Raw genomic sequence first — 54,036 nt, 5'->3', positions numbered from 1 at the left:
ACTGGAGTGAAATGTAATTTTCCCAAGTGGCTGATAAAGACAACACTGCCCTCTTCAGGAACTATGCATACATTGCTACATTTGATTTTTTTTTCCCCCCCCAAACGACAGCTCTTGTTCTGGACATTTTTAGAACACTCTCCAGAAACAGGAAAAAAAATACTAGGTTGAATATTATTTCTTTTATTTGTGCAAAAAAAAAAAAAGCTTCACTAAAAAATACTGAAATCAACTTTGTACTATTTTTACAGTTCAAAAATGTAACTGAAAAGGTTTAATAAACTGTGTGTTCTATATTTGTATCATACTAAAAACACCAGATGTGTTTTGTGGTGAGAAAGTAACAGTCAATCAAAACACAATTTTGAAATGGGGAACTTTAATAGTCATCATACTTGCTTGAAACACTCCGCAGAGCCTTTTTACCGTCATGAAGTTTCTACTTTTCTCCAGTTAAAGCAGAATCATCAAATGAAAATGACTTACACTGTTAGAAATGTGGTGTACTGACTGTGATTACTCCAATAGTGCTAGTGTTTAGCACTATTGGAGTGTTGGAGAGTTGGGAGTTCGCCTTGTAGTCCAAAGGTTGCTGGTTCGAGCCCCGGCTTGGACAGTCTCGGTCATTGTGTCCTTGGGCAAGACACTTCACCCGTTGCCTACTGGTGGTGGTCAGAGGGCCCGGTGGCGCCAGTGCCCAGCAGCCTCGCCTCTGTCAGTGCACCCCAGGGTGGCTGTGGCTACAATGTAGCTTGCCATCACCAGTGTGTGAATGGGTGGATGACAGGTTGTGTAAAGCGCTTTGGGGTCCTTAGGGACTAGAAAAGCGCTATACAAATACAGGCCATTTACCATAGTGTTTATGGGAATTTTGTTCTCTGCGGTAAATTTCTTTCCAGTTTAAAAAAAAAAAAATTCTAGTCCATCAAAAGTGTTTTGCAAATGATCGTTTGACCTTTATGACACCATCAAACTTAGCCAAGGTGAACATTCAAAAGAAAAATGATACATTATTACCAACAATCATGCTGTGTACAAACTTTACATCTATTTTACAATAAATAGTACCATAAATACTGTAAACAGGCACATCATTTGCAGTATACATTTATGGCTTTGATTCACAAGAATGAAAACCCAGTTAGATTTTCTGACTGAACATGTCTAATAAGGCTAGAAGCATTAAAGAGACACTCATTCTTTTGAAACAGTATAGATACACTTAACATTACATTTTAAATCTACATCGTGGTAAGCTGCACAAAAGAAAAAACACCTTCATGTCCACTTTTAGCTGCAATTTTCCAACTTTAAACTTCTATGACTTAAACTTTCATGATGGGTTTTCATTAAGGCAGTACTTAAATGTGTCAGACAGGGCTAACACCGCGGCCTGTTATCTTTGTAGGTGTTTGTCCCACAGTGAAAACTTACCAAAGACAACTATGCGTCAGTCCAATGAGATGCCACATTAAGAGAAATGCTGCCACCTACTGTCCTTTCTCACTCAGCACTGCTCTTCCCCCAAAGAATTTGCAATGTCACTGAAGTCCAGCGAGTCACCTGGTATAGGAGTTTTCCTGCCACTTTTTATGGTCTGACTAGAGTAATAATCCACAGATTTGGAGATGGAGTGCACAGAGTGCTCCCGGAAATATCCGAATGCCTCCCGTGCGTCCTCCTCCCTGATGCTTTGCTCGAAGGTCTTGCGTTTGTGTCTGAACTCAATGACGGTCTTTGTATAGGAGTTGAGGGTGGTGACAGATGCACCCATACAGCAGGTGAAGGAAGCCCAGGCCATGCTGATATAAAACAGCAAGAGAATTCATATTTTAATAAACAGATGTGGTAGCTGAAAAAAAAAACTAACAAAAAAAGTGAAAACCTAATGGTGCGCTTCAGTGTGGTGAGGCATTCTGACGTTTTACCCTCAATACCGTGACACTGTATTTGGTAAGATTAGTGCCAATCACTTTAAGTCCCCCTGGTCTCCTCAAACAGGCTGGTTCGCATGTGAGGTCAGACAATCAAATCATCATCCCATGTTGTTTTCATGCAGACTGGATAATTCCCACAGAAGGTCAAGAATTGTTTAGCCTCCAAAATGAATTTTCAGCATACTGTGCACATTGTAAAGGAGTAAAATATTATTCCCTTATGCAATTCTAATCACACCCGCACTGGGGCTTTGGACACCAAAGCCTAATCCTACCATAACACGAGAGCTTTGGGCTTTTTTCATTACAGACAGTGATGCTGAAGAGAGGTGAGATCAGCGCTTCTGCTGACAGTGTGAGGCAGCACAGACATGCAGAGTGGACTTCTTCATCTTGTTTCTTAAAGAACGATTTGACTTAACTCTATCTATGTAACACTATAAATAACACAGCGTATAAAATTATCTGTATTGAGGTGGATGTTTGCAGAGTCTTACCAGAACGACCAGCCATAGTCCCAGTTGTAGGGCCTCCAATCTGGTGGGCCAAGGCTGACGGTGACCTGGAAAACCTGTGTGTACATGACATGAGCCACCATGCCAAGAAGACCTGAAATCATATGCACAGTATATTGTTAGTAAGCTTTTCTGATTGATTCAGTGTACAAACAGAAAAGAAGAACAGTATTAAAAAAATACTTCGATGATTTCTTTCGAGTGCAGAATCAACCCTTTCCATGGGTATGGAAATATGAATATCCTAAGTAAAAACAGTGATGTTATCCAGGTATAGATAACCTTAAATCCCCATCCATGTAATTTACTAAGGTTCATTTACAAACTGTTATTTTGGGAAAAGAAGTGAAAAACATATTCAGCTGACCCTCTGCTTTCTTCTCAAGGCTTCTGTTTCTTTTTTAGATTTTGAATTGAGTTCAGATTTACTTCTGATCATTACAAGGAAACCAGAGGGATGTTTCTCTGGTTCAAGAACAACAGCTCCCTCCTTATTAACAGATTAACCAGGATATGTTTGTTATGTTGTATTTCAAAAGCTGGCTTACAAAGATAAATGACAATCTTAGAAACCAGAAGCAAATACTTGAATACAGTACACTGCAGGAAATGTCACAAAAGCATTAAAGTTAGTGAAAAATAGAATCAAGCACATACCTGAAAGTACTGTAAAGATGGCAGCAAAGGCATTGAGTTTGAGTCCATCAATGACATTGCTGGAGTGCACTAGCTCCAAACACATGAGACTGAAGCCAACCACCAGCAGAATAATGTACAACATCTCAGAAACAAGTGACAACCACAGCATCCCTGAAAAATGCCCAAAAAGCAAACAAGAAATGCACAATAACATAAATTAAGATGGAGATTCTTTATCAAAGGGAAGATTTTGATTTATTGTCACCTAACATCTCAATCTCACTGGTTAGTCAGACTTAATGTGGGGTGAAAGTAACATGACGATCTCATATGAAGTGCTACTTGAACTGATGTCAAAGCTTTCCGGTTTACAGAAAGCTTTATTCAGCCTTCCAATTAATCTAGTGGAATATAATCTGGCTGCACATGATGATCAGACATTTCAACTCCTCTTCACTCCGCTTCTCGATTTTTTGCTTTTCTTGACAGATTGACAGGAACTAAGCATTTCTCAAGTGAAAGTGTCATCGCAGCTAAACATCTGTGAAACTTTAAACTGAATGTGTGAGCCCTCCTTCATGATTTCACATTAAAACATTCTTGAACTGACAGTTGCTGATTAGATCAGAACGGACCAAGATGTTACAGTGATGCAGAAATATTCACAAACATGGGGAAGTACAGCTCAGTGAATGAAAATAGGGTAAGAATTAGAGGGCTTAAAGAGTTGTGATAACCAAGGTAACGCAGATAGCACTCACCTTTTTCTGATGCAGGGGCTAAATCAATAAAACTTCGACATCTCTCACCTAGAAACACAGCAGAAGATGACATGCTGTCATGATTTATTATTTATTACTGATCATATATATATATATATGGACTTTAAAAACACAGGTAGGCTCAAAAACTGTGGCATAATGACAGTCTGTGACAAACAGGATACAAAATAACCATTGACACTAAGGATTCCTGCAGACATGATGTTTTCCATCTGTTGACCAGAGCATGCCACTGGATTTGTTGCAAGTGGAACGCTTTAATCAGGTAGAAGGAGGGTGGCAACAGCTGTTTTGAGGAAAAACTCATCAAGGCCTCTGTTACGTAATCCTTATTAACTCAAGCTGTCTCAGCACCCCCTTCCTCCTCACCATCCCACAGTCACTTGATGAGATAAAAATGTGTTATTGCAATTGCTTCTTGGATATTTTGAATTTGTGGTTTGTTTCTAGTACATCACAAAAACACAGATTATCAGCACAGGTTGTCATGGCGTATTACAGAGCTGACAGACAGATGCTTCAGTAATTCCTTATCCAGCTGTAATAAACTAAACAGAGAGAGGACTAATCTGGGCTGATCACACCTTTTGTCCCTGAACTTTTCATGGTCATGATCACTCCTCTGACACACGCATAATCCACCCTCTTGAGCCCTCTGTTATTAATTTACAATACTCCATAATGGTCAGACTTAGTGAGTAACTCAAGCAACACACCATTCAAGTCCCAGGCAGCCGGCCAGCTGGGGATCTAAGTGCTATTTTGTCTCCCTTAAAAAATAAATAATGATGAAAAAGTGAATTAAATGATTTCAGACTCAAGTGCTGCTGCTTACTTTTCTAAGGCATAATGACACAAATGGAAAGCCATTAAAAAAATAAGGAAAGAAAATCTCTGAAGGAGCAGCCAATCTCCATTTTAACTAAGTGTTGTATTTTGACAAAGGAGGAGATTAAAATGACAAGTTTATAAAAATTACTATTTGCTGTTTTTTTTTTTTTTTTTTTTTATTTCTTTGGCTATTTTAAATGTTGAATGGTTGTTCGTTAATGCTTACATCAGCTCAGGTGTTGTCAAGTTTGATGACAATTATAAACAATTAAAACTAAAGATTAAAAAAAGATTATAAATAATAAGAAAAAATAGCTCCAAATGGTTAAAGTCTTTACACTGATTTCAAAGCCATTCCTTCGTAATCATGAATTGGCGCATGTGCCATTTTTCTTCACTTACAGAAGCTTTTATTGCCGAGATTATCGTTGTGTTACATGAATAGTTATGTGTTTCTCTTAAGTTAGGAAAAAGAACCAAAGTAGTATGTAATCATTCCAGCTGCTGTGTTAACTAATAAAAAACATTCACGCACTACACACACACACACACACACACACACACACCTTACTTTCATCGTGAATATTTTCCTCGCATGAGATCCAGATTCCAGTGTGGAACTGACGGAACAGGAACCTGTCGTCGCCTGTCTCCCAGCTGTACACCACTTTGTTGGGGTCCGTTTCGTTCACCCCGTAGTCTATACACTGGTGCGTCCGCAGCTTGCTGCACTTTGGCTTGGGCACTCTCTGCGTCCCGACGCACCAGTAAGTAGTTATAAACGCGGTTATGGAGAAAAACAGCGCGAAGAAGTTCAAGCTAAGCGACAGAAGGGTCCTGGATCGGCGGCTCATCCTCATTGTCTGCGTAAAGGATGAGGCAGCGCGCGGCGTTCCGAAAAGTTCATGGGTGCGAAGTAGGAGGGACGCGCGAGCCGCAGCTAATTTCCAAGCACAACAGGTGAGGCGATGATCACATTCGGCACTCGGCAGTTTTCAACAACTTCCACTGGTGCACAAAGTGCAAACATCATCTCCGAGAGAGCTGAGCTGTGCGCCAAAATGTCACATTTCCGTCATTTTCACACGCGCTGCCCCACGAGTGTCCACCCTATAGGATGTCACGTTGCGTGAGGATTTGTCCAAGTTTGACCAAGGATTTTCTTATGACGCTCTCTCTCCCGGACTCCCTCTCGCGGTCATTTACGCCTCCCCTCCCTCCATGCCTAAAATTTATCAGCTGCAAGACGATTATCAGACTGATGCGTAGGAAGTTACCACGGAAACGTTGAAATAAGATGCAGCAAGAGTTGAAAAGTGAAAGCTGTAAGAGGCTATTCAGGGATATGTGAGTGTATTTTCACGAAGCGGAAAATTAAAATAAAAAAATCTCAGACCTATAAAACAGTTCACATGGAGAGTTCAGCTTCAACAAGCTATTTTAAAGCAATACGGCAAAAAGAGACTTTCTTCTGACATCTCAATAGTCCTCTATTTGGAAACCACTTTGTAACTGTATTCTTTAATATAATAATAGTGGCTATTTTGCCTTAAGATGAATGATAATAATGCTACACCTAGAGGACAATAGCCTATTTAGCACAATGAAAATTACTGACGTGAGGACGTGAAAAAAATAAAACTCAACAATAAATGAACCTCATGAAGTTTCGGTTAATTTTATGTTGTGACCAGTGACAATAACTGTAAATAATCAGTCAATTAACTTAGCAAAAGCTGTTAAAACTTATTAAAAATGTAATGCAGGAAATGTTTTCAGATGTGTATCTGTCGATCTTAATTGAAGAAGACTCAGTGAAAGAATTATTTTTAATTTATTTTTGTTTGAAAAAAGAGTATCAGACTTAAAACATTACAGATGAATAAAGAATATCTATGATGTCCTCACCAGTTCATTCAGTTCTTAAAATGAATGAAATCTAATAGAATTCAGTTGCATAAGAGTTCATTTGAAATTCATTGCAACACTTTCTTCTTGCCTTCATTTCTGAGAGTTGGTTTTGTTATCAGAGAAGCTGACCTGCGCGCTTGCATTTAGAGGGAGGTCATGTGGGGAGGATGATGAGCCTGCAGCTGCTCCGGACAAAATCAAAAGTGAGCAGAGCTCAACAGACTTGAGCTCTGCTCACTGATATAAGCAGAGAAAACTGCAGACTCTAGAGGCGAGGTGCCGAGTCCTCAGAGAATGACTTCTAATCTGAATTTTGCCGGAAACGTGCTTATCAAACAAACAAAAAAAAACAAAACTGGTACAGTATATATTTACTGTACAGTAAATATTTACAACCCCAGGGGAAAAAGAGGGCAAATAGGCCTGCCATCTCTGTTAGCTCAGCAACATGCTGTCATTTTCAGCCTGGGAAGCTAATCCGCACTTCAACATGACTATGAAAACTGATAAAATAGGCCAGAGCATGTTTACCAGAGTGTCCCAAATACTCATGAACAAACTGCTAGTCATACTAGAGTAGCAGGGCAAGGTAGTAAACACCTTATAAGATCAAAGATGATTAAGACGTGAGGAAAACATTTGTTGTTGTTGGTTTAATCTTTAACTGACATCTACCAGTCCTCAAAGGGTTACAGGCTCTGGGACTCCAGTGAACCACAGTGGGAGCCATTATCCACAAATGGAGAAAACTTGGAACAGTACTGAGCCTTCCCAGGAGAGGCTGGACTACCAAAGATTCAGAATGTGTTGATAATTAATCCAGGAAGCCACACACACACACACACACACACACACACACACACACACACACACACACACACACACACACACACACACACACACACACACAAAGCCAGAAAAACACCTAAAAAACTGCAGGCCTGACTTTCCACAGTTAATGTCAGTGTTCATGATTCAAAAATAAGGAAGAGACTGGGCAAAAATGGCGAATTGGGAGAATTCCAAAGAGAAAAGTCAAAGTCAAAGTCAACTTTATTGTCAATTCTGCCACATGTACAGGACATACAGAGAATAGAAACTTCGTTACTCTCAATCCCTAGATAAAATAGAAAATGAACATTTAAATATAAGAGTGATTAAAAATGCAAGTAAAATATTTTAAAGTAAAAAAAAATTAAATAATATAATACAATTTTACATATAACAAGAAAGCTATACAATATACAATATAAGGGTAAATGACATTGAGTGCAAACCAGGCAGAGTAGTGCAAATAGGCAAATAGTGCAAATGGAGATTTGGTAATGTACGGTATGAGATAGTGTAACACAAAGTCTTATGAGGTAATGGCAGTCCAATGCTCCACAAAGTGACTGGTAACTGGTGCAGGCCAGTGAGTGAGTCAGAGAGTGTGTGTGTGTGAGTGTGTGTGACAGAGTTCAGTGAGACCGTGGAGGAGAGAGGGGAGAGGGGGCAGAATCGGGAGGGAGTTAAGCTTCCTGACAGCCTGATGGATGAAGCTGTCCTTCAGCCTGCTGGTCCTGGCCTGGAGACTCCGCAGTCTCCTCCCCGACGGCAGCAGCTTGAAGAAGCTTTGCATTGGGTGCGTGGGATCAGCCGCTATGCAAAGGGCTTTTTTAGTGAGACGGGTGCTGTAAATGTCCTGGAGGGAGGGGAGAGAGACACCAATGATCCTCTCTGCAGCTCTCACTATGCGTTGGAGGGTTCTATGACAGGACTGCTGACCAAGAAGAACACAAAGGTTCGTCTCACATTTGCCCAAAACAATCCCCAGGACTTTGGGGAAAATATTCTGTGGACTGATGAAACAAAAGCTTAATGTTTATTGGAAAGTCGGAGTCCCGTTAAATAGGCATAACCATGAACCATGAATGTGCTACCATAAAATCCTGAAGAAGAATGTCCAGCCATTAGTTTGTTCCCTATAAAGCATAGCACACTTGGGTTTTATAGCAGGACTAGAATGGCGAGTCCATAGCAAGTCCACCTAAATGAATGCTTTGGAGTAGCCTAGTCAAGCTCTACACTTAAATTCTATTGAGATGCTTTGGCATAATCTGAACTTGGAAAGGCAGCGACTGTCTTCTTGTAGTATCTCGAAGACGTTTCACTCAAGAAGCTCCCTCAGTTCTTCTCGGATGAGAAGTAAAAGTCTTCAAGAAAACTTAAGAAGTCTAGTTATTTTCTTTCAAAGCTACTTAGGCTAGAATGACCTGGATAACTAAGAACCTACACGGACACTTTGGCATAATCTTAAACAGACAGTTAATGCTTAAAAAAACCTTCCAAAGTGGCTGAATTAAAATAATTCTGCAAAGAACAGAATACCAAATCCCCCCTACCATGATGTGAAAGACTCACAAATACTTGATTGCAGTTCTTGTTGCCAAGGGTAACACAACCAATTATTAGGTTTTTGGGGCAATTACTTTTTCCACATAGGTTTGGATAACTTTTCTCTCTTAATAGATGAAATCATCATTTAAAAATGGCATTTTGTATTCATTTGGGTTGTTTTTTTTCTGCACTACAGTTCTTCAATCTGAAACATATTGTTGCATATGTGAAAAATGTGCAACAAACTAAGAGCTCAGGAGTCAAATAATTTTTAAGGCCCTGCACTTGTCTACAGTATGGTAAACTGCTTATGACATCTCTGTGATGGTCATAGGCCGTCTCTTAAGCTCGTGACAAGAAGTTAATCCACGCTTTTAAGTTAACCAGTCTTTTCCTGTAATGTGGGAAATCCAATCACACATCCAACCAAGACTTTGAGCACAATAATTCAGTTCGTAAATGTGTCAGAGAGTTTTGCTATGCACACGGCATCCACCAACGGAAATTAAGACTGATTCAGTATTCATATCAACGTAGTATAAAGCTAAGCAAAATAGATGTTCTCTAGTTTTCTTGTACTTAAAGTCCAGCTTTTTTTTTTAAAGTATACTCTTGGTTAGGAACTATAACTTTGGAACAGCCAGGGCTTTCAGTTTTTGGATGGTAGCTGAAGTTGTCAAAGCATGTAAAACAAAGCAGTGTTTTTTTTACTTGTGCACATTGGGAATGGCATTTCTCATTCTTTGTTAGCACTGGCAAATGTTTAGGGCATTAAGGCAAATGGCTAAGCACAATTGTTCAAGCACTTCAACTAATTACAAATTGTGATCAAAGTAGATACTATTTCAGATAGTTTTACTCTCCAAAATATATATTTTTTATTTGATTTGATTTTTTTTTTTTATCTTGGGAGGCACTGCATGGACAGTAATCCATCTACAAGTCAAAATCTGCTTATGCCACAAGTGTAAATATGACTATTGTAAAACAAACCCCCTCACAGAAGAGAAAGAAAAGTAGCAAGGCAGTGTAGCAAGGAGGAGACCACAGAGTAGATCCAGAGTAGATCCAGAGAATGGATGTAGTGTACTCTCACTTTAGCCAAATTATCTGTGGCCAAACAGGAGTGACAGGATGTACAGTGGTTCATAGCAGTACTTCTGTGGTATAATACTGCACTTAGCAGACCTATGTAAGTATCTCATTGGTATGCAAAAACTGAAGACTTTCATCTTTAATCCAAGGGATTTAACAAAAGTATTGCACTGACTGTTTAGGAATAATGAACATTTTTATACTCATTTTTAGAGGCTCAAAGGAAATTAGACAGATGACTGACAAAAATACTAGTTCCCTCATTACTTTATGACAGATTAGACATATAAAAGATCTGGAGTTAATTCCAAGTGTTGTACTTGTAGTTGCATTGTTTAATCCAGCTATTCCCTGGAACTCTCAAGATGAAATCCAAAAGAATGTCAGTGAGAATGAAGGAGGACATCATTACCCTGAAAAGTCAAAATCAGATAGATAGCAAAATATTTAGGGGTGCCCAAATCAATTATCTGGTACATTCTTAAAAAGAATGAATGCAGTGGTCAGCTCAGCAACACTAAAAAGCCTGGAAAAGCAGGAATGGGAGCCAAAAAGGATGATCACAATACTCTTTTCTTTGGTTACCGCTTCAAAATATCCTGCAAATTAAACGTCTGTGACCAAACAGGAGTGAGAGGATGTCACAAGGAGGTAGGTATATTATTTTCAGAGTCTACAATCAAGAGACATACATGAATGGAAATGCAGAGATTTCATAATAAGTTGCAGACCAGTGATTACACTGAAGATCAGGAAGATTATATTTAGCCAGAAAACATCTAAAAGAGCATGTGCAGTACTGCAAAGAAAAAAATCTCTGGACAGATGAAACCAAGATTAACTTGAACTAGAATGATGAGAAGAGGAAAGTGTATAAAAGGAGAGAAACATCTTATAATCCAAAGAATACCAAATTATCTATCAAACATGGTGGCAATGTTATGGAAGGGCCAATGGAACCGGGTCATTAGTGTTTACTGATAATGTGATTGCTGATAGAAGTAGCAGGATTAATTCTGCAGTGTCCATACTATCTGCTCAGAAGGGATTACAGTCCTAATGACTTAAAGAATACTGTTAAAGCAAACCAGGAGTTTCTTGAGGCATGGCCATACAGCAGCGGTCCCCGAGCCACGGTCGTGAGTCGTTTGGTACCAGGCCGCGAGAGTTGAGGCTCGGGTGTGAAATTTATGCTTTTCAGGAGTTTTATCATTTTTTTTAAGCGTTTTTATCGTTAACTCGGTTTCCCTGGGTCTTTTCCTGTGTGTTATGAATAATTCTTCTTAGGTACCGGTACTGGTTTTATTTTGTTGTATTTAAAGGCCGGTCCGTGAAAATATTGTCGGACATAAACTGTTCCGTGGCGCAAAAAAGGTTGGGGACCGCTGCCATATGGCATACTTTCAATCACTGAAGACAAAACTGAGTTGAGGAAGAGTCACAAACAATCAACACCTGAAGGCAGTAAAGGCCTGGCAGAGTATCTTAAGGGAAGGAAATACAGCATTTGCTCATGTCCATGGGTTCTTGGCTTTGACCTTGTGTCCACAGTTGTCGCCATACTCTTCACAGTCATAGTCAGGATGCTGTAAGAGATACTAAATGCAAAAAATCATCTTGCAGCTGAGGTAGTTCACACATTGTCACTGCTGTTCACTGGATGGCGTGGCATGTTGCTGCAGGATGCTGTGGTAGCCATGTTGGTTCAGTGTTCCTTCAATTTTCAATAAATCCCCAACAGTGTTAGAAGCAAAGCTCCCCCACACCATCACACCTCCTCCATGCTTCACAGTGGGAAACAGGAAAGTAGAGACCATGCATTCAACTTGTCAGAGTTGCACAAAGACACGGCGGGTGGAACCAAAGATCTCAAATTTGGACTCATCAGACCAAAGTACAAATTTCCACTGGTATCATGTCCACTCCGTGTGTTTCTTGGCCCAAACAAATCTCTTCTGCTTGTTGCTTTTCCTTAGTAATGGTTTCTTTGCAGCTATTTGACCATTAAGGCTTGATTCGTGAAGTCTCCTCTGAACAGTTGATGTAGAAATGCGTCTGCTGCTGGAACTCTGTGTGGCAGACAACTCTGTGTGGGGCTCTAATCTGTTAACTTGCGATTTCTGAGGCTGGTGACTCGGATGAATTATTATTATTTTTTTACCCTTTTAGACCTTCAGTTCTTAAAGTAATGATGGACTGTCATTTCTCTTTACTTAGCTGATTGGTTCTTGCCATAATATGAATTCTAATAGTTGTCAAATAGGACTGTCTACTGTGCACCAACCTGACTTCTGCACAACACACCTGCTGGTCCCAACCCCATTAAGAAGGCAAAAAATTCCACAAATGAACCCTGAAAAGGCACACCGTGAAGTGAAAACCATTTCAGATGACTACATCATGAATCTCATCGAGAGAAGGCCAAGGGTTTGCAGGGCCGTCAACAAAGTGTAGGGTGGCTATTTCAAAAATATAATCTAAAATATAATTACTTGCTACGTAAATCCATATATCTTGCTTCATATATTTGATGTCTTCAGTTTGTATATACAATGTAGAAAGCAGTAAAAATAAAGAAAACCACGAGAGAAACCATGAGAAGGTGTGTCCAAACTTTCGACTGGTAGTGCATAGACATCTTAGCTTTCAGGCACAGAAGCCAGAATGGATTTCTCTAGTTGCTGGAATATAAAAATACAACTGAAATGTTAGGATTCAATAGGAGAAAAGAAGTTGGCACATTTCCTTACAGCTTTTCCTAAGCCTAGGGCACAAGCGTCATGAATTATCATTGATGGAAGAAGAGAAAAAAAAGGAAAAAAACTAAAGCATTAAAAGCAATTGTAATGTTCTTTTGTCCCTTGGAACATCTTTGGGTGACAGCTTTTGCACGAATCAAGATGACCAAGTATATAGACACACAGATTAACAGACACAAATTTTCCTTCAGGAGATTATTTCATATCTGTGTTCTATATGACCACAAAATACATGCAGCATAGCAATTTTTAACTGCAAAATGCATAGATTTACAAGGATATTTTGATAGTATGCACAGCTACCCATGTCAAAAGAGATTAAAAGTCATTGCACTTATGTTTTGATTTGGTCATGAATACCTTTAAAGCATATGCAGTCTCATAGCGCACATAGTAAGGGCTAAGCTCTTGACAGACACAGCATTCATTTGTATTTCCACAGCAACTTCCACTTAAAGCTGCTAAGAGTAGAATGTGCCTCTAAACAGATAGCCCCTAAGGATTAGTCTTCATAATCTGCCGTTCACTGATCCTCGAAATCATACGGTCTGGGTGCTCTGAAATCAGCTTACAGTGATAGTAGATGGTGTGTGAGTGGTTTTATGATTGGGATTGTGTTCTATGTGGGCTTTTCATACAGTAGCAGTGAATGAAAAAAAAAAAAAGACAATTGTTTGGGTATTGGGTGTTGCGTCCAATCTGCACAGAGGATGTAGACTGTAGCAGCAGCACGGTTCATGCCATTCCAGTGCTCACACTTGCACGCAACCTTTCATATTTGCAGTGCTAGACAGTAAAGAGTATTCTTTATTCTGTTCAAGAACCTTGGTGTCTGCACTGAGCATGTTTGCCAAGAGAAAATCCAGAGCTGATGACAAAACATGATTTTACACCTAATATACAAGTGCAAGGAAAGACTATGCGGTTTCCCTGTTCTACAAAAAACAGCAACAGTGTTTTACACAGCTGTACAATATAATAAAGTTTGAGTTCAGGAGACACCTGACAGTGCACCTGGGTTGTGGAGAATGAGATAGTGAATAGGACAGGATTATAGTACACTCTAAAAAAGAATATCTAAATGTTTGTCATAGAGAACATAGTCACAGCTGAGCTGAACTGATTAACTTCCTGTGGTGGGGCGTGGACTGCGGTTCCGTGTGGACGCACCTGCACGGAGGTAACTGGAGCTGCAAGTTGCATTGTGGTGTGATGCATGTGCGGCTGGCAGCCGCAGTCAATAAAGATGGCTCAAAACTATGATCTCTGGACCCGCCGTGTCTCATTCACACCCCACTTCCATTACTCAGAACTATTCAGGGAGAGAAAACCCACAGAAAACATTTAAGATCTTCCTGATGCATGCTCAATCATCCAGGTAAATAAATCTCCAAAAGTTGATTCTGTTCATCTGGACGTAGCGTTTTGAGGGAGAAACGTTTCGTCACTCATCCAAGTGACTTCTTCAGTCTCAGCTGACTGCAGGTTTCCCCAAATCGCATAAACAGTACATTTGCATAATGAGTGAAACCAGCCCACTGAAGGAACAATGGGCTGGGAGGTCAGTTCCTTAATCTTAATTATGCAAATTCTCATGACCATTGATCAACAACGACTGATCAATGGCCATGAGTACCATTCACAGAGAGTTGGGGAATGGCTGCAATCACAGCATTGTAAGATGGCGATAGACGTACCCTTAGGCCCCTCCTCGATTCAGAGATGGTCTTTTCCTTTTCACGTAAATGGGCTCCTTGACTCCGCGCTCAAACCAGCGTTCCTCCCTGTCCAAGATGTGTACTGGCCAGGACTCTGCAGTCTATTTACACCTACAGGCCAGTGGACACTCTTTCAAGGATGAGGATGTACACATCTTGGACAGGGAGGAACACTGTTTTGAGCGAACTCAGTTTTTCACTGGAAAGCACTTTGGTCAACCACGTTGTTTTTAAAGTGCTGTATAAATAAAGTTGGATTGGATCGGGACAAGAAATCAGCACCAAGACGGTACAGCATTGCGGATATTTTTTAAACAAGTGGTACCATTATAATTTATTAATGAAAACATTTCTAGACATGTCAAATTTAGCTATAGACAAAAGCAGACACAAATAATCATCTTATTAAACCTTATACACAGTCTGATGCAGTAGATACATATTTTATAAAAAAAAAAGATGAAAGTATTAGTCTAATCATTCTGCATTTCATAGGTAATACCAAATATTAAACAGAAGTAGGGATATTATTGATATGAGGACAGTTTGGTTGAGGAGAACTCTAAACATTTCTCATAAATAAGCTGTTTATTGAAAATGAGTAGACATGTTATTACTATCTTTTTTTTTTTAATATACCAATGTGCCATCACCCTTTTTTGTGTCGTATAAACATCACATTGGCCTCCAAACAGCAAACTGAAACAAGCACAAACAGTAGACTGTCTCGGTTTGGCTCCTTTACAAAACTGCAGAAATGTTAATGGTTCCCGATGGAAGAAAAATGCTGTATCAATTCTTTTCTCTTTGAGGTGGAATAGCGAGTTCTATGCTGAGCTGGAAACAGCCAGTTTCTTCAAGTGGTCCATGAAGACCTGCAGGCTCACGTCATCAGTAAGGATTGGGGCTCCTGTCTCCTATTGGAACAAGGGAGGAGCAAAATGGTGATTTACTCACTTTGCAAACACATCTCATCACAACATAACTCTGACCACTTTAATGAGCAAAATGCTCGCTTTGAAGATTGGCTTATGCAAGACCACGCTCTGGTGATAATCCTATTCTCAGACTTCCGTAGATTTTCTCCTTTTCTTGCAGTATTTGTACAAAGCACTTCCTTGACTTGGGAAATAAGAGATTAGTGCTATTTTCAGCTTGCAATCTTCTACAGGTTAGCTTATCCAAGACCTGTATTTACTGACAGTTTGCCTGTCCTGTGGGTGAAAAACAATCAGGATGGATGTCTCAGAAGACTTAAAAGTCAATCCTGGGATTTTAGTCTATACTTGTACAAATAGATGAAATGAAAACTTTATGGAAAATAAAAAAAAAATGTATGCATGAGGCAGGAGACAAATCCACTACATTTGAGAATTTTACATTTACATATTTGAATGTAGCGCAAAAGATATAACTATGGTAAAACTGCAAATTTGGTGCCTTTCATTAAACTAAAAACAAAACAGGCTAGTTGAGAATTTCAGTCCAAACGTTTCAAATACAAATGCAAATAAAACAGTATATTTTAATACTGTACCTGTCCCCAGGCATAGAGGTTGTTGTGGGTCTGCGATGGGTTGACCTTGGAGAGCAGGAAGCGAGCCTGGGAGCCTCCGTGCTCAGTGTCAATGTAGCGTGGCATGGGGAAGCGTGTCTGTAGGATCTCTTGAGCGTCATCCAGTGGAGCCTGCAGCAGCTGTTTGAAGTTCTCATACTCTGCCATTTCTTGGTAGCCTGCTTTTCGCCATTGAGCAATGGTCTGGAACAAAAAGAGAAAAAAATCCAAATGCATCACAACATACAGAGTTTTGTGTAAATAGTTTAAGCATATAAAATAACATTTTTAATGGATAATTTGTTGAAAAATCTGCTGCCTTACCTCTCCATGGTAGATAACCAGCTGGAAGAAGGTGTCCATCAGCAGGATTCGATCTGGCAGGATACTGCTACTGTCCAGGAGCACAGGCTGTAACACATCCATGACACAATGCACAACAATTTAGCACCAAAAATATAAACACTTTTGCTAGGAGCTGGCTGTTCAGCTGCCAGTGAGTAACACAAAACATTGATGATAGGATGATAGTGTTGAGCGTATGAGGCTGACCTCTGGTGGTCCGTGGAAGGAGTACGAGTAGAGGATGGGCTGGATCATGATCAGGGACTGGGTCAGGTCTTGCCTGACAAAGTGATGCCTGTAGTAGGAAGACTCATCTGGGCTGTTGTTGAAAACTTGCAGGAATGGTGACCGTCGCAAGTGGAACATAAACTGTAGGTGTAGGAGAGAAAAATGTTCACACAATGTTCACATTGTTTTTCCTAGCAGAGTATTCCAGCATAACTGAATTAAATTAGGGGGGAGTATGATAATCATAATAATGGCTACATTTGAAAGAAATTACCTGTGGATAGAGGGACAGAGACTCTGACAGTCTAAAAGATGTCGGATCATCTTTGTTGAACTGGCCAAATTTCTGACACTGAAACAAAGGAACAAGATAACGTGGTTTAAATACGTACCATGCATGACGTTCACATCAGGAGTCACAATAGATAAATATCAACACTATTCACAACACGGGTATCGGAAGTATTCCAACTATGTATTGTTAACATGTTGCAAACTCTGCTACGTAGGAGTGTCACTTACCAGGCGGATGAGCTGCCTGTCAAGCCAACGCAACACATCAGGACCCTCTTCAGACTCTGCCCTAAAGACGCCCAAGCGGGCCATGAGCACTGCAGCTGCTTCTTGGTCGAAGGATGATTCGATGTGCTGAATCTGAGATTGGGCATCTGCCCAGCTGGAGTAGTTTAAGAAAGAAAGAGAAGCGAGAAAGAGAATGGGAGGGATAGAGATAAGAAGAATAGAAGAAACCAGAGAAGCAGAGGTCAGAATAGGTGTGGTGTACATGACGCACATGCAAACAGGTCTCAAAGGCGTTGGTCTAAATTGCAGGAATGCAAACATCCTTTCTAGAGAGGAAAATATTTATGCAGTTGTCATTCTCTTGGCCTCATTAAACCAACATTTTACACTCCCAGCAATTACTTTATTGAGAACATACCAAATTTAAGTACATTTTAGGTGCAGTCTAGTTAATCATGTTTCATATCAATTTAGATGAACAATAAAACAGGAGTCTTACTTCCTGGCGATGGTGGTGACCCGTATCCTTCTTTGTGTGTTTGAGTGCTGGTACTGGGTTACAAACTGGACTGCCCCACGTCCACCCTGAGGGACTGGTGCATTGTGCTGCAAACACAAAACAGTAGAAACAGTAAGAATGCAGTCGACAATCATTTCTATTTTACTGGGAAAGGGGGGAAAAAAAGAAGAAAAGAAAAACCCATACAGAGACACAAAAAGCCTTTGTCTGAAGAATCTTTTACTAAACAAAGCCACAATTCTTCATTACAACTATTCATTGTTTGGCCTCCTAACATTTCCACTCTTATCAGCTTACTGTAATTCTATCTAGCTAAAATGCTGAGGTTCAAGTTCTTATTTTACCTGATTCACAACTTCAAAATAGATGCCCAAAGTAGTGGAGGGGTTGAGACCGCACACCTTCCATTGGCTGGTGCCACCAATGCCCAATTCCTGCACAAAACAGAGAGTGCAATTTGATAAATATCCCAGATTACTCAACATGACAGTAAAGAATCCAAATCATATCTGGCTCAGTCACTCACATTCTCTGATACACAGGGAGACTTTGAGTTGAGTGAAACACACGGTCCAATTGCACCGGAAACCTTCAGCTCTCTCGAGGTCTATAAAGCCAGACAGAGAAAGAAATACAGTTAACGTTTTCAACAGCTAATATATGTTACCTTTGTTCTATCATTACAAATCCCAATATAGAAAGTAATCACACGTATAACTCAAAGGACTAAATCAAGCCTTTACCTTGACTTCCAGGACACCTCCAAAGGCCATGCGGAAGTCACCATTGTAGTCCTTACTAAAGACTCTCTGGAAGGTTTGTTTGAACAATGAGGTATTGAAGGAGTCTCCCATCACAATGTGCCCCCTGAAACACAGCACAATAAATTGTCAAGATTCTTAATTATTTTTTTAAAAGGGCATACTAATGCAATTACACACCTTCAATGAATGTAATAAATAGTGCTTACTTACCCAGTGAGATTAGATAAGCACTTCATTTCAAGCAGTCCAGTCTGGTCTAGGGCGCAGGCATAGATATCAATACTGTGGCCATTTGTTGCTGAACGATTGGCCAAGGCTTCATAATACTGTGAAAAACAAACAAACACGTTAAATTTATGTAATATGCAAGGAAAGGTTTCAATCAAATACAAGTACTACTGCATGCTTACCTTGGTGGCCTTTTTCAGATGGCGAGCATTGTCTTTCTGGATGTCATGCCAGGAACGAATTGGAGTTTTCAGCTCATCTCCCACCACCATTCCAGGGCCCTGGGTGGGTGGTCCTCCAATAAAAAGCATCACACGAGCCCCTGTGTTGGGGAATGTACCCTGAGGAGACAGGAAATGGACTTCAGTTAGTGCAAGTATCATTATACCCCAAGTTAACATTCAGCAATTCTGTGATCTCGTGTAAAATATATCGTCAAAACTTTTTTGCTTTTATAACAACCAATATGTGCAAGTGGAATTTACATCACAAAATAAAACATCATTAACCAGTCCATTTGAAAATGAACCATAAAAGCATAAATGTTGAATTAAGGGAACGAGTTAGAATAAATGGTTCAAGGAACACGTGTAAGCAAAGGGCAGACGTCATAACCAACTCTTCCAACAGTGAGGTCCAGAGTCCAAGAGTCTGGGAAGGTCTGAGATAGTGAAATATTTGGAACTCAACCAAGTAGCCACCAAGCAGCAGGAATTTGCTTTAACTCTTGCATGGTCGTCAGAATTTACACCCTTTTACGGTCATCGGGACCCAAAATGGTCCCCATCCAAAAGGTGATATAGCAATGGATTTTATGAATTTTTTTTTCTTTTTTTTTCACATCAGATCTTTTAAACAACTTCAGACCTATCCACTGATATAAAGTTTTTCATAATTTTTTTCATATTTTTTAGGTTTTTATGGCTTTATTGTCATAAAAACCCCTGTTTTTTGGGGGGTAAAAAACCATAATATGCAATATTTTCAAAAAATGAGTTGCAAATGGAACTACTTGGCATGAGGTTATTAGAGCCTTGGATAGGTAAAGAATTCAGAACAGAATTGATTTGGATGCATTATTATTTTTGGAGCAATAAGAGTTTTTACAATATACATCCATTGGTATCCCTTGGGACCCAAAGGGGTCCCCATCCAAAAGGTGATATAGCAATATCATATATGAATTAATTTTTCATTTTTTTTCACATCAGATCTTTTAAACAACTTCAGACCTATCCACTGATATAAAGTTTTTCTTAATTTTTTTTACATTTTTTTAGGTTTTTATGGCTTTATTGTCATAAAGACCCCTGTTTATATTTTGGGGGGTAAAAAACCATAATATGCAATATTTTCAAAAAATGAGTTGCAAATGGAACTACTTGGCATGAGGTTATTAGAGCCTTGGATAGGTAAAGAATTCAGAATAGAATTGATTTGGATGCATTATTATTTTTGGAGCAATAAGAGTTTTTCAAATTTACACCCTTTTATGGTCCTCGGGGCCCAAAATGGTCCCCATCCAAAAGGTGATATAGCAATGAATTTTATGAATTTTTTTTTCAGTTTTTTTCACACCAGATCTTTTAAACAACTTCAGACCTATCCACTGATATAAAGTTTTTCATAATTTTCTCAATATTTTTTAGGTTTTTATGGCTTTATTGTCATAAAGACCCCTGTTTATTTTCTTTGGGGGGTAAAAAACCACAATATGCAATATTTTCAAAAAATGAGTTGCAAATGGAACTACTTGGCATGAGGTTATTAGAGCCTTGGATAGGTAAAGAATTCAGAATAGAATTGATTTGGATGCATTATTATTTTTGGAGCAATAAGAGTTTTTCAAATTTACACCCTTTTATGGTCCTCGGGACCCAAAATGGTCCCCATCCAAAAGGTGATATAGCAATGAATTTTATGAATTTTTTTTTCAGTTTTTTTCACACCAGATCTTTTAAACAACTTCAGACCTAACCACTGATATAAAGTTTTTCATAATTTTCTCAATATTTTTTATGTTTTTATGGCTTTATTGTCATAAAGACCCCTGTTTATTTTCTTTTTGGGGTAAAAAACCATAATATGCAATATTTTCAAAAAATGAGTTGCAAATGGAACTACTTGGCATGGGGTTATTAGAGCCTTGGATAGGTAAAGAATTCAGAATAGAATTGATTTGGATGCATTATTATTTTTGGAGCAATAAGAGTTTTTGCAATATACTTCCATTGGTATCCCTCGGGACCCAAAATGGTCCCCATCCAAAAGGTGATATAGCAATGAATTTTATGAATTGTTTTTTCATTTTTTTTCACATCAGATCTTTTAAACAACTTCAGACCTAACCACAGATATAAAGTTTTTCATAAATTTGTAAATATTTTTTATGTTTTTATAGCTTTATTGTCATAAAGACCCCTGTTTATTTTTTATTTATTTATTTTGGGGGGGGGGGAAACCCGTAATATATATTATAAATATATTCTCAATCACATTCACACCACTCTCTTATATCAGTTCCACTACATCGAGACTATTTTATGGTGGTCAGCTGTTTTATTGTCATGTATTTTGCATAATAAGATAACCATGTCCTGCATTCAAAACCACTGAAAATGTCTATGGTGGTGCTGTACCTAATATTGTGCTCATTGGATCCAAAACATATTTTTCCTTTATTTTGAAGCCTGAGGCTTAGATCCATTAGGTATTCACGAGAAAAAAATTATCACATGTCAGGATTACAGTATATCGAAAATATGTGATTATAATGGGAGTCAATGGGACCCAAAATGGTACGAGGACCACAGATGGTAACACTTATGTGAATCTCCTTTACTATACACAACACCATAGAGGGGATCAATGAATTTTAAAAATAATGCTAAAATGCACATCCTAGCCAAGTTTCATGCAACTAGTCTTTAAAATGACTGATATATTGAGAATCAAAAATCCAAGGGGACCCAAAAGGGTCCCTTTTTTGACTATGACCATCAGAGTATTAAATATGATGTCTGTATTTGATAACACATTCTATATAAAGGCTGATTCATTTACCAAAGGGACAAAGAGTTATCATTCAAAGAGAACAAACAAATGAGCCAGCTGATACTTGATGCCAAAAGCTGTTTGCGGTTCTCCTTTACATGGAAAAAATAAATAAATAAAAGACTCATTCATTTAGTCATATCCCTTAAGACAAATCAGTGAATCTGAAGTCAGTGAAAGAGCAAAATGTATTCTAGTACAGCTGGGGAATGTTCTGTTGTACTATCAGTTATATAACCACACAGATTAGCAGTACAAAAAGGGTGGTTGACAGTGGAGGGAAAAAAAAAAGCACAAGGCAAATAGGTAACAGCCTTTGAACGGACAGAGAATATTTACTGTTTGTCTGATCATTATCAGACAGCGTGTGCTGTTCGGAAGAGGTACATGTGGCACAATTGTCTTTAAGAAGCTAAAGTTCAGGTTGCTGTGAATTACTGTATTTGCTTTAGTTGTAGATAAACCTTGTAAATGACTGTTTCTGTGATCATAAATGGCTTTATGTGTTCCATTTCAGATTATTGACAGTACAGCATCACTTGTATGCACTTAATGTAAGAGACAGTTTTTTGTCTTTCGTACCTCCAGCAGGCCGACAGCGACAGACAGCGCAACACCAGTGGATCGGAGTGGCCGTTTACCCTGAGGGACAGGCCACGGGTCTCTCTGAAGCTCTCCCAGCAAATCTGTCAGATTCATATCGACTCGATGCACAGGCTGAAGAAACCTGAATATAAGACACACACACACGTTTTAGAAAAAAAAAAGTGCTTTGCTTTTTTTGTAAACAATAACCATCAACTGACAAACATGAATTGTTTGTGCTCCGACGTACTTGCAAGTGGCAGCAGCATCCTGAGGGGCCAAAGGACGACCTTGTTGTCCTGTTACAGCTGGCTTTGTTAAACCCAGCATCTCCTGAAATGAAAAGCAAAGGTTTTACACGTTTAACAATAGCTAACCTTGTTTTTTGTACTTTTTAATCTAAATGGACTTCCTGTTTTTTCCCCCCTAATAAGTGTGTCACTCACACCAGACTACCAAAGGCCTTTGGCTGGACTTACCTGTATCTGTTTGGCGGTAAGATCCTTGGTGCCTCGGAACACATAGCTCTTAGCAATCCCCTCGCAGCTCAGCTCATGAACTTGAACCATGCGGCCAAATGTGATGAGGCCCACAAGAGCGTTGGGGGGCAGCAGACTGAGAGACATCTGGAGAGACTCCTTGAGAGCCTGGAGATCTTCTTCTTCCAAACATGTGTCCACCACATACAGGAAGATGAGAGGAGCTGCAGGACCACGCTGTAAAGAGGCAGGAGACTAAAGTCAAAAACTGATGAAATCACATTGTATCCAAACAGTCATAATCACATAGTGAAAAACAATTGAGACTATTGTTTATGTTTTCATGTGGTGCTGTGTGGTTTGCTGCTTGCTTCGTATATATTTCTATATTACCGGCACTAGCAGAGATGGCATGTGAACATCAGAAGCTCATAGTCATACTTTCTGAATACACTACACATTATAAACTAGTAGTAGTATTGTTACAAATGCCAACCACAACAGACGTCAGGCTCAAAGTGGTTTTGCTTTTATAATTACCATTTAAAATGTTTATTACAGCTACCTGTATAATTTAACTTAGGTCTACTTTTCTGTTATTACATCTGTCACTGTCAAAAATAAGGCATCCCTAAAAAAACATATGTGATACTACTGAAAACTGTTAATGTTGACCTTTATACCTTACATCTTCTGGACTTAATACAAATTGTTAAGGTCAGAGTGCAGACATGTATGCAGTATTTACCTGTACTATGTACTCAATTGTAGAAAACTGTGGCATAAGCTCAGCTGGCTGGTTCACGTCTGATATGCCTGCGTAAGAGGGAGGGAACTGCGCGCGTGCGCGCACACACACACACACACACACACACACACACACACACACACACACACACACACAGAAAGATATCAAGATTAACCAACCTAAAAAAGGAATGTAGCTCATCAGCATTAAGTTATGAATGCAGAGACACGTTTTGGCAGCGATACGTTTCAAATAGCAGCAAGACTAAACTATGCTCTCAGCCACAGTACTTACAGGGTTTCTCTGGAAGCAGAAGTTGCAGGCCCATATTTTTGCTCTGAAGTCAACTTGACTGTAAAAAATAAGAATAAAAGTAAGAAAATAGAGGTTGTATCTAATTGTCATAAGTGTGGCTGTGACTGAAATATACACAAGGTGTATTTAGTGTTTGCAGTTCTCATGCACCACACCCAATACTAAGAACACCTCAGCATTTAGAAGTGCTGATGTGTTAGAAAAAAAAGTCAAATTCAAATCCCTGCATCTCCTTTCACTCACATTTACATTTGCAAATATAACACTTTAGTAAATAAATGTCAGGAACAGACATCTGTGGCTTTAAATGATGAAACTAAAATACTAAAAGTCAAGGAAATTATATCACATACATATACCAAAACGCATGATTAAAATAAACATTCAAAAGGATACACTTTATAAGCTAGAGTACTGTTTTTCTGTGAAACTCACCATAGTGGGTTGAGCACTGCCTTACAGTTGGCCCGGCTGCAAAGAACTGGCTCATACTGGACCGGTGGCAAGTTGGGCCTCTCTTTGAGAGGTGTGAAGAGGCAGGAGACAGGGACTACCAGCCTGGTGGCTTCAAGGCGGCTCGAGGGCCAGAGGTTCCAGCTGAATCTCACCCCATCTCTGTCCTCATTTTGTTGAATGAACTCCTGGTAGGTTGTCATCACTGATCTTCAGAAGGAAAAGATCCCCCAAAGTAACACAGTGAGGTTATCAGTCCCGCTGAAGAATTAAAATAATAAGCGTGGAAGTGGTAATCCAAACGGTACCACTCCAAATCTTCCGATGTTCCCTCTCTGCTGTGTACCGGCTTTCTTCTGCTAGCTGCAGTCAGCGCCTACTCTTTATACCTGTGATCTTTTCTCTCGTGTGCTATAAAAAGGAACGGATTTTCGAAAGCATGACGCACAAATTTTAACATTAGAAAACCTGACCAGCAAGTTTTCAAAGAGTGCGGAGGAATCCTGCAGGTATTTTAAAGCTCTACCTTTGTTAGCGGACGTCACTGAAACATTGGTGACGCCTTTTGCAAATCATTGCCAAGCATGCTGTTGTAGCAACTGTATACTCTCATTCTTTCTCATGACTATGTGAAGCTGCATAGTCAAGAATAAACATCAAAGGACTGCAAAAACATGCAACGTGTTTAACGTGGATTAAATTATATAAGAGTTTTTATTATTCACACATTACATTATCTGTTGTAATTTTTTCCCAGTTCAGCCAACTAACTTATGTGTTACAACATACCCCAGAGCCAAGACTGACAGCACAGGGTCCAGAAATTCTCATCTCATAAAACAAACAGAAAAGGTAGTATAGATTCACACAACTAAGATGAACTTGTACAACTAATTTATATTCACAGGGAAATCTATTGGTTTTTTTTACTCATTTGTTGTATTGCTCTAAGCCACTTTGCAGTAGTTTAGGTATACAGGCTATTGTTATTCTTTGATTAACTAATCTATTGTTGTAAATTATTGAAAGCATGCACTTTCATTGTTTACAAAATGCGCTTAATACACAAACTTTCCTTACTGACTGTAATATTTGGGAATGACAACTAATTTCTGCAAATACTGTTTTTCTGTGTATTTTATTTTTATTAATGCTGTCACCAAATTAATGACTCGAATTTCTCTTCAACTCTATTACTACTACGCCTGACCGCTTAAGATTGCAATGCTTAAGGCAAAGAAACTAAAAAGCCCCCGCACAATCTAATGACATATTCAAGTTTGGAATGAGGAAAAGATTTTGTCCTTTTTAAAAAAAAATGTATATTTTTTTAAACAAAGTACAAGGAAATACGGAAAAAACAAAAGAAAAGTCAAAATTTTAAGCAACTTTTCGAATTTTATGAATCTGAATAGATTTCAACACAACACACAGGCCACGTATTATCAGCAACGAAGCCACCAGTGAGAGTTGGTCTTTATCAGAACTCGTACTCATTCAAATGCTTATTTACGCTTTGTATGCTGATAGCCAAAACACAACATAACAGCAGTGGCGTTTATAGAAGACAGACTAGTTTAACAGTTGGCCTTATTTTATTAATCTTCGCTGTAAAACCGTCTCTCTTTACTTCTCTGGCACTCATCTGCATGCTAACGACACCGGGTTAGCTAATGGAATGTAGCATTAACCTACTTCCTGTCCCTTCGTAAATGAAAGCTGAATTCGGGCGGTCTACTTTCGAAGAAATTTAAGGCGAGCTCTTACCTTTTATATTAAGTTGAGCTTAGGTATGGACAACAATAAAGAAACTGTTCGGTTCGAAACGAGTTACAGCATCTGGAGGTAAATGGAGACGGATGCCCGAGAGGACACAGAGACGACGTTGACGAGATCACTCCCTATCAGCCGGGTATGCACTCCACTAGAATGACGTGTTACTCCAAGATCAGGCGTATCCTATTGGCTCGTATTTCCATGACGTTCGTACGTCATGCTTAGCGTATGCAGCGGAAGCGTACAACTATGGGAAAATGAGTTGTTTAGATCCGCTGCAGCAGTAACGTAAACTCCGATAATCTCGGAGTTGTAGAAAGTGTTATGTCCACCGAAAATTTTGTACTGTGTGATAACGTGTTGTTCGACAGTTGTGCGGGACTTGTATTATCTCACTGTACTGACACATGTACATTGATGTACTAATGAGTATTTCAGCTGTATGCCACTTTTCTTCTACTTTACTAAATTTCAGAGAGAAATAATGAACCACATGCTTTGCCTTATATATATTTCGAAAGTTACTGTTAATTTCAAATATATGATTTTTTTTAAAAATTGTTTCCTACACACACAGTCGTCAATATGTTCAAAAATGAACAAATGGTTAACGGTTACTACCCATTCTTGGTTTTTAGAGTTCATTACTATTTCTACTACTACTACTCACTTCTATTAACGTGGTGTAGTTGGGGTGTATAAAAGAAGAAAACAAATAGATGAACATCAACAAAAGCATTATTACTATTATTATTATTTATTTTTTGTGCTCAAATATGGGGACTTTTGGTCCAAACCACTTAATATAGCTACACCATACCTACCTATTTCCCACAGAGGAAAGTTCCGGTATCTAAAATATCAGCGGCTTACAATTTGAAAATCACAGACAGTAATTTAAACTTAAAGGACTACACGGTGCAACATGAGGCAGTCGAGTGAGGTTACGGACATCAGTGGATAGCCTGTTGTTAAGTTTTAGAGTATAACCTGTAAACCTGATTATTAATTCATTTATTATTATTATATTTTGGCGCTTATACAGCCTATGTTTTCTCCTAAATCGTCACACTTGCAGAAATTATGTCGTTTGGAGAAAGTACCAGAATCTTAACTTCAGAGTACCCCCTGTAATTTCAAGCGAATCCGAGAGGTAATTAACGAAGCATTTCAGAACAGTTTGCAATAATTTTGAACGTTAGGTGGCGCTGCAACCAAACTATGATTTCGGTGAGGCTCAAGCCCCCGGAGGGAGAGACCTGGAGAGAGAGAGGGAGGGGGAGAGAAAGGGGAGAGCTGTTTCCTCTCCCTGTGTTTCTGCTGTGCACAGCGGACTATCTCCTCTTTCTCACAGTGTGCTGAGCCTAGATGCGGCAGGTGTGTGTGTAAACCGAAGCTTTTCTCACTTTGACCACCTGACCGACAGAATCTGGATTCTAATGCATATCGGCTGCGCACAGAGTCCATTTCGGCTGTGAGGATGTTGCAGTGATAGTAGAGCATCTTCTCCGCTGTATCGCGCCCAGCCGGCATCGTCAGCTGTTGCTCTAGGAAGAGAGTGGAAGAGTGGGGAGCAACAGAAAAGGCCAAACTATGCGACTGATTTACAATCCGTAACCGTTTCCACCCTAAGTCGACCGGGGAGCGGATGCGAGCAGAGGTTGCCAGCGAGCCTCTAAGTATTTTCTGCTCTTTGTCGGTACCGGAGGAGCTGTGCCAATGGAGAAAGCGACTCCACCGCCCCAGCCTGGGCTTCAGCTCTCGATAGCGAAGACTGAAAGTCCAGCAGAGGACATCTCCGGTCTGACTGACGAGGAACTGCTCAAGTGGACCAAGGAGGATCTGGTGCGCCGACTCAGGCGGTCTGAGGCCGACAAGATGAGCGTGATTCTGGACCACGGGAATCTCATCCGGGAGGTCAATCGTAGCCTCCAGCTGCACTTAAACGAAATCAGGGGGCTGAAGGTGAGGGGGCGCGCATCGGTGAAGGATGAGATCATAGGCTTGGAGCACACCTGAGAACGCGCATAGCAGGAGCAATGCTCTGCTGTTTAGAGAGCGCCTCTGCAAACATGGTGTGAGAATAGATGGTATATCTGAAGTTCAGTGTGCCATTTCATGGGTCATATGCGATCATTTGGGTTTAGATGGATGTAAAGTATATGTGCAGTTTTGCACATGCAGGAGCTAATAAAAGCCTCTAGTTTCCATTTTAACTTTTTTGAGGTGGGAAATACGGGCTTTTAAAGTGAACTAAAAAGGGAAGGGATGTTTGTGCTTGTTAGCAAAATCAATACCAAGCTGTGCCCTTTCCACTCAGATAGAGCAATGACGAGTAGGTTTCACTTAAAAATGCTTTCTTCTAACAGTAATGTCCGTCAATAAATCAGTGGATTTGTTCATGCAGTGCTCAAATCTGATCTTGTCTTCGCATACTTTAGATTCCTAAAAAAATTCCTTCACATAAATCTACAGCAAGTGGAACACAGAATCGAGTGGCAGATGCTCTGAAACTGTATGCAGGCTTTCTCCATTTCAGTAACCTTTACCCAGTGCCTTCATTTTCTAATAAAATAATTATTGCACAGTGTCCACAGTGTTTACAGTTAAATTCTGAGAATCAGCCTGGGGTTGTCTCAGCTGAAGCACATCGGGATCATTTGCTTTTCTTGGAGACCTCGTCACCTCTCCACCCATCCAAGCAGCCTAATTACACAGGAAAGAGCTGGATGGTACAAAAGGGGGAGTAAGTAGGAGATGGAGGATAGCGGAGAGTTAAGTTGTTACAGAAGAGGAGAAAAGAAGGAGGTCTCTTGGAGGTGAAGAAAGAATCCTTAAGTAAATGTTGCTTAGTATGAAATGTTTATGACCTTGCCTCATTTCTGTGTGGCTTTTTCCTGTCCTCCAGATGATTCTAATTTACATTATGTATTTCACATGGTACACAGTGAGTCACTGCATTTATGGGAAAGGACGTAGGATTAGGATTTAATTTCATTATGATTGCATACACCATTTGATTGCTATCTGAAAGAGCAGTGAAATGTATTCAAATTGCACAATGGCTTGAGTGATTTAGTCGAAGTTAAGTAACCCATGAAAAATGACTTTGTTTTGCAACATTTCAAAAACTAATTTGTGTTCCTTAAGGAGCATTTTTTTTCCTCAGGCTTTCTGGTTCATACACGTAAACTGTGTGTCGCTCTTTTCTAATTTCTAAATTTCTATTATTTCTCTTCTTGCTTTCACAGGACATTAACCAGAAGCTGCAGGAGGACAATCGTGAGCTGCGGGACTTGTGCTGCTTCTTAGATGATGATCGTCAAAAAGGAAAGCGTGTGTCCAGAGAGTGGCAGCGTCTCGGACGTTACAGTGCCAGCATAATGCGTAAAGAGGTGACCCTCTACCTCCAGAAACTCAAGGAGCTAGAGCTTCGACAAGAAGAGGTAATCCGGGAGAACCTGGAGCTGAAGGAGCTCTGTCTTCTACTGGATGAAGAAAAGGGGGTAGTAGGTGGTGGAGGTGGCATTGGAGGAAGTGGAGGTGGAGGCAGTGTGGGAATGGGAGGGTGCCGTAACTCCATAGACAGCCAGAATAGCTTGCTGCTAGTGCCTGGCCAGGGGTTGCTAATGAGAGACGTAGGGGATGGAAGCAGCACTTCCAGTGCAGGGAGTGCTGACAGCTCTGATCACCTTCACCATAAACAGCCCCACCTGGCTGCAGGAGTGGGTGGGGTTGGCAGTGGTGGGGAAAAAGGAAGCCCTGAGCTTCTACATAAACCCAGGTGTAGCAGCATCAGTGGAATAGGAGGTGTAATTGGAGGAGACAGGGAGGTGTCCAGTCCTGATCACCCAGCTGGGCGCCATCGGAGTACAAGCCTGGAGTACCCATACACCCTCCCTCAGCTCTGCCGGCCCCGCTGCGGCTCTATATCTGTGCCTGACCATAGTCGGGTCATGCGGGGCCTTAGTCCCGAAAAATATGGAAGGAACGTGGGCCACCGAAGTCCGGAGCAGCACCCCAAGCACCACAGCTCTGACCTCGTCCTGGGCCAGAGGCAGCACTTCCTAGGTCAGGGAGGCACCGGGGAGCTCTATCAGCGGCACAACAGGAGCAGCATAAGTAGTACAGGATGCGGAAGCCCAGAGCCCCGGCAGGCACATTTGGGGACTGGAGAGCACCATGAAAAGGGCTGTTTCATCCAGGGGGGCAGCCCGGAAACTCACAGGCACCAGTACAGCATGAGCCCTGACCATGTGAAGTTTGGCAGCCCAGTGAGAGAAGGGCAGAGGAGGCCGGCTGGAGACGAGCTGTCACCACATCATCGGAGCATCTATAATGGCATGAATGGTAGGTTTATTTGTGCCTTGTGATGTGATCATATATACTGACCTTCTATTTAACACCTAGTTTTTCCATGCACACACCCCCTTAAAGTCACGTGGATGATGTTGCCCTTGCTTGTCTTTTAAACATAAAACATATAGCAAGCTGAAATAAACTGAATTATACAACTGAATTATACACTTTTTAACATTCTTAATCGCTTTTTTAGTTTATGTGATAATCCTGGAGTTACTTCTTCACCAAGTATGTGCGATGATTTTTTAGCATTTTTCAATAACAAGATCTTATCGATTAGGGCCCTTGTTTTGTTGTCTGTTGTCTCAGTTCAAAGCCCTCCACCTGTGTGTTCAGCTGTCTTAGAGCAGTTTGATCCCGTCTCCCTTAAGGACCTGACCGCGATAGTTAGTGGCCTAAGATCATCACACTGCCCCTCTGATTCTCTTCCCCCGAGTCTGCTCAAAAACACTTTTAATATTGTTGGCCCTTTTATTCTGAAATTGATTAATACGTCCCTTACTACAGGCTGCGTCCCACTATGCTTCAAACAAGCTGTAGTTCAGCCTCTTCTTAAAAAACAAAACCTGGACCCAACTGTTCTGTCTAATTACAGGCCCATCTCAAAGCTTCCTTTTCTATCTAAAGTTTTGGAGAAAGTGGTCTATCTACAGTTGCAGGCACACCTCGATTCTAATATGATCTCAGAAAAATTTCAATCTGGTTTTAAATCATTACATAGCACTGAGACAGCACTTTTAAGGATTTTTAACGATATTCTCTTAACTATGGATTCTGGCAGCCCTGCTGCCCTTTTACTGTTGGACTTGTCAGCAGCTTTTGACACGGTTGACCACGACATCCTGTTATCACGGCTAGAATCGCATGCTGGCCTAAAAGGATCTGCCCTTCAGTGGTTTCGCTCCTACTTGACAGAAAGGTTCTTTTATGTCAATATGGGCCCCCACAACTCCAAATTAGCTCCTCTTAAATACGGCGTTCCTCAAGGCTCTATTTTGGGTCCCGCCCTCTTCGCACTCTATTTGCTGCCATTGGGCTCCATCTTCTCGCGGTACAGCATTTCATTTCATTGCTTTGCGGATGATCTACAGATTTATCTACCTTTAAAATCAGGATCAGATCAACCGCAGCTCTTATTACGCTGCCTTGACGACGTTAAACAGTGGTTATCATTAAATTTTTTACAGCTAAACGAAAACAAAACTGAGGTTGTCATTTTTGGCAATTTCAATCATATCGACAGCACGTTGGGTACCCTCTCCTCGTATTGTAAAACACATGTAAAAAACCTCGGAGTTTACATTGATGGTTCTTTTAAATTGAATAAGCAGGTGAGTGCAGTAGTTCAGTCCTGTTTTTTTCAGCTAAGACAGCTAGCCAGGATAAAGCCATACCTTCCGGCTGACGTCTTCGAGCGTATCATCCACCTTTTTCTTACTTGCAGATTGGACTACTGCAATTCATTGTATTATGGCCTAGATCATGCCACCATCCATCGCCTTCAGATGGTTCAAAATGCTGCTGCTCGCCTGCTAACCGGTACCAAACGGAGAGAGCATATAACCCCAATTTTAGCCTCTTTACACTGGCTCCCTGTCCCCTACAGGATCCAATTTAAACTCTTACTTTTTGTTTTTAAGTCACTCAACGCCCGAGCCCCCCCCTACTTGTCAGAGCTCCTCTCTGCCTATGCTCCAGGAAAACCCACGAGATCTAGTTCAAAACTATTGTTGTCCATTCCACGGACTAACCTCAAATCTCGTGGTGATAGATCCTTCTCTGTGGCAGGTCCCAGACTTTGGAATAGTCTCCCCTTTAATATTAGATCTGCTCAAACTCTTGAGCAATTTAAATCTTTACTAAAGACACACTTTTACGCTCTGGCTTTTAACACATTATGACCCAAGCATTTTGGATTTATCTGAATTAGTTAGTATTGTTTCAATTCTTCTATTTTATTGTTTCTATTGTTATTATTGTATTACACTGTAGTTTTTAATTTTATTGTTATTGTTAAGCACTTTGTGCAGCATCGGCTGTTGGAAATGTGCTATATAAATAAATCTGACCTTGACCTTGACCTCTGACCTTGACCTGAATGAGTGGCAGGTTCATCAGAAGGAGACACTATATCAAAATAAGTTGAACTGCCAAACATACCGTCTTACTTATTGCACTTATTATGAGCATATATAAAGGCTAATATATATTCAAGTGTTTACATGTTTTCTACACCTTAGTCACTAAGTTACTAAATCAATGTTCATACTCTGAAGACTCTGGAGCTCCAAAACCCCATACTTTTATTCTCTCTAATTGCTTTGCATGATTTAACATTGAAAATAATACCTATTTACCTCATACTGGGCCTTGATGCTTCTCTCTACTCCATATGAAATTAGCTGTTTTTTGTCATTGTCTTCCCTTAAGGTCAACTTAGCTTTTTTTTTGCCTCTCATAAAGAGAAAGTTTGGATAACAAACTCATCTCTTCACAGCTGAGTGCCCAGGATGGCCATATTAAGGATATTCCCTCTCAAGCATTTAAAACAGCCTGAAGCCTGAAGCTTTTAGCTCACAGGGATTACTTGTACATAGAGTGACCTAATTATTTGAAACTTCGGCCAAGCTACGTATAAGTCAAAAAGGAATTTAGGCTAAATACAGTCAAAACTCTTAATTTTTTCTGTATCAGACTATTTGTTGATATTGCAGAAAATTTGTTTTAATATTTACCAGTTTCTTCTGTTTTATACTTAAGATTTATTACCATTAAATTTATATACTATCAGTGCTACTTTTGGGGGGCATATTGAGATGCTTCCTATACAGATGGTGAAGGTTGAATAGTGTGAAATATTGTAATCAAATAAATATCTCAACATATATAGATATACAAATATACAGCCATGTGCCCAGACATACTTAAGGATGAAAAGTGTAGCATTTCAGGGTTTAGTGTTACAGTTTGTTATAGCATAGAGGTGTTTTTTTCTCTGTAAACGCAGACATTTTCGAAAATGAGATTTACAGGTTAGTTTGGAATTGGAATGCACTTGTTTGATTGAGAAAACTGAGATACTCATGCTTATTCTGACTGCTGCAAAATTTACAGCATTATTGATTTTTTTTTTTCATTTCAAGAGAAATGTGGGCTGACTCAGGACAAACTGAGAAAAAACACAGGCGTTATATGAATCTTTCCAGCTCGAATGATCCACGCACAAATTTGAGTTGTAGCATTGCAACTGTTGCCACACAATGATGAATAAACCTATTAAATGATGAATTACCTCTAAATCTTTGCTCCATTTGCATCCATCTCTGAGAGATCGTGGGGAGCTAAGGATGATGAGGAGGACGAAAAATCAAAGTACCAACTTGGCTGCTGTTTAAATACCCCACAGTGGCTGATAATGATTTCTGGAGTCCGGGGGAAAAAGTGCTGAGTGGCACAGAGCTCTCAGATGCTAAAGGACAAATTCCTCAAGGTGAAATATCTACCTGACTTTGCAATATAAGCTTGAAATTACAAGAGAAACAGAAACAATTTGCACAGAGCAAACTCAACTTTTATAGCGAGGATTTTAACTGTTTTTTTTACCAAATGATGAGTCATTTATGCCAATTGGATTATTATATGTTTACCTAACAATATGCACTTAAAAACTTTACAACTTCAAAGAGGTAGTACGCAGATCTTTACATATGAACCTCAGTTTACAAGTCACAACATTTGGTTGCTTTTGAGCAGTTTTGTGGGCAGGGATAGCTTAGTAAGTAGAGTGGTGATCGGAAGGTCGGGGGTTTAAATCCACTACCCTGAGGTACCCCTGAGCAAGGTACCATCCCTACACACTGCTCCCCTGGTGCCCAGTGGCTGCCCACTGCTTCACAGAGTGAATGGGTTAAATCCAGAGAGGAATTTCCCCACGGGGATCAATAAAGTATACATAAAATAAAATCTGACAAGTGACCTATTGGTGTCATGAGGGCAGCATGGTGGCACGGTGGTTAGCACTGTTGCCCCACAGCAAGAAGGTCCTGAGTTCGACGTAATCTGGCCGAGGCATTCCTGTGTGCAGTTTGCATGTGGCTTTTAACTTTTTGTGGCACTGATTATTTGATAATACTAACAATGTCTGCCTCCAGAGACACCTGAAATTAAAGCACTAAATGGCCAGTGAATGCATTTTAAGATCCACAGTAGAGCCATGGTGACCTCAGAAACTACTGTACAGTATCAAGCATGCTCTCTTTAGCCATTTTGCAATCTCTATGGATTGCGCTGGATTATTATAAAGACACACACAACTTTGATTTGGATCATAATTCTGTTTCTATTTTAAGGCTCAGCGCAAACTGTAGCTCTATGAGAGATTTCAATCTTGATGTAACCTGAAACCCATATGATGTCTGCAAAAGCCACGCCACATTAATGCCTCACAAATCCTTAACTGGAAAATGTTGTGAGTGCACAGGGCCTGGTAGTTTGCCAACTGTGGCATAACTGTTGTGAACTTAGCTCGGAGTGAAATACACGCACCAAATAGCCGTTAACCAGGGCCGTAAAGACTTCATTAGGCCTGTGTATGACAGCGGTTGAGTATGTGTGTGCCTTGTGTGAAGTCATATTGGTATATCATAGTTTGTCATCTGTCGCAATTGATGTTTATCTCCATCATGAACTTGTCGCTACAGGGCCTCCATGCCTCCACTAACCTGACAAGGGAACTAACTTTAAGTGTCACTATAGGATATTTACACTTAGATAGAGATATGCAATCAACACGTTGCCACAGGATGATGCTTTTTCTGAAGTTAACACAAAAATATCACCCATCTGATGCTGGCGGATTAGGATACACTAAAATGCCACTTAAACTAATACAACTGAAGGAGAATGAAAAAGACAAGATGAGTAGATACAGAAAAAAAGATGTGTGGGGTAGGAAACGTAAAGAGAGCAGATTTGTTGTGATATCCCTTTGTGTCATACACTGACCTAACCTTGCTGCCATGTCCTTTTTTGGATGAAGAGGAAATTTAATTCCTGTTACGATGTAGTACACTCCACTCGCTTGGATTATCCTCTAAGCCCTTTGCACAGCATTATTTCATTTTTTATGATCTTGCATGTATGCTTGTGTGTGTGTGTGTGTGTGTGTATGTTTGTGTGATTTGGGTGGATGTGCTAAAGTGTCCCAGGGTCAGTGTAGCGATGAGGGTTTATTTTCTGACAAATGAATGACTCATATTGATGTAAAACTCAACAGTAGCGAAGCTCAGGCCATTTAAATTCCTGACAAAATCCACAAAGAAAGCAAAACAACACTCTGACCTCTGTAGCCTTTTAATACAATCTGCTGCAACATCTTTCAGGAAGCTTATCACACATAGCTTATTCTCTCATTGTTACAGTCAGGAGGAAGGAATACCAACAAAATGAAAGTACTCGTGCTTTTACTTTGGTTCAACTCCGAGTTTCTGCTTGAAGAAAATAACCATTATCTTATTTTCTCATCTTGATGACATATATCCAAAAGTATATTGACTCATTTATATATAAAAAGGGCATTACAAGAAATTACAAATAAAATCAGTGCATGGCACTATAAGCTTTAACCTCCTAAGACCCGAACTCTTCCATAGCATGCATTTTTAATTTCTCTTTGATATTTGGTCACACTGGGGCCCGATGAATGTAAAAACAAAGAATTACCAGATTTTTGTTAACCTTATTTTTGTTTTTAAGAAAAGTAAGAACCACATATGAGCATATTCGTTTAACATTTTGATAGAACAGTAGCAGTATAATGTCCTCATAAGTGGATATCAGGCCTTTGTAGAGCAAAATTCAGTATTTTGGTCTAAATAACCCAAAATGTGATGTCCACATATGTGGACGCCAGGTCCCACGAGGTTAAAGCAGCAGTAATTATTGGCTTGCAAATATTAAATTGCAGTAAAAATTAAAGGCCGTTTTGACTTTGTATGCGATGAGGAGCTTTACAAATAATCAGTAACAGCAAAAGATCAATTTGACTCATAGCACAAATATCTGCCTCGTGATAAAATCCCTCTCTGATACTAATCAGCCATGAACACTACAGTCTCCTGACCCAGACAGCAGGGATGAATGTTCACTAAGCCTACAGGATCTCTGCACTGCAGAGGGTCTTCTTCAAAAAAAGAGGAGAGACTTAATCATGTTTTCTGCTTTAGCAATCACATGTTCTGCATATTAGCTTAAGCTGCTCAGATGATCAGGAGGAGAAAAATAGGCTGCATGAGAAAAGAAAAGATGGTGCAGTGTGTGGGGAAACCTTTGCTCTATTTTCTTACAGTACATACAGTACTGCAGATGTGTGGCACTCTGTGTACTGTATTTGTAGTTTGCTTGAAAAGTGTGTGTTTGTGATAAAGACAAAGCCATGCTTTTTTTAGCCAGTGACTGCTACTTTATTCTTAGTTGTTTTAATGAAATAGCTCAGTTTGATGTGATACACGCGTTGCCTTCTCAGGTGACAGATCAAAATAAAGATACAGTATAATGTCTAGCATTGTAATGCAAGCTAGTGCTACATAATGGCTAAACCACAGATATATGAGGCTCTCATGTAATATTTGATATCAGTTTAGACAGAATATTAGTAAACCCATATTAGCCTTCCAAATATCAATAAAGCTTCATTTTTTTTGCTAGGCTATAGCGTTATAGTGCATGCATTTAATTTGAATGTCAGCAAAATATAATTCCTGTTTGGATGATTTGCTTACACTCGAATAAGAAACAGCATATAGGTGTAATATTTTGGTGTTTTATTGTTTATATATAATAGAAAGTCTAACCCATTAGTCTGACAAATCTAATGTTATGGCAGGTAATGGGTTTGGTGGAGCATAAAATTTGTACTAAAGAGCCGCTAAAGTTAGCTGAAACTCTAATATAGTAACATCCACCCCCCACACAGTGGGGAAAAATAATACACAGTAGAAATGCTGAAGAAAGCATTTTCTAATAAAACCCCATGAAACAACCATAAAATAATAAACAGCAACTTATTCATTCTCTCAAAGAAAATGGAAAGAGCTCAGATAATATCTTTTAAAGTCTTGGATTTAGCTAATTAGCAAGACATCAGCTCAACATTACCCTAAGTTAGAGTACATACACAGTTTATTCCAGCACCTATAGTTTAGTGTTGTAATTTTTTTTAATTGAAGAAACATAGAACAGATTTATGGCACACAACTACATACCTTTACATGTTTTCCTATTTAGGTATCAAATAATGTTCCATTTAGGATTTCTCTTGGGTACTCCCAGCCCGTTCACACTCCCGAGGCGTAATATAATGATGATTTGTCAAGTCCCGCGGTGTTCCTGAGGAACGTGAAAGGTGACCGCCTGCGTTCTTATGCTACGCGCCGGGTTATGGACGAAATCCAGTAGAATAAGGCTCCTGTGGTAATACACATTCCAGCCATGTATTCCATCCCTAACCTTAACCAGCACTTTAATGATGTTAGATAGTGTTTTCCAAAGCGATTTAAGTAAAACAAACATACATGTGTAGATTCATTCCAAACGGTTTTCTCATTTGTCCGATCTTGTAATCTAGGGACGTGTTGGGTACCCGGAAGCGTAACATATTGACGATTTGTCACCTAGCGTAAAATGTTACGCTTTGGGAGTGAGAACGTGTTGGTACTCCACATTTCTAGTGAGAATTACTATCCGGGAACCACATGACCATCCAATGGCATACAAATTGACCAATGAGGTCTATAATATTTTTTTTACAAATAACTTGATGAATGCCACAAACTGAAATAATTCAGTCAAACCCTAAAGTTGTTTTGTATTCTGCAAGTGCTGCTCAAACCTTTACCTTGTGATTACATTTAAAAAAGAAATAGTTTTCAAAATACTCTCAACTAAACACATTTTTCTATCCTACTTCAGGCTTGTGGCTATTTTATAAAATCTCTCGCTATAAACCTCTCTTATTTTTCTTTTTTATATACTCAAGAGGAACTGACACGCTCTGGTCTTCCATTCTCGAGCATGTGATCGAATTAGCAAAGACCAATCCACTCTTTCATTCCATCTGTTAATCTCTATAATTGTGGCATTAGTTCAGACTGTCCAGCTCCTCTGGCTGCTGCTTAGAAGTGCTGCTGCCTGTCAGTGCAACAGGAAATCATCACTGAAGCTGTGGTCTCAGATAATGTTCTCCCTCGCCAGTGTCGTTGAAAAGCTAGTCTCTCTCTCTCTCTTTCTCACTCTCACTCTCCCTCTCTCACCATCCTAATTGGCTGCCAGTGTGAACAACCAGCTGTCGCAAAGAGAGAAAACTCTGATTACAAAGCCCTGTTTCGGGAGGATGTGGTGTTTGCCAGACTGAGCTAAGGAAAGAGGGTTGAGGAAGTATTTGAGTGGATTACTGGCTGTTTTCTTCCCCTCCTTCTCTCCCTCGTTCTGTCTTCCTCTCTATAATACATCTTTTTTTGTTCCTCTTGCTCCACTCTATCCTCTTCTTCCTTGCTTGTCTGCCAAGGCGATGGATGGAAAGCATCCCTTGAAAATTTGTCAAGTCTCGCAGTCTAAGCGGCCTGGGGAAACTCAAATGTTTGTCACAGCTGCTTGGTATGAAAGGATTTAGGGGAGCATTAGGCTGGTGTAAGTCAAATGGAATAATATTATAACCAGACAGTCTCATCTGCCCTGCCATTCCAGCGTTACCTTTCAGGACTTCTTGAACTTGCTTACACGACAAATGCCGCGAAGACCAACTAATTCTTATTCTAGCAGTTTTTTGTTTTACATTCTATAACTCATTTTAAAATCCCATGGCATTGGATCTTTCTGCAAATAAGAGATGAATGTTTAATTTACAAGTTGAGTAGGCATCCCCTTATTGATGTCTTCTATCATTAAAAAATTGGTTAAAATTTCAAAGATGCTTTAGAGTTAAGGCCATCAGAGACATTCAATTCTCAAGGTGGATGACTTCATCTGCAGAGGGGAAAATGTTACTTTTAAATGTTATCATGGCCTTTGAATTTGTAATCACATCTGAGACCAATTATCCCAAACACCCTTGCCTATAGGCCATCAGAGCAGCTATTAACCCAGGAGTGCATGATTAGGCATTTTGTTTATCTTCCACTGGTGCATATCATTGTCATTTTTAATCAAGCTGCTCTAAGCTTTGTCAGTTTAAAGCCTCCTCCTCCTGGATGCAGCAAAAAGCCGTATATTGCCTCTGCAACTCTCAGACAATGCCAGATCCACACAAATACTCATGACAGTGGTAATGTCAATGGGAAATGGGGTGTAAAATGTGTCTAACATAAAAACAAAAATTGTTTTCAGCAGACTAAATTATAAATTAGAGAAAGGAAAGGAGGATGATTTTGTGCTGCAGATTTAGAAGAGAAGAGCACATAATCAAACGTCTTTCCATGCATAGAATCACATTGTCATACACTGTGGCGTGACTGATGTTATGATTATGGGTTCATAAAGAAAAAACCCATAAGAAGATAACTCAGAATTTTTGATTATGTCGGGCATTTAACTATTCGAGGATTCTCCTAAACATTTCCCCCGCAGCAGCTCGTAAGTGGCTCTTTGAGTTATGAAGGAGGCTGCTTGGCGCATACTAGCGTTGCTCCGGCTCAAACCCCAGAGGTATGTGACAAATGTTGCACAGTAGCCCCACTCATCCGGTAGACATGCAAACCCAGTGGAATGGAGAGCAGTCTTTGTCCTCTTACGCCATGCCAGTGGGGAACAGCCCACTGAGCTGAGAGGAAATTAGCTTGCTAGGCCAGGTAATTAACTGAAAGTTGAGTGGCTGCCATGTATGAGGGCAAGAGTGGGCCTGAGGGAATTTCTCACAGTCCCAGAGTCACCAGCAGTAACCACATTTTGCTACTGTTACATTTACTTCAGTTCTAGCTGTGTGCCATTCTGAGAGCTGTCAGTCTGAGGGTATCAGGCAATGAGGTGCGAGACAAGGAGGAAAGTGAAGCTGGACAGATAGACCTAAGTGAAGCATGGGAAGTATGCAGGTGAGGCTGCGAGAAGAGGGCTTGGTACATTTGCATACATTTTGTGAGCATTAGCTTAGTGATCACATAAATTACATATTAAATTAAGGTTAATTTACCTTCATGTTCGCTGGCAGCAAATCTGTGGTTTTTGCAAAACTGTGGCTAATGTGGTCACATATTTCTGGACAATGTTAAAAGTATAGCAGTGTAATATTAATCAGCAAGTCAGGGGTGCAAAGTCAGACAAAATGCTTTTACTTTCTTTCTGAAAGTAACATGTGACAATTTCACATTTCTATTAAAAATATCTGTCATGTTGCTTATTAATTATTTGTTTTAAATGATTTGAACCTGTCTTCAATTGTTTTAGCCTGCTTTTAAATGCTCATTCGATCAGTTAAATAGATTTTTTAACTTCTTCTCCCCCAAAAAAACCACGAACAAAAGTTCCATTTTTTTTACTTTAAACAAAATTGGCTGCCTTAAAAACTACAAGTAGTTAAATCAAATTAAAATTCTTTGGTCCCCCCTTTAAAACACAGAAATATTCTGAGATGATTTAACAGCATCTCAGAATCAAGCTGTAACAGCACGTAGTAAGTAGTGAGGAATCCTGTCTTCATTGCAAAAAGCCACATTTATGTTGGTTGTTGCGTAATCAAAATATAAACCTCTGTTTTGGTTCATCTGTCATTATCACTGGTCATGCCCGACAAAGTATGCCTCCGTTTTTAAAGCCCCTGATTGTGTTCCATTACACAACTTAAATTTTATGTTTGTGAATTCAACTTTTAATCTTCAAGAGAAACAACGTATTATTAATTCTTTATAAGGGCTCAAAGTCTTGTGTAGGGCTCATATAGCTTGTCTGTGGTTTATGTCAGTTGTTGTGCATTGTCATTGGTCATAGCACGCTGCTGCTCCTATCGGAGTGATGGCTTTTATAGCTCAGCTGTCTGTTAAAAATGAGATAACTTATCAGGAATATAGCATGTTGAAAGGATGCAGTTATCTACTTCCTGGGGCATAAATTATCTAATGCCCATTTTGTGTGTTTGAGGTAATGGTTTTCCTGATTTACAATAAGGCACGTGTGGAGCTTCCATTACTTTACATTATGTTAGACCATGAAATGATTGGCACCACTGTCATTATATTTATGCCGTTATCTCTTACTAGTTCTCTTTCAGCGATGTCTTTTGGTCTGTGAGATTTCCTCTCCGAGATATTTAAATCAATTTTATTACCCCGACCCCCCACTGCTCCAGACTGACTGGCTCATTTCCTTTACAGTTATACTAAAAGGTACATTTAATCATTTAATTACCTGGCTTTGTGAGAACTTGAGCTGCAAATAAAGCATCTAGTACACAGAATTTCTCTGGTTGCTTTAAATGACAATTGATGGTCAATAGTGACCTGAAATGATAACACAATGATGAGTTTCCCAGTAGAAACATCCTTATTTCGATCTCTTAATATTCCGCTAAGCCCATCTTTTTATCCTTTATTAATAAGTGCTAACAAAATCTTATTTTCACTTTTTCATGTGAGAAGAGCTATGTGAGAATATGGGGGGGGTGTAAGAGCAGAATGTAAAATCACATCCACACGTCGATGTTAAAGTAGACTTAATACTGGCTCATCCTTAACACTCAAATTGACAGATGGTTACCTGTGCTCTATATTGCATTATATTGTTTTGAAGAAAATGCACAAATTGTTACAGTGCATTGCATTATTTTCAGCTAAATCTAAAGGGCTTTTAATATGACACAAATGCAAAAAAAGCATTATTGTTGTTTTTAATAGCAAAGGAAGGGACAGCCTGAAAATGTGTAAACAAGTTTCAGCCCCAGGGCATGGGTCATCGATGTCCCAAGGCTTTTGGAAGATGAAAAGCAAGACCCTTTAAATGCAGACCCTTTGTGTCACGCAAAACCGCAAAGAATTCTGGGATATTTGAATATCTAATTCAGAGCTGATGAAATTACCAGTATTGTTTCCCATCCCCACCCCTCTAACTGGCACACGCATCGCAATCCTCTATACGCTGCTCTGTGCCCGGTCTGTTATATTATTCATCAGCACTGTGGTGTGATGGGTGGTGACATGTTAAAATAGAGCAACAGCAGTTTATCTTGTGAATGTCTGCTTAAATATTTAATTTGCCTTTTGAGGATCATAGCAAAACACTACGGCAGTGCATGGAACAACAACCAGCTCTTGTAGAACTCGAGGAGACGATGTGGAGCTTCAACACAGAAGACAAAAGAGGCAGAAGAAAAATTAGAGGCTACAGTTTCTATCTATAAACCATCATGAAAGAAGTCTCCTTCGTTCATAAAGTTAATGTCTTCAATTTAACTACATTTTGCCATAATTTAAGCACTGCTCTGTCAACGTAACTGAACAGGCTTGTGATTCAAGAAGCGATGTCTTTGCACGTGTTTGCACGTTGTTTCGTGAGTATGCACCGTCTATTTGATGTATGTATTTCTTTCTGAAAGCACACACAAATGCAAACACACACACAGACATCCCTCGTAGGCTCGATCAGCCAAAGGGACGCCAATTATTCACCTCTATTCCAGCGAGTTTCATGCTCTCGTGTCTCTGTGGTCTATTTCAGCTGAACGGTGAGCCATGCAGCAGACACATAGGCTTCAAGTTATTTGCTGTTTCTCCCTGCTGCCGTTTCTCCAGGTCTCATGCCTCAGTTGGCCATTGCAGATTTATCATAGCAACGCGGTAAAAAAAGGCAGCTTAAATTAGGGAGGTATTGCTAAAAGCCAGAAGTAGATAAATGTATATGTTAAAAAAGAAGAATAGAGAAGAACAATCTCAACCAATAACACTAGACTGAAAAATCTTCTCTTAAAAGTAGTGAGTGACTGATTTGTAGGTTACTGACTTACTACTGGGTTTAGTGTCACCTAAAATTGAAAGAAATACTTTATGTTGAAAGTAAGTATTTTTTTAATATAGCATTAAATTGATCAGGAATGTTGTCAGTGACAGTTAATAATTATTGATATCACTAATTACATGTTCTCTTTGATTAGTGACATTTCAGGCCAAGTTGCAAAGAAGGCAGTCATATCAAGGCACAGGCATTGGCCAGTCTCAGGTATTATCTTTTATGTGAAACTCTACCTAAAAAGCCTGGAATCACTTCTTTACTGTTCATGCTGAGACCGGAGTTTGTCGGTACCATTACTGAGAACCTGTGTGGCCTCTGTTTTCCAAAGTGCACACTGTGATGTTTATGCCCTCTTGCTCAGTTGTGCACCATGTCCTCCCAATTCTCTTGCTATTCTGGTTAGAGCCAGTTTGTACCGTTCTGTGATGCGTGTAGTGCACACTGTTTTTAGCAATATCTCTCATGGCTTTATTGCTTAGAACAAAGATGCTGTGTTGATTTTCAGAAGTTCTCCTTCTTCCATTTTAGGAGTGCAATCAAACCTGCAAAGGCAGCTTCTCCAGGTGCTCAAAGAGCTGAATTTATTGCTGTGATAGAATGATTGAATTCATGATTTAACTAGCATTAGGCCTACATTGTGTGCTGAAAAACAGGGGCAATATTTGCTGTGTAAGGTGTTGATATGCCATTAAAAATCACGTATGATACGTATATGTTATTGTATTAAACATGCTTTGTCGTAGATAAAAACAAATGTCCTTTTATTGAAAAAGACAAAAAGAAACAAAACAATTACAATTTCTTGGTGAATCAAGCTTTTTGGTGTACACTGTCACACCACGAGCTCAGTTGTTGTTTGTGAAATCTAGTAAGCAGATTTTTTTTTTCTAATAAAGCTAATTTATCTTCTCATCTAATGCTAATCTTTTTTGTGTGAATTCTAATAACATAATTCATTATTTTCAGGCAGTAATATTCAGATATTTAAAGCAAAGTTCAAAACTATGTTGCTGTGGAGTGGCTGGAGCTGTTATAGGGCCAAAGGTGGGGAACATTTTGGACAGGCTGCTAGTCTGTCACAGGGTAAGCACAAGGACGGGGAACCACACACTCACATCTAAACCTGTGGCAAATTTGCAATCACCTATTCACCTAACAAGCAAGTCTTTGAACTGTGGGAATACCTTGGAAAGAATCCACACAGGCGCAGGGAGAACATGCAAACTCCAAACAGAATGGTCCCAGCTCGGCACCAGAACCTTTCCTTTACTGTGAGACTAGCCACTGCACCACTATTTAAAACACAGTCTTTAAGCGTGACAAAACAGTCCTGCAAAACAACAAAATTCAGTGTTGTTCTCTCGTTGTGTAATTTTACTGATTTAAAAGATAAGAACAGGCTGTGATAGCCTGGTGAAACCAAGTGTAACCAATTAGCATGTTGTTGCTGCTATATAGTGCTGCAGGGATGACCAAGCAGAACTGAAGTGGTACGAGCTTGAAGTCTGGTCTCACAAGACTGGGCATGGCCAAGCACAGACTTGACTCCACAAATACCCTGCATGTTCCTCTTTTCATTTGGTGTATGTATTATGGCCATGCATAATGTTATGCATTCTGAGCTTGCCATCACGCTCCAAAGTCGCACATAACAGCACAGACTTCAGCTGCCTGAGGGACATTAAAACAAGCTGCTCTCCTGCCAGATAGCTTCACTGACTGACTGACTGACTCTAGTTGTCTGTCTGACTGCCAGCTAAACGGAAGGTCACTGATCTACCATGCATCTCAACGGGCTTTCCTGCCCAGCCAGCCTGAATAATTTATATGGCAGATTTTTAGAAGATCTGAGGGAATGGCCACGTGAAATTACCTTGCATTGATTCTGTAAATTGAGAGAAGGAGAGAGAGAGATGAATAGAAAGCAACAGATCAAGGAGGACTGCGAGATGAGTAGTCCTGGGAGCAGGTTCATGTGTTTACTGGCTTGATTCACATGTCAATAAAAACTTGATTACCGGTTTTGATAAATTATACAGATACCGTCATTCTGATTTGTTTTTGCAGCTCCTTTATTGTTATTGCTCAAAGCCAGCCTTCTTGAATAATTTTCAAGCAATTTTCATCAAAAAAGAGTCTTTATTTTGTTAACAAAGTGTTAAAAGGTTTTGCAGCTTCTTTATGAAGTGCAGGATTATGAGTTATATAAAGTTAATAATTTGGTGTCTGGTTGCTAAGGGAAAAGGGCTATATTCAGTATGGGAGCAGCTTCTCCCAAGTCAATCTTGCAGATCTCTTTGAGGGGAAATTTGGAGGCTTTGGTGTACAGAAGCAAAATTTATGAGAGCTTACCCCCCCCCCCCCCCCCCCCCCCCCATATTATTCTAGACTAATCATATTATCTATATACTTGACCCACTGTTAACCCCCTTCCCTCTACACATCTCTCGCATGCGGTTAAATCCAATTTTGGTTTTAACATCAGGCTTCCCCATAACAGAAACAAACACCGCCTAAGTTTATTGCATGTTTTCTCACATCGTAACTTTCCTTGAAAAGGTCACAGGTGCTGGTTAGAATTCAGGAGGAGCAAGTTTAATTAGACGCTAATCAAGTTCTTTTAAAGGGATTCTCTGAATTTTGGCACACAGCTGGTGTGTAAACTGACCTGCACCATCACAAGGCAGCAGTTTATAATCCTGTGACCTGTGTGTGTGAAAGCTGACCTTGAGACAGCAAATCCATTCAAGCCAATTGTTTCTGTGAGTTACGCAGCTTGAATCGAGTTACTTCAAGCTAACACGGTTGAATGGTTGAACGAAAAACTTTTGTTTCTCCTGTGTTTTTTCCAGGAATATTCTTCACTTCTAGTTGTCTTTATAGTGTGATGCAATTGAATTCAATTTTATTTATCTAGCCCCAAATAACAACCACAAACACCTCAAGGCATTATAGATTTATACAGTGACTATATATCATTTGCTAACATAACCAGCTTATAATGACAGCCTGAAAGAGTCATGTAAAGATGTGTATCGATACTGCCTTTTAATGCTTTTTCTTGCCACTCTTGATCCTGACTAGATAAAGAATAGTCAAATTGTTTACATTAAAAAAAACCTGAAAATTCGATTTTATAATTGTTCTATAGTAACAAAGCCATTCTGAGTGGGAACATGCCACATTGAAACTCATGAAACACATATCCTAGGCATCCTAAGCTCTTAGCTCAGGAACAGAGGTGGCTTGAATAGGGAACACATGAAACTAATCATATGTAGTATGTGTTTGTATGTAGAAGTAGTAATAAAGGGCATATTAAATTTTGGGCTGATACAAACAACAAAAATTCAAGGCTGACCTTTAATGACTTTCATCCTTAGATATATGCTAAAGTAAATTTTAGCATTAATACAAACCTGGATTCTGCAACTGCCCACAGACCATGTTCAGAGTAACATCTTTCAAGTGTAGAAAAAGTCTAAATACAGTAAATATTGGCTTCACCTGTGTTAGCTGTGTGAGTAGAGAACAGTGCATGTGATGATGTACTTTTTTTTAACCCTGTTTGTGAGCTTTAGCCGTGAAATCAGTCCCATTCCCCACATGCTGACCTCCAAGTGAAAATACCCCCCAGCCCACTGCTGCATCTACCCAACACTTTAAAGGAGTTTTCATATCTCTGTGTTATCCTGCCTTGTTCCCTGATGACCACACTAAGGGAAGGGGCAGGGAACATAGTGAAAGTGGCTACTGGAATCTTTTGCACAACTTGGCGGTCACAAGAGCATTATAAATCTTTAATGTGAGATGTTAGAGCGCCAAGGAGAGGAAATGTGCTGAAAACATGATTATGGACTCATGGGGAGGAAGAAACCGCTGGCTAGGAGAGAAAGAGATAGAGATATCAAGCAAGGGAGCAAGGATAAAAGAATTTTGAAGGGCAAAAGAGGTAAAGAGGGATAACATTTTTTTTTTTGCAAAGTTTGGTCTGCTTATAGCAAAAACATTATTGCACTGCTTTACCGAGTTGTGATCAGAACTTCTCACAGAGCCATTTAAGTATGACAGGAAACCCAGGAAAAGGATTTCAAAATGACGTCAAGAGCTTTCCTTGTGTTTAGGAAGAGCAAAGTTGATTGCAATGGCGTGTTCTCCTTTGAAGGTGCAACAGTTTCACTTGCAGAGAGTGAAGTGAGCTACAACCCGCATAATCTGACAGTGGGGTAAGCAAAAATATGCTAAACTAGCACATCTATCTAACCATTACAAAGAAAAAATAATCAGCCATAAAAAGGCTTAAACCTCTGTTTGGAATTTGCCTTCCAGGTCACCTCAGTCTAGATGTTATCTTATAGGAGAGAAACTACCCTGAGGTACCCCTGAGCAAGGTACCCTCCCTACACACTGCTCCCTTGGGTTTGGATTGGTAGCTGCCCACTGCTTCACTGAGTGAATGGGTTAAATGCAGAGCGTAATTTCAGTACAGGAAATTAATAAAGTATACAAAAAGTAAGTGACCGTCTGATTCATATTTGTTTAGTTTACGAAATAAAACCTAAGAAAAGATATTATTTCAAAAGGCGCTGTCTCCATGCTGCTTCTGCTTTAAATAGGTCACAGCAACAAATAATACTTCATTTGGATCTTGTCTTATGTGGTCTAATCAGAGACGTCAAGCGTGCACTGTGCGCCTCCGTTGTGAAGTACAATCCACCAGTCAAACCTGTTTCGTGTGAACTTGAGCTGGAAATTGATTGACTGCCTCACTAATCCAAATCATGCCTGCTCACCTTGAAACAAGTCTAATAACGCAGGTGCATTTTGTCTTCTGAACTTGCAGCAAAAAGGTGATTGTGTTTTTTCTCTAAAATGCCAAATTTTCCAGAGTCTCTCATTCTGCTCAGTCACTATGCAGGGTGGGCATGTGCTGATTGGCGCCACTGTTCTAATAACAAACTTGCTGCATTCCCAGTTTGATTTCCGACATATAATTTAGCTAATAACAGAAGCTGCTACTCCATTAACATGTTTTATTTATTAGTCATGTTTCCTTGCTTTTGCAGTCTAACCAGACAGACATCAACTCTAAATCATTAGACTAATGAGACAATCCAGTCTTGTCAAAACAACACATTCAAGTCTCTTCCTCTGTCTCGTTCCTCTTCCTTTTTTGTCACAGCTTTGATATCAGCCGGCTGCTGCACCAACAACTGTAGAAATGTCAAGCTATGGGACAGGTAAGAATCCCTCTCCACCTTGTTTCTTTTTCATAAACTTTTTTTGTGTGCGTTAATTAGAATCTCTGAAAGAAGAAGAACAGCTAATGAAGGTCATTGTCTCTTCTTTCCACAAGGGCCCATAATCCTGTAATTAGCTCCTATTATTCTATTTTGCCATACAGTGTGCTGCTTCCTTTAGCTTGCGTCTTGAAACCTATTTAGTCGGATGGAGGGATTTACATTAGAAGGATTTACATGAATAAATAATGGACTCTTTCAGTCAGGAGTGTTTGAAATACATACAAAACTATTTGGACTTTATTCTCTTGCTAATCAGTAGGTAATCTGGATCTGAACCTGATCACAACAGATCCTGTGTCATTGCAGGGTCATTCCGTGACTTAGTCTGGTGCACTCCCTCCAGATGAGTAATGTGTTGGCATGCTTGATCTAGCCCTTGTGTAATCACAGTGGGTTTGCTGTGGGACTACAGAGTTAGAGGTGACCTTCTTCTGTCCCCGTATGCCATCCTACATCTTCAATCAGGCCCAGCGGGAGGCCGAGATGGTTGTGTTAATATTTAATGACCGCGAGACAAGACGTACCTCCCCCTAGAGGACAGTTGGGGCCCCCCTTGGCCACCCTTGTCGTTGTTTAGTACACCAACACACACAAACTGTAACTACAAGCCACATGCGTGCTTATTCCCCCACACATGAACTTCTCTAACATGCATATTAAGGACTGTTTGTCCTTTTTCTTTGCATTCGTTTTTTTCAATCCATCACCTTCTACAAAAACATCCGTGACTCAAGTGAAGAAAAGAATAAAGTGTACTTTTTGTCAGAAGATGATTTGCAAGCTCAGAAAAGGCAACAAGGATGTGCTAAGAATGCGGACTGCAGTCAGGCCTTCTGGTCGTCCCTTGGCTCTCCACTGAGGTGGAGACAGACGCAGGCAGGAACAAAGGAATCTGTCACTGATAAGTAACACAAAAACCTGCAGAGATGAACATCTTACTCACTCAAACTCTCTCTCTTGCTTGCTCTCTGTCCCCCTCTCTCTCTTTCAGTCGGTCCCCTCAACAGACTAACAGCTAATAGCTATTTATTTATGCATCTTTTTTTGAGAACATGCAAAGAATAAATGGCTTTGAGAATCAGGGCTCAAATTTCTTTGTTGAAAGCTCACTCACATTTACAACTGTCGACATTGCAAACTATTGTAAGAAAAGACTGCCTTCAAGGTTAAACAGTGGAAATAAGAAGCTGGTGACCTGTACTTGTCCAGCAACAAAATACAGGCAATCGGGCCTTTTTCCACACAACAAATATTGACAGGAAACAAGACTGTGCGTAAAATGTGTGACGATTTTATTCCATTTAACTCTGTCATGTTCATTCTTGCTCACTGTCATGCTGTCATGGCTTACTGGGACTCTTAGATAGAACTGAACCAGCATTATCATTGTTAGAAACATCTGTTTTTCCTAACATAACAAGGAAAACTGCAAATATAGAAATAATTAACATAGCAATATATCTGTTACAGCTCCTATTTATCATTTAAAGCCATATATATATTTTTAATTAATGTCCTGTTCCGTCACCTGCACACTGAATAGGATTTTGAATTACACATGCTGTAACGCCCAAGCTTGAGATTAGTGAAACACTATCCCATACCACTTGAAAAATTCCTTCTTCTCAGGCAAATGAATGTGTTGCAGTACAGTGAATAAGAAGGATGTTATGTTTGCTGTTTGTTTTTTTTTTTGTTTTTTTTTAATTTTTGTGGATTTATATATTAAAGTCAATGTAAAAAAAACAACTTTATTTATCCCCAAGGGGCAATTAAGATAGATGATACCTTGCCGACCATACATACAATACACAAACATCACATTGGGGAGACAGGTCAGGCTATGTAGCACTGGCTGGTTGACCACATGAGCAGTGACCCGAACTGAAACCACAGAAAATGCACAACATGAGGAAAGACGAGGAGAAAAAAAGAACTCCCCCCAAAATAAACTACAAGATTTTGAGAACTTCCAAAATATAAGATACAAAACAGCTAGGACAAGCTACAAAAACACTGCAGACACTTCTGCCCAAACAAACTGGTATACAGTGCGTATATATACTTAGCCCTTAGCTCTCAGGTTTATCAGATCGGTCTGGGATGAAAAATGCCTTCCAAAATCAATCCGGTTGGTTTTTGACATTTGCTTAGGTGTTTCTGTTATTGTGTTTGAGATTTAAAAAGTTTAAAAAGATTTAAAAAGTTAAGATATTCAATACTAAGCTATTACAAACAAAGAACTCTTGAAATGAAGAGTCTCACAACCTAAGCATACCCCAGTCACAGCGAGCACAGTCACCCCTGTGACCTCACACTCACTGATTTCAGATATTTTCCCAAACACACATCATTGTTTCAGTTCGTTTTTATTTGTTCTAAAATGTCGCTCAGTTTGATAAAATGTATGTTTTCAGACCTGCTTTTAGTTTTTAGTTAACTGCAATGGCATGTCTGTCTTTTCCTGTGCAGCTTTGACGCTTCCTCTTGACCCCAACTTGGCGACCCACGCCTCTCAAAGGGAGGACGGGTTGCAGTGAGACAGCCCTCCTGCATCTCAGGCCTTGATGGACACAAGCGCCCCTGGATGCCACCTTCCACAGCTCCGGATGGTCTGTAGTCCACGGCCTCATCCATTTGCTACAGCCGTTAAACAGCCTGCCTCCATGTTTTCATTTCTACATATCGAGAGTTTGAGCAGACAGGGGTGGGAGTTTTTTCTTTTTTTTCTTGAATGATATCAGTTTAGTTGGTAAAAACTTGTGATGACTGCTACACCTAAATGGAAATCTCTCCCGGCCAACCGAGACATGGCTACCTCCTGGAGAGCACCCAGAGAGAAAGTGAGAGAGGCTGTGGATTGGTGTGAGTAGATGAAAAGGACTTTGCACTGTATGTGCTGCTACTCTCTGTTTACAAATGCAGATCACTGGTGGAGAAGCACATAAACCTTTCTATATCCTGCTGTTAAAAAACTTATTTTCCTACACTCTCCCATTTTTTTCTGCTCCCGCCTCCCCCCGCTGTCATCGTTAGAAGTGATCTTCAGTATGTGTAATGAGACTGGTGTAATCTAATGCTCTGTCTCTCAATCTACAAATCCAGATGATCACATGATTGCCATCGTCTCCTCTCTCATTCATACTAAAAATTCAGAACTCTTTCAGCCATTTCAACTGACGGTAAAAATAAGACAAAATTGTATATGTCAAAGATGTTCTAGCAAAGAAAAAAAACACATCCTCTTCCTGTGTCTTAAACCAAGATGGTCAACATTACTAGCTGCTGACAGATGTTCTTATTCTATGAGATGCAATGTTCAGGTGTAATTTTTCTTTTTGTATTATCTTCTTTGCTCCCTCAAAGCGCCTATATTTAAGCTGGGGAGAAGATTATACATTTCTCCATGTTGTTTTTTTTTACAAGTCCAAGTAAAAAGTAGATTATTGGATTAGTTTTCTATATATCTATATATATAAATACTATATGACTATTATTTTTGACTTACTGGTATTAGAACTATTATATGAAAATGCATATGATACAGTATATCAAATAATAAATAGACTTCTTTATCTAAAAGTGGATTGTTGGTTCGATTTTTATTTGTGTGCTGATTGCGTGAGTGAGCTTTGCAGTTAAACGTCAGGTTGGAGTATAAGTTGTTTCACAGCTGCTGTAAATCAAAAGTTAACCCTTTAAACCCTAACCCGTCACCGGTGACGGTTAACATTTTTAGTAAGGGTGGGCAACTCCAGGCCTCGAGGGCCGGTGTCCTGCAGGTTTTAGATCTCACCCTGGGTCAACACACCTGAATCAAATGATTAGTTCATTACCAGGCCTCTGGAGAACTTCAAGACATGTTGAGGAGGCAATTTAGCCATTTAAATCAGCTGTGTTGGATCAAGGACACATCTAAAACCTGCAGGACACCGGCCCTCGAGGCCTGGAGTTGCCTTCCCCTGGTTTAAAGGGTAAATTAGGTCAGGTTTTAAAGGGTTAAATGGAAAAAATCATTCATCAACATAAATATAAGTTTAAATTAATCAGTCGCTTGCAATACTATGAGCAGCTGCAAGAAATCACATGTTAAACATGATAACCCGAAATGTAGCCACATCTCATTCAGTCAGATGGTAGACAATAGTGTAAAAATGGAAACAATTTCCTATTGAATCACAGTTGCAGTTTGCTCTTCCTTCCTCTGCAGCTATAACCTTTCCTCATATCCTGCAACATCTGCTACACTGCTAAGAATTTCTGTTATAGCTGTGTGCTGGTCAGTGTTTACAGTAAGGGTACGAGTGACACACCGGTGTCCGTGACACTCAGGTAAAAAAAACCTTGGTTTTAAATAATTATGTAAGTATTTAATACTGAGTTGCAAATAAATTGTCTAAAAGACAGCTGGGCATTTTCGCGAACGTCAGCTTAACAGAAGAAAGCAATGTGCTCGTTAGGTGCTACACTCAATAGTGCACTGTTCCATATTTGGGGACAGTATGAGAACAAGACAGTATGGGCAAAAGACAGAATGACTGGGATTATCACAGAAAAAATAGATGGTCTGTGTTCATTGTAATAAAGGAAAATGTCAGCATTTGCAGCACTGTCGTTCACTGTTTTAATGTATCCGTGATAGAGTAAGGACAAGAAGGCTCTTAGGCACAGGGGAATAACTTCTTCCGTCTCTGGCTACACAGACAAAGTATTACCAGACTTCTTATTTGATATTAGTCTTGGAGTTATGTATCCAAGTCAAGGTCAAAAAAGGTCAGGTACGGGTATAAATACAGTTGTATTAGACTCTCACTGGGTTGAGCTATTAACAACACTAATAGTGAAAATAATTGACGTTGATCTGGTTTGATATGATTGCTCAGAGTCATTAGGGTTTACTAATATGTCCCAGAAAATCTCTTTAATGAGGGTCTGTCTTTAAATCACATATCTTTACACTGCACATATGGGAAGTCCTGCTAAGGAGATGGAAGGATCTATAACCTCTGATGGAACTGAGTGATTGCCTTATGTAGTAAGTGTTAAAGTGAAAAGGAAAAACATACGATGCAAACAAACAAATACATCAACGTGTGCACATCCTGTCTTGGTATGTTGTGTGTGTCTGTGTTAATTTATAAAGGGAAGTGTGTATGTGTGTGTGTGTGTGTGTGTGTGTGTTGTTCCAAATACAGTCATCTATGAGGTGTGTGCATTTCAGCCAGCCAGTCAGCAGCAGGTTGATT

General features: G+C 39.7%; 3 protein-coding genes across 4 annotated transcripts; 1 reads left to right on the top strand and 2 right to left on the bottom strand.

Moving 5' to 3' along the window:
• Positions 1-1,507: 1,507 nt before the first annotated feature.
• On the bottom strand, positions 1,508-5,582 carry gsg1l (gsg1-like). 2 transcript variants are annotated; one of them, XM_085356324.1, is made up of 5 exons: positions 5,276-5,582; positions 3,853-3,900; positions 3,110-3,262; positions 2,435-2,546; positions 1,508-1,802 (listed from the first exon to the last, which is right to left on the bottom strand). In XM_085356324.1, the coding sequence occupies exons 1-5, from the start codon at positions 5,562-5,564 to the stop codon at positions 1,508-1,510; spliced, it is 897 nt and encodes a 298-aa protein (XP_085212450.1). In that variant the 5' UTR covers positions 5,565-5,582. The 2 variants fall into 2 exon arrangements, with proteins under 2 accessions (XP_085212450.1, XP_085212449.1); XM_085356323.1 differs by having other exon boundaries at positions 3,853-3,893; positions 5,269-5,564.
• Positions 5,583-15,093: 9,511 nt separating this feature from the next.
• sec23b (SEC23 homolog B, coat complex II component) lies at positions 15,094-26,274 on the bottom strand. The gene is made up of 19 exons (XM_085356322.1): positions 26,130-26,274; positions 24,345-24,572; positions 23,889-23,946; positions 23,595-23,681; positions 22,847-23,083; positions 22,618-22,700; positions 22,365-22,509; positions 18,911-19,069; positions 18,711-18,826; positions 18,480-18,603; positions 18,263-18,343; positions 18,081-18,170; positions 17,716-17,822; positions 17,217-17,370; positions 16,969-17,046; positions 16,674-16,835; positions 16,446-16,532; positions 16,104-16,325; positions 15,094-15,483 (listed from the first exon to the last, which is right to left on the bottom strand). The coding sequence occupies exons 2-19, from the start codon at positions 24,563-24,565 to the stop codon at positions 15,394-15,396; spliced, it is 2,301 nt and encodes a 766-aa protein (XP_085212448.1). The 5' UTR covers positions 24,566-24,572; positions 26,130-26,274; the 3' UTR covers positions 15,094-15,393.
• A 1,583-nt stretch (positions 26,275-27,857) lies between these two features.
• ccdc85al (coiled-coil domain containing 85A, like) lies at positions 27,858-51,281 on the top strand. The gene is made up of 4 exons (XM_085356320.1): positions 27,858-28,103; positions 29,390-30,488; positions 48,670-48,727; positions 51,263-51,281. The coding sequence occupies exons 1-4, from the start codon at positions 27,858-27,860 to the stop codon at positions 51,279-51,281; spliced, it is 1,422 nt and encodes a 473-aa protein (XP_085212446.1).
• The last annotated feature ends 2,755 nt before the right edge of the window (positions 51,282-54,036 follow it).

The sequence above is a fragment of the Diplotaxodon limnothrissa genome, linkage group LG6 (genome assembly GCF_057381915.1).
Source record: "Diplotaxodon limnothrissa isolate DT_005_m linkage group LG6, D_limnothrissa_male_GT1.1, whole genome shotgun sequence".
NCBI classification, from domain to species: Eukaryota; Metazoa; Chordata; class Actinopteri; order Cichliformes; family Cichlidae; genus Diplotaxodon; species Diplotaxodon limnothrissa.
This window is presented reverse-complemented; position numbering and strand designations above follow the sequence as displayed.

What these genes read in the sequence shown, in the direction of transcription:
- ccdc85al (XM_085356320.1), top strand. Translation starts at nt 27,858, where the DNA reads ATGGAGAAAGCGACTCCACCGCCCCAGCCTGGGCTTCAGCTCTCGATA. An exon ending in ACGAAATCAGGGGGCTGAAG is followed by an intron (nt 28,104 to 29,389) that starts GTGAGGGGGCGC and finishes TTGCTTTCACAG; the next exon opens with GACATTAACCAGAAGCTGCA. An exon ending in CATCTATAATGGCATGAATG is followed by an intron (nt 30,489 to 48,669) that starts GTAGGTTTATTT and finishes TTTTTGTCACAG; the next exon opens with CTTTGATATCAGCCGGCTGC.
- sec23b (XM_085356322.1), bottom strand. Translation starts at nt 24,565, where the DNA reads ATGACAACCTACCAGGAGTTCATTCAACAAAATGAGGACAGAGATGGG. An exon ending in TCTGCTTCCAGAGAAACCCT is followed by an intron (nt 23,682 to 23,888) that starts GTAAGTACTGTG and finishes GCACGCGCGCAG; the next exon opens with TTCCCTCCCTCTTACGCAGG. An exon ending in TGGTTATCTACCATGGAGAG is followed by an intron (nt 16,326 to 16,445) that starts GTAAGGCAGCAG and finishes TTTTTGTTCCAG; the next exon opens with ACCATTGCTCAATGGCGAAA.
- gsg1l (XM_085356324.1), bottom strand. Translation starts at nt 5,564, where the DNA reads ATGAGGATGAGCCGCCGATCCAGGACCCTTCTGTCGCTTAGCTTGAAC. An exon ending in GGAAAATATTCACGATGAAA is followed by an intron (nt 3,901 to 5,275) that starts GTAAGGTGTGTG and finishes CTGTGTTTCTAG; the next exon opens with GTGAGAGATGTCGAAGTTTT. An exon ending in AGCCCCTGCATCAGAAAAAG is followed by an intron (nt 3,263 to 3,852) that starts GTGAGTGCTATC and finishes GGCATTTTTCAG; the next exon opens with GGATGCTGTGGTTGTCACTT.